This window comes from Mustela nivalis (genome assembly GCF_964662115.1).
Source record: "Mustela nivalis genome assembly, chromosome: 8".
NCBI lineage: Eukaryota > Metazoa > Chordata > Mammalia > Carnivora > Mustelidae > Mustela > Mustela nivalis.
In genome coordinates, this window is record NC_139027.1 from 139,064,940 (window position 1) to 139,137,028 (window position 72,089).

At 48.1% G+C, this 72,089-nt stretch overlaps 1 long non-coding RNA gene across 1 annotated transcript; it reads right to left on the reverse strand.

Moving 5' to 3' along the window:
• Positions 1-53,599: 53,599 nt before the first annotated feature.
• On the reverse strand, positions 53,600-56,400 carry LOC309871907. The gene is made up of 2 exons (XR_014315563.1): positions 56,265-56,400; positions 53,600-54,189 (listed from the first exon to the last, which is right to left on the reverse strand). It is a non-coding gene; the product is annotated as an uncharacterized lncRNA (long non-coding RNA).
• Between the last annotated feature and the right edge of the window lie 15,689 nt (positions 56,401-72,089).

Sequence of the window (72,089 nt, forward strand, 5' to 3'; positions counted from 1 at the left end):
ACAACGGACGCCACCCTTCAGTAAACACTTCCTATAGTCCCAACGTTGCTCTGAGTGCTTTACACAGATTAGGACGTTGAGCCTTCACCACCACATGAGAAGGTCATTATTTCCCCCATCGTAGAGCAGATGACTTCACAGAGAGGTGAAGTCACTTTCACGAAGTCACACAGCTGCTAGAAAACAGAGCTGGGATTCGAACCCATGGCAACCTGGCCCCAGGGCTTGATATCAAAGTTCCTACTGGATTCTAGGTGCACAAGAACCTCAAGAGGAGGGCAGGGTAGACAGGAATAATCTCACCTTACACATCTTGCCATTTCCGTAAAGTAGATCTAAGTGACTTGTCCATAGTCGACCCAGTTCAGAAGGGGCAGAGTGGAACAGAGCCCGAACCCCAGCACCCAGCCCCCTCACCGTGCTGCACTTCTCCTAGCCCTCTGCACACCCCAGGCATCTGCTGATACCTGGTGGTCCATTCTTAATTTTTCCAAGGTATTTTGCTTTTGATGGCATCTCTCTCTAGACATGGAGACAAAACGAGATACCACCTTTTGGCAAATCCAAGACTAGCCCAGCTTTTACCCGTCCTCCCCCTAAAGCTAAGGGCACAAGAGGCGATTACAAGCAGCGAGAGAACTGGAAATAATGGTATCAGACGATGTGGAACAGGCATATCTCCCCTGTGACCCAGGCCAGATAGTCATGCTGCAGGAAAACAAAGGCAGGCAATTTCTCCTCGGATTTTAGCACTTGTTTCTGAAACAGCAGAGCCCAAGCAGGGGGACCAGCAGCGGATAGATGGGTGTCTGGCATTGATTGGTACCCAGCCTGAATAATACATCAAGGGCCTGTGACTTCATCACAAAAGCCTTGAGAGTCAGCCTCCTGCAAACCAGACTCCCCAGGGACGCACCTCAGCAGGTGTCTGCAATTGGAAATGAAGTGGGAGGAATGTTCCTGAGCTCCAGGCTGAGAGGTGGAGGCAAAGAGCATTTCTAAGACTCCTGGCACTCCAGGCCCTCTAACGGGCCCTGTGCCCCGTGGGCAGGCCCCCACCACTCCTTGTGAGCTCTGCCACTGCTAACGATGAAGGTAATGTGTCAGTAAGGCTGCTTCCTGGGCTCTGCACCTTGTAAGGGAGACACAGGCTGCTGAGGAAGGAGGGATGTGGCTGCGGGCCCCTTGATGCCAGTGTCGGCAGTGTCGGCTGAGAACAGGGAGACCCATGAGCAACTCATTCTCCCTCCTTTCCTCCTTCCTAGAATGCTGGCTGAAGTGTCGGCTATGTGTCAGATGATGTGTTGGGAGGCAGAGGGAGAGCGCTGGAAAGCCCACCTCAGCCGCTGCCCCACACTCAGGAGAAGTATTCTCTGAAGCCTTTTCATGAAATATCTGCCTGCGCTTTGGGCCACGGGAGCCAGTGGAGACTCAAGCTCATTTCGCAGAAGAGAGAAGGGAGATTCCAAGACGGGCATGCTGTCACTAACCCTGTGACTTGGCCAAGTGGCAGCTTGGACCAATCTTTCCTACTGTACGTCCAGCATGCTGCCCTCATGCCTCCTGGACGTCTACGCGGCTCTGTGTGAAAGGGTCGGATGTACCACTGGGAGGTGAACGCCCTCCCCCTACCAGGTCTGGCTGCTGTCCGTGGTACCAGAAAGAGGCACGGAGCTGGCTAAAACTGAGTGGCTACAGCCATTCTTGGGGAAGCTACATCACTTAACCACCCAGCTCACGGTTTTCACAGTCCCCAAAGTGTTCGACTGAGACCTTCTAACATTTCTTACTTGTCTCTTCTTCCCCTTCCCGATGAGCCTCTCCACTGGCCAGTGGAAGCTTTGTATTAGAGTCTTACCTTTATTGTTTCTTGTTTCTTCCCAAGTTATTCTTAACCTACGAAGAGGAGAAAAACTCACCACCAGCTGAACCCAGGGTAAGATAGACAGTTCCAAGAAATCGCGAGTTATTCACAAAATATTTTTGTTTTTTATTCAATGTATTTGGCTCTTTTCTCCATTTTCCTGCATTAAAAGAGACCACAGTTGTAATATACATTTCTTGCGTCATGTTTCCAAATGTCAAGCACCCACCTACCTCCCACATGATTTTTGCCATACTTTTATAACACCTACTATTCTATATTCAGTATATTTCTTAAAATCAACTCACTGTTTAGAAATTCTTAATAGACCTTATCTTTCACAGCAGTCTTACATTTACAGAAAAATTAAACAAAAAGTACAGAGAGTATTTTCCCTCTCCTCCTTGCACACCTTTTCCCTATTATTCCCATCTTGCATTAGGATGATACGTTTGTTACAACTGAATAACCAACACGGATCCATTATTTTTACCTAAAGCCCATAGCTTACATTAGGGATCACTCTTCTTCTTCTTCTTCTTCTTCTTTTTTTAAGAAGATTTTATTTATTTATTTATTTATTTGAGGAGAGAGTGAGAAAGAGAGAGAGAAAGCAGAATTGGGGAGAGAGAAGCAGACTCCCGGCTGGGCAGGGAGGCCAACGTGGGGCTCGATCCCAGGACCCTGAGATCATGCCCTGAGCTGAAGGCAGACGCTTAACCGTCTGAGCCAGCCAGGCGCCCCTAGAGCTCACTCTTCATGTTGTCAAAGGGTTTTGACAAGTACATAATGACATGCCGCCTCCATTACAGTATCCTACAGAGTACTTTTACTCCCCTAAAAATTGCCCTGCCCTCCTCCTATTCATTCCTATCACCTCTCTAATGAAGTTCTGACAATCACTAATCTCTTAACGATCTTTATAGTTTTGCCTTTTCCAGAATGTCATAAAGTTGGATACTTACAAGATGTAGCCGTTCAGACTGGATTCCTCAACTCACTTCATTTTCTTACTTAAATAAATGTATTTAAAAGGGAAACTTTTATCATCGTCAGATAGAGATTTAGATTCATTTAACAGGAATAAAAGGTGGATATTCATTTAGAATGAATAAAAGGAAGCCATGGAGATTCAATAAAAATGGCAGACTGAGGATCTCTGAAAATTCTCTATTCTATAAAAATCGAGACAAAGACGGCAGAAATGTGAGAGTCAAATTTTTCACAACTATGGAAATTAACCAGAGGCTTAAAGAAATCCAAGAGAGCATTTATTCAAGAAAAAAGTCTGGATCTCAGTAAGAACAGTGAGTTTCATGGCATATTAACTTGCTCTATTTCATCCCCCCCCTTTCCAACTCTGAGTTAGGTTTGAAAAACAACAGCCTGTAATCACGATGAAAAATAGCAGTCTGGAGCTTCTGGAAGGGACAAGATGAGGTTGGAGCTCCTCTGCAGGCTCCTTCCCAGAGACCCATCATCACGGGACTTGTCAGGTGGTCCCTGGATGATCCTACTTGCAAGGCTGTCTTTATTTGACCCTACTTGAACCTTGCCCAGTGTGAAAAGCCTGGGCATCCGTCAGAAACTATTAGAAGTAATTGATTGGCTTCCTGGCCCCCTGAGGGTGGTGAATAATAGTTGGGGCCAACAATAACTGAAAGGCTTAAAATAAAAAGCTGGAGAATATGCGCAGAGGGTCTTTGAAAATTTCCAACATATTCCTGAGAGTTTGGAAGTCTATATAGTTCTGTGTTGATGGTCAGGAAAGACCTGAGAAAGCCTTGTGATCTCACCTCTGTTTGACCTTGAAGGTCAGCACAAGGAGGAAGGCAAATCTAAGGCAGATTTGTCAACTTCCTGGCCACGTGTTGAAGATGTGTCCCAACATACACACAGAGTACCCTCGTCCCAATCATTCAAGGACATCTCTGTCCAGTCGTTAGCTTACCAGACAGCTAGCTGAGCAGAGACTTCAGTGGCCACACATGAAAAACAATGCAATATACCACATTAATATAATTAAGGATAAAAGCCACATGACCACCTCAACAGGCACAGAAAAATTTCTTTCATGATAAAAACATTTGACAAATTAGAAATAAGGAACTTCCTCAACCTGATAAGGGAAACCTATGAAAAATTCACAGGTATCATCATACCTAGTGTGAAACACTAGCTTTCTTCCTAAATCAGGAACAAACAAAAATTTCTATCTCACCACTCTTAAACAACATTATCCTGGAGGTTCTATCCAGGCAATTAGGCAAGAAAGGGAAATAAAAGGCATCTATATGGAAAGGAAGAGGTAAAGCCATCTCTATTTGGAAATGACATGATCTTGTGTATGGAAAATCCTAAGGAACCCACCAGTAAACTATTAGAGCCGACAAACAAGTTCATGAAGATTGCAGGATATAAGATCCATATATAAAAATCAATTCCTTTTCTACACATCAGCAATAAACAATCCAAAACAGAAATTAAGAAAGTAACTTCATTCATAATAGCATTAGAAAGATTGAAATGCTTGGGAATAAGTTAAACACAAGAAGAGAAGATGTATATACTGAAAACCACTAAACACTGCTGGAAGGAACCAAAGAAGACTTGAATAAAGGGAAAGACATACCAAGGTCATGGATCAGAAGACTGACTATTGTCAAAAACCCAGATATTCCCCAAGTTGATCTATAAATTCAACACAGACCCTACCCTTGAATGCTTTATGAGCTGTAGGAGCTAAATTACAAGCAACAAGAGAAAAAAATAGACAAATTGTACTTTATCAATATTAAAAACTTTTGTGCATCAACAGACAGTATCAAGAAAAGTGAAAACAACCTACAGGAGAAAATACTTGGAAATCACATATTTGATAATGGTCTTATATCCAGAATATCTAAGGAACCCCTTGAGACTCAGCAATAAAGACACCCAATTAACACATGAGTACATGATCTAAATCGGCACGTGTTGAAAGAAGATACACAAACCATCAAAACATGAAAAGATGGTCAACATCATTAGTCACGGTAGTTAAAAAAAATTACTTTCTCTCCTCAATAACCATCTATGGCTGATAAAGCAATTTCATAGAGCACTAAAACTCCTTCTGTCTTATTTCTCTGCCTCCCCTAGTGTGTAGCCCTTGTCCACATGGAACCAAACATGCCAGCTTGTCCCTGTCCTGGCAGAGAGAAAGGGAGTGGAGGGCAGCTCCCACCCCTTAAAGGACATAGCCAGGAAGTTGTCTGTATGGCTTCTGGCTAACATGAGGTCACCCGGCCCCTCCCAGCTACAGGGTCTTCTGGGAAATGTAGTCTTAGTCTGAACACCCAGGCGTCAGTTAGCCTACAGGTGATGAGAGAAGACCAGATATTTCTGGGCGGAGGGACAGGTAGTTGTCCCCACTCAACCTGCTCTGAGTGGTTGGACAATGAGGATTAATTAGGATGCAGTTGGTTTACAGACTGACTCAGAGGAAACCCTGTCTAGGCCAAGGAAATTGGAAAGAGTAGTTGTTTGTAGCCAGGCCATTAGCAGGAAGAATATAATGACTGAACCTAGTTTCCTGCTGAAAATGTGCTTTAAATAATTTAGCCAGGTTGGTCTTGAAGTTAGAATGACCACAATAGAAATAATAATTCATAACGTATTTGCTATGTGTCAGCCCTCAGAAATACTCTGGGAGTGAAGTCCTACCACCATCCCATGTCTCAGGGGTGGAAACAGACTCGGAAGTTAAGAGGCTGCTGGGCAGGTGGCAGGCAGTCAAGCCCAGGACCAGCTGGCTGCAAAGCCTGTATTCTTGGCTTCCTCGTGGGGATCCTGGTCAGGGGGTCACACTAGTGATTCCAGGAATGGAGGCCAACTCCACGGTGAAGGCCAGGCTCCTCCAGGTCAGCCCTGACTTAAATTCTACATGAACCCATCTTCATGCACTTTCCACACGAGGGGAGCTGTGACTATATCGGGGCTCGCTTTCAAAGCCTATTGATGCAAATCAGGTTTTCTGGTTGGGCATTCACTGAGTGCTTTTGGAGGTTTCCCATTGTTAGCAACAAAGGAGAGTTAAAACCCAAAGCTTGCCATCGAGACCGCCCAGTCTCCTGACATTTAGCTGTTCATGACATCACCACCCACTGGGCCCCTCCTGGGGCCGCGCCTTTGGATGCTGCATGAGTCATAGGACTCGCCAGACCCAAGCCATCACCAAATGACTTGTTTGTCTGCTGAGGACAGGACCCTGGGGCAAAGTCCCTGGTGTTCCTGAAAGAATCCGAATCAATAAGGGATGGGTTCAAGCCTGGTGCGGGACCCAGAGCATGTGGTGTCCCGTGGACAACAGACGGAGACACGCACTCCGTGGCGCATGGACAGACATCCGCTGACTGCCAGCAGGACTCAGGGTTTCTTGGGCTTCTGAGGAGCAGTTAGTTGGTTTTTATTGAACAATCAGGTCCTCTGCTAGAAACCAAGCCCAAGATAAAGGCAACAATAGCCGCACGGTTGTATATGATCATCACAGCCCAGCTCTGCTCCCCATAGGGGAGAGAATGGACAGGGAGGAGAGGGGAGGGAAGAGGGATCCAAGGAGGGAGAACGAAGAGCTAAATGCCCTTGGGAGCCCTGGGAAAGCAGGAGAAACTCCTAGTTCTAATATCCACAAAACACACCCAGAAGCCATTTTGTCACAAACGTTGGAAGGTCTCTGCTAGAAAGACACACATTTACTAACTGACACACCTGCCCTGTGCCAACCCACGCTGGACTGGAGGCTGCAGATGAGAGTAACAGGAGCAGTCACGGTAACAGCCACTGTTCACTGAGCACTTACCACAGCCGAGTGACATTCTGAGCACTGTTTATTGAGCACTTACTATAAGCTCATCTGAGCCCTTGGTATCTATCACGGCAACCCTGTGAGGCAAGAATATTTATTATCCCTATTCTACAGAGAGGTAAATGAGGATCTGGGCAGAACCAGTGGAAGAAGGAAGCCCAAAGCCCAGGGAGATGACCAGGCCTGGGCAAACTCCTATGGCTAGCATAAAAGCACCAGGACGGACACCGAGAGGAAGGAGTGGAACGTCACTGAGGGGAGGGGCAGGAAAGGAGGAAGACAAGGGAGTCCAGGAGCAGGAGCCGGCTGGGACCAGGCGTCAGGAGCCAAATGCGAGGAGGCTCCCACGCGGGCCGGGCAGAGATGCTGGGCTTTCTCCAGGGAAGGCAAGGAGATCTCTGGGACAGGGCAACTGGCCTCGGCTTAGCTCCGTGATAATCCTCCCCGGGCTGCTTGCCTTCTGATGAAACAAGCCTGAGTCTCTCCAGGCTGAGGGACTCCTAATCCCAGCCGGGCACCCATCCTCCTGCCGCCAGGGCCTCTGGCATGCTTTCCTCTTGTCTGCGTCGGAGCCCGGGCGTGATGGTGGGAAAGAGGTCATGGGGAGACGTGGGTTGCCGCCCGGGGTGTGAAGACGGCATGAAGTCACCTTCTCCAAGTCCAGGCCCTTCCTGGAGGAACTTTCCATTTCTCGTGTTGACATCATGGGATGAAACGTGTTGTTCGAGCCTCTGCAGCTCCTTCGGCTCCTCAGATCTGTGTGATAGTGTCTGGCCTCGATCACACCCACCACAGAAAATAATAAACATAACAATGATGGCGACCGTTTATGAAGCCCTCCGTGCCCGGCACTGCGGTTTGCGTGTCACCTCATGAGATCGTCAGTAGGCAGGGCGCCGGGGTGGCTCCGCTCACTGAACCCCGGGGTCTTGGTTTCAGCTCAGGTACTGATCTGGTGGTCGTGGGACTGAGCCCGGCACTGCGCTCTGCATTCAGTGCGGAGTCAGCTTCAGATCCTCTCTCCACTCTCTCTCTCTCTCTCTCAAATAAATAAATAAAATCTTTTAAAAACCTCGTCAGTAGAAATAGCCACAAATAATAGTAATGGCCTCACGACGCACCAGGCACACTCCCCAGGGACCAGCCTTAAAACAATCTGCTAAGCCAAGACTGCTGACATCTTGCTTATGTCACCTTCTGGGAAACTGAGGGATTTGTCCCAGAGCACACTGCTGGGCAGAGACCAGCATTCAAAGCAATGACCTCACTGACCAAAGTCTATGTATTTGAACTTGGCTTTGGACAGCAGGGGTCGTCCAAGGGACAACCTAACGGTGTCCATGAGGTACAGATCGTCTCTTTGGTCAGTGCATTACCCTCCTTTTTTGTGCCACCATCTCTCAGAAGAGGGATCCCAACTGGAAAATTGGGTTCATGGTTCCATGTACATGATGTTCACGTTCTAGAACAGAATGAACTTGTAGAATTACAGGCTAGAACTCATTTACTTAAGAGAGCTCCTCAGGGGGTGCCTGGGTGGCTCAGTGGGTTAAGCCGCTGCCTTTGACTCAGGTCATGATCTCAGGGTCCTGGGATCGAGTCCCGCATCGGGCTCTCTACTCAGCAGGGAGCCTGCTTCCTCCTCTCTCTCTCCCTCTGCCTGCCTCTCTGCCTACTTGTGATCTCTCTCTGTCAAATATATAAATAAAATCTTAAAAAAAAAAAAAAAAAGAGAGCTCCTCAGCTGGGACGATAAGCATTGTCTCGGGTGACTTCTCACCGCGGCTCCTCAGTTCAACCAGATCTGTTGAGACCTTACTCTGTGCCAGGCCGTATTCGACAAGGAGTTAGATGCCATTGGACCTCTTTTATGAGGAGGAAACCGAGAAAGTGACTTGCCCAATTTCACACAAATAGTCTGTGGTGAAGCAGGGACTTGGGCATTTCCAGAGCTCAGTGCTGAGTGCCCAGCAGACTCCTCCTCGCCAGCACCTCAAGGTCAAGAGGAAATCCCCTGGTGACATGCTTCCCAGACACAGGTCTTCTCTCGTTCCCTTCCGGGCACACTTCCCAGGCTGTGTAGGTAAGTCTGCTGTGGCCAAAGAGAAATGCTGCGTCTCTGGGCCTGTTTTCCACATGGCCTGAGCCGCCTCAAGGTCAGGACCTGGACCCACTGGCCCTTGGGGTCTTCTTCACAGCAGTGGGCCTGGCTGGCAGGAACCAGACACCAGCCCAAGTTCATGGGCTAATGAATTCATGTACTGATGTCACTGATGTCACCGTTCCTGGTGCTGGGGCCAAGGCTGCCCTACACGTCTTCACCCCCACACGTGCAGTGAGCTGTGCTGTTTCTCTGGTCTTCCTCCAGCACCATTCTGAATCCCGCATGGACAGCTGCTGGTTCTTCCAAAGGCAAGTGTTCCTTCTTGTTGGCACCTGATACTTAATTGAATTTGACAAGAGAAGGCGCGAGACAAGAATACGTGAAGCTGGGTGACAGTATGCCTCAAGGGTCCCCCAGAGAGAGGGCCCGGCGTGCTGCTGACTCAGTGGTCACAGCTGAGGCCAGCCGCTGATGACCCCTTCACGACTCCAAAGGTGTACGGTAACAGCGAGGAAAGCTCAGCCCTGGGGCGTCAACACCCCCGTGTGCTCTCGCTGCCACCGTGCCTGCTGTTCTCCAAGATGCCGAAAAGCATCAGCCCGCAGACACGGCCCACAGCTGAACCCGCCCTCCCCGGGTTTCTGCACGTCACGCCGACCCGGGACCCGGGCACGCCTGCTCACTCACTCCCGGGTCCCTCGCTGCTTACGTGCTACAGTGCCAGGCAAAACTGAATCGTGACAGACATCACAGGGCTCTCACAGTCCAAAATATTTACCCCCTGGCCCTTTTCAGAGAAAGCTTGCCGACCAGGCCACAGACCGCGAGGCACACGGTCATTCCAGGCGTCGTTGGGAAAGAGGGTTCCTCCAGGTCAACTACGACACCATCGACGTGAGATGAGTCCAAACCTCCGTGACACTAAAACATGAAGAGCAAGAAAGGTACTTGGGAAGGTCAGTGAGAAAGGCTGTGATTTGTGTCACTAAAGGACTTGATTAGATGTAATGCCCCCTTTTTTTTTTCTTCCCCCAACAACATGTTTGGATGGAGAAACCCTTTCAAGCTTAGACAGTGAACACAGAAGGACGCCTCACGTCGTGGTTCCTCCCCTCTCTGTTGCCACATGCAGGCTGTGGGACCTCGGGCAGGTGCACCCACCTCTCCGACTTCCGCTTTCCTGACCCGGAGAAAGAAAGGAGTGACCGTGCCTGCCTCACGCCTGTAAAGCCATTAGCATGTGGTTCGCAAACAGTAGCCACTCTGTAAAGCAGTAGAAATTATGATAACTAGTTTGAACATTCACTTATCTTGATCATGCTTGTTTCTGTGCAATGCCCAGAAATCCAAAAGTCCCCCGGGGATCCTGGAAACAGCACCCATGGACACAGTCCCTGCTCTGCTTCCGGGCCAGAGTGAACACTGCAGGATCCCACAGACCCCAGAGTCACCACCCCGAGGGACTGCCCTGTCCTTCTCTGTCCTCTTCCAGCTGACCTACGGTTCAGCAGGCCCCAGGCTCACAATAGTGTGCTGTCAAAATGGTAGTTCTGGGAGAAATCTGGGTGCTTTTCCCACCGGAGATTTTGTGTTTCTGACTTAGATCTTGTCTCCTTGGCTCCCTCCACCAGAAGCAGAGTGGGTGAAAGGTGGGCTTGGTGACACTGATGGTGGCTTCCTCCCCATTGGAACCCAGAATGACCCTGGCGCCGGAGGCCCTTGAACATGACAGCAAAGGACTGGCACCAGGGAAAGCCAACAGAAACTCTTTTGTGTCATCAGATATCACTCAACCAGCGTCTCCCAGAACACCTCTGGAAACTTCTCCTGAAACTACTGCATGCTTCTCAGCAGGACGGCCTGGGAGCTCAGGCTTCAGCACAGCCCTTCTGCTCCGAAGGGGAGCTGGGGCTGGTCCAGTGGACAAACAGAGCTCCAGACTCCCAGATCCAGCCCACACGGTGTAACGAATGAGACCGGCCCTCTACCACCAACAGCTGCAGAACCAGACCGTGCACATGAAGCGGCTGCTTCCCTGGACGGCAGACCGTACAGGGCTGTGATCTTCCAGTGGTTTCCCATAAGGGAGCGCGTGTTTATCCAGACGCACTGAGCGGGGGATCTTTACAAACTGTGGTACGGGGAGGAGGAGTGCAAACGGCCGTGTTCCCACTGGACAGAGGGAACAGAGACTGGCATTCGACATCCCAAGGTGGCGGCAACAGGCAGAGCAGAGAACCCGGAGCAAGCAGGAGAACTAGAAATCTACATGAGCAGTCCCTCCAGTCTTGGGCTGAATATCAAGCTGCATTCATACAGGACGAGTTTCTGGGAGGCCTGGTGGAGACTAGCAGGGAGCCAGGGGAGTGGGGTGAATAGAGTCCACCTTTGTGCAGAGCTATGAGATGCTGGAGTTCAGACCAATGCAGAGAGGCACTGCTTGCCCGTAGTCAGGGGACAGCCCACAAAATCCAGTCTTGCAAATAGAGTATGGGGCTACAGCACACTCACCCCAAGAAAGTCTAAAATCAAGCCACAATAGGCTGAAGGTCTATTTCCTCCAGGAAATTAATGTCTTGCTATAATAAAACCCAATGCTCTCTGAAAAAGAGAATGGCACATATCCAGACTCCCAGTGATGTACAGCATAGACACAAAATATTTAGGTGTACTGAGTATGATTAATGGCAGCTTAGACACTGCTGGACAAAATATTAGTGAGCCTGAAGTCGTAACAATAGGAACCACCCAAATGAACCATACAGAGATGAGCAAGTGGGGGAAAACAAGAGCCGAGCCTCACTTAGCTCAGGGACCATGTCAAGCATCCCAGGGTACGGACACTAGTCGTTCGTGAGAAAGAGGAGAAGAAAAAAAAAAGATTAGAAGAATTCATGGCTGGGATTTTCCCCAAATTCGATGAAAACTACTAACCCACAGAACCAGGAAACTCAATGAACACCAAGCCCAAGAAATATGTTAAAATGGTGTTGAGAGAAATTGGAAGGGGAGGTGAACCATGAGAGACTGTGGGCTCTGAAAAACAATCTGAGGGTTTTGAAGGGGTGGGGGGGGATGGGAGGTTGGGGAAGCCAGGTGGTGGGTATTAGAGAGGGCACGGATTGCATGCAGCACTGGGTGTGGTGCAAAAACAATACTGTTACACTGAAAAGAAATTAAAAAAAAAAAAAAGGTACATCATGATCAAGTAGCACAAAACAAGTGGTGAGAAAAGGTCTTGCGAGCAGCGCAGGGAATGGAGCACATCCCATAAAGAACACCGAACAGAAGGATGACCACCGGTGCCTCGTGAGGAGAAGGAAATGCCAGAAGACAACAGGGTCATGTGTGTCAAGCACTAAAGAAAGGGTTCCTGGGGGGCTCAGTGGGTTAAGCCTCTGCCTTCAGCTCAGGTCATGATCTCCGGGTCCTGGATCCAGCCCCGCAGCGGGCTCCGTGCTCAGCGGGGAGCCTGCTTCTCCCTCTCCCTCTGCCCCTCCCCCAGCTCATGCTCAGTCTCTCTCTTAAATAGATAAAATCTTAAAAAAAAAAAAAAAGTACTAAAGAAAACAAAAAACTAAACCTATCCTTCTATACCCATAAAAAATACCTTTCAAAAACAAAAATGAAATAGACTTTTCAGACATACAAATGCGGAAGGAACGCGTCACCAACGGAGGCAGCGGTCGGGCAGGAGATACAGATGGAAGGGTGTCTGTTCCAGCACCTTCGCACTATTATATGAATTTTATTATATGTTCATTTCTACAAAAAGCTTGTTGGGACTCTCAGTAGGACTTTCAAGAAAACTTTAAATTCACGCTGCCCAGTTTCAAGATTTACTCTAAAGCCGCAGTATTCGAGGCGGTACGGTATCAACAGAGAACTCGACGAGCAGGACGATAAGACAGAACAGATGCAAGAAATAGACCCTTACTTAGCGAGTGCATGGATTCTCCACAAAGAGGCCAAGGTAATTTAAGGGTCCACTTGGATGACCCTAGAATGAGGGACTCCTTAAATTTTGTGCCCTAGATGCTCCCCTCCCCCATGCCACTCCCCGGTTCCTGTCCTGCTGTTGGAGGATCACAAAGAAGTTATGGTTGATGAAATGATTACTCTTTTGAGGCAAGTGGCAGATTGGTGTCCCCAAACTCATGCACACTCAGTCTCTCAGCTTCGCCCCAGTGGTGTCCTCTGAGAAAGGGTCCCCTTCTTTCTTAAGCAGACAAAGAGTCTCTCCTGGTTTTTTCATTTCTAGAAGCAGGCTCAGCTTCCCCCTTGGAAATGTCTAGTAACACACGCTGGGCATGATGTCCCTGCTTCCTCGGTCAAGTGATGGCAGGTGTCTGTGACTGAGGCTCAGCCCATCACGGCCAGCTACAGGGGACCACTGAAACCGCAGCGTCTTACCTCGAGCACCTGCTCCTCTCTGCCCAGGTGAGCTTTGCCCAAGCACCAAAATGTCCTTGCCCCCTGGTGTGACTGTTTCAGAGAGTGGTCCACACAGGACCTTGGAGGAACCCCAGGAGGACTGCGCCCGGCTCCCTCCCACATTATTCCCCCATGGATTGGTTTTCCTCCCTTCCCTGCCCCCCTTTCCTCCCCGCCCCCCCACCTCGCCTCCTGGATCACCTCCCAAATCAACTACTTATACACAAAGCTTGTCTCCATTCTGCTCTAAGAGGAACCCAAACTAAGAAATTAGCAAATATGGGATTTCCTACAAAATCCCAATTTGTCAGAGCGAGGGACTGACTTTTCTCATTAATATGGGCATCTACTCTACATTTATAAACTGAGCCGAGAACAGCTCCTGGGTTTGTCAAATGAACTACATAGCAAAGGTCACGAGAAATCTAAACCCAGATGAAGTACGGGTCCCTTGCTATTGATTAATTTCACCTCTACGAAGTCATAGTGGCCCTTGTTGGATCCAGGTGGGAACATGTGACAAAATCCATACTTGTGTTCAGCATTCACTCATTCACGAAAGTGGCTTTGTTTTGTTTTGTTTAAGATTTTATTTATTTATTTGAGAGAGAGAGAGAGAGAGCTCGTAAGAGAGGGAGCACGAGTGCGGGGAGAGGCAAAGGGAGAAGCAGGAACCCCCCACACCCCGCTCCGAGCAGGGATCCAAACTTGGGGCTCGATCCCAGGACCCCGGGATCCTGACCTGAGCTGAAACTAGACGCTTAACCAGCTGAGCCCCCCAGGCACTTCTGTAAAACTGTTTTATAAAGGCACAACAAGCCGAAAACAACCACCAGCAACAGGAGGACGATGCTGATACTTTATAACCTTGAACTCCAAGGGTGGTCCCCGGACCAGCAACAGCTGCAGCACCAGGGACTTGGTAGATGTGGACTCTTGGCTCCACCCCGGACCCACTGACCCGTGTGATGCAGGCGCAGGTGACTCGTGTGTTCACTCTATTTGGGAAGCGGCGGTTTTAAGGACAGGAGGTGGCTTATGGGGTGTGATGGTTCATGCGCAGGGTCTGAGTCAGGCTGGGGGATTCCAGTCCTGGCTCCATCACTTACCAGGTCTGTGGCTTGGGATAGCCCCCGTCTCCGGGCCTCCGTTTTCTCAGTGGTTAGGCGCCTCCCCATCGGAGCTGCTGCGAGACTTACACAGTGTACACAACCACAGCGCGCACAATAGCTCCGCGGCGGGCACACGGACCGGCGTGCACGTCTCCTCCAGCACAGTCACTTCTGCCCCAAACTGAGATCAGCAAGCTGTTCTGGGTTTTCTCCCGCACCTGGAAAGTTGTGCGTTGACAAAATATTTTGAACGAGGAGTGAGCCGTGAGTCGGGGTCAGAAAATCAAAGGTCTCAGCTGTAATAGTGCCCCCAGATCAGGTCACTCCCTCTGACCGGCTGAGCCTCAGCTTCCCCACCCAGAAAATGAAAGAGAGCCCTTTGCTCCTGGGGCTCGCAGGTGGACATCCCCCGGGGAGCCTTCATCTTCTTGACACCTGGGCCCAACCTGAGAAGTAAGTAGTGGCTGGGGTGTGCCCTAGAAACTTCCCAGGTGATTGTCTTGACCCACCAGGAGTGAACAAGCAGGACGTCCTCAGACTTGTCCTCCTGGGACCACCTCCCACAAGGAGACCCGGGATACAGTGAAAACCCACAGGCATTTTTAACCTGCAGGATCACGGTGTAAAGTACATCACAGCACCCTGACTGATCTTTGATAGAAACTGAACTCCACGCACAGAACCGAGATCTACACACACCGTGGCAACGGTCGTCTCCCCCCGAGTCCTGCCAAGTCACGTTGCATTGGCACAGAACTCACTCCACGTGGACCTGAAATCCATTCTCTGCTTCTTCCGAGCAGCTTTTGCTCTGGTTCTTTTTTTTTTTTTTCTTTTCTTTTCTTTTTTTTTTTTTTTTTTTAATTTGAATTGACCTGTGATTTGTTCCTTGCGATGACATCCTTTAAGAAACTAGGAAGAGCCTAAATCTTAAGAAAATGTAACTATAAATGTAATTCATCAGCAGAGTCTGTGAAATTTCTGCAAATCATTTGTGGGAGGGAATAGTATAGATAATACCCAAATCCCAAGCAGTCTGACTTACAAATGTCATTTATCAGCAAGGCCTCACAAATGCACTGCCTCTAAATTTTCTGGCTGGTGGAGGAGTTCTGAGGACTCCCAGCAGACCATCCATTGCAGGGGCACCAGGGAGAAGACCAACATGCTCAAGGTGGGGGTGCTTTCCCAGCACCATGGCAAGCCACCCCAGCATCTTCTTGCCTCCAGAGGGTTTCCCAGCTTCCCTCATAACTGAGTCGCCAGATTGAGCAGGTGAAAATACAGGACACCCAGTTAAATTGAATTTCAGATAAACAACAAATAAAGTTTAGTGTAAGTATAGCCCATGTGTCATTTGGGACATACTTATACTAAAGAATTATTTGTTAGGTGGGCATCTGACTCATAACCTCCCAACTCAGATTAAATCCCTCTTTCCCAGTCTCAACGGGGAGAGATGGTGTCACGAGTGAATTCTTCCAATCACTGCTTCCCACAGACCTCTTGCCAGCCCCCTCTTCCTATATGAACTGGAAACCGCTGTTTTTTCCCCAATACCAGTCTTTGTATCTACTTTATTAACAGAATACCATCATTCCCAGACACAGCTAGGTTTGGTGACATGACTAACTTCTGGCCAAGGGGACAGAAGAGGAAGTGTTGTGGGTTATGCCTGGGAGTAATTTTTAAAAGGAAGTCTTCCCTTCCTCCACCCTACCCTTTAGAATGCTGTTGTGATGGCTGGAACTCTAGCAGCTATATCGTGCCACGTAGACAAGGGTCACATTCTAAGTAAGGTGGGGTAGAAAGCCTGGTCTCTGGTAGCTCCATGCAGCCAACCCACCACACCAGCCCTGGATTCCCACCTCCAGACATCTCTTACAAGAAGGAAAAATCAACTTCTATTTTGTCATATCCTATGCTATTTGTGGCTTTTCTGGTCTTACAACCAAACCAACCTTCAAAGACATGTCTGGCAGATTTCATCACTTTCCAGTTACAATTAAGTCAGTCCAGTCTAAAAATACAGTATTGGGGTGCCTGGGTGTCGTAGTCAGTTAAGCGTCTGCCTTTGGCTCAGGTCATGATCTTGGGGTCCTGGGATGGAGTCCCACATCAGACTCTCTGCTCAATGGGGAGTCTGCTTCTCCCTCTGCCCTTCCCCCTCTCATGCTCACTTGCTCGCTCTCTCTCAAATAAATAAATAAAATACTTCTAAAAATCCAACATTATGTTCTCCTCCTTTCCGCCAGGCCTGGTCATGTTGGAAGCTCCTGGAACTTGTGGGGAGAGAGTAGACAAGCTATAAGTAGCTCGATGGAGAAGGAGCCCAAGGCATTAACAAGTGCTCAGCAGAGGAAGATGAGTCAGTTAGAGAGAGGGTCACAGGAGGCTTCCAGGAGATGATGGCACTTGGAGAAACTGGGGCAAGATTCTGATGGATGGACACAATGTGGGGTAGGAGCGGTGTCCCCACTGAAGGCATAAGTACTTACTGAGGCATGAGCGCACGGACAGGTTTGGGAGTGGGCACTGGGGACATGGTGTCCCCTGAGCGTTGCCCCCAGGCCATGTACAGGACAGAGAGCTGGACCACTTGTACCCACACTCCGGCCACTGAACACGACCCCCTCCCCCCACGCCTGTGGCTGCCAGGAGCTCCGCGAGGCTCCCCTGCCCCCTCACCCTTCTCCAAGAAAAGAAGCCCCTGCATTATGCCGGCGGGGTTTTTCAACCCAACTTCTGATGACCATGTCTGCTCCTTCTCACCCTCACTGATCCACAAATCTGAATGAGATTTTCACCCAGCTACAAGGAGAGCACTCCCAATCTGGGGTTTATTGGGGGGTTTTAAAGTAAAGTGGCCCAGGAGACACGTGGTGGCCCGTTTGCCTTATGAGGCCCCGAGCCTCTCCGTTATGGCCGATTGGACAGCAATGGATGCCTGTCCCTGGCCGGACACGGACTGGGACTCAAGACCCCAGTATAGAGCTTTGCCTGAAGGGAGAGCCCCTAACCCACCTAGTACCTTCTCCTTCGAGGTTTGGCCTCTGTGCCTTGCACACATGAGAACCATGGTAAGGGACTCGAACCACGAGAGAGCTTCGAGGCCTCTTAATGTCTTGCTTGCTCCATCAAAGAGACTGGGGAAGGCAGAGACCAGGGGCCAGTTCCTCAACATTCCCTATGTGCCTACTGTGACTTCCACGGTGCGCCGGGCAACGGCTGCCCCCTCCGGGGTTCCAAATCCCTTGCAAGCACCCTCCGCGGGGGTAGGAGCACGGGGCTGCCTGTGTGCAGGACGTCAGCACCGGCACGATCATCGCTTCTCCTGAGAGCCGTTGAGTCTCTGGCACGCGGAGACCCTCGGAGTCAGTTTCATTAGAGGAAAAGCCAACTTAATTCCAGCCCAGCGAGGAGGCTCTGAATCAAACAGCCACCTCTTCCCTCCGGCACATCTTCAGGCTGACCCCCCGCGTGCCTTTCTGTCAGGGGAAAGATTGGACCGCCCGGCAGTTATCGATGGAGATGGCAGACAGACATTGATTGGGATATGGAACGAGTCTCTTTCATTTCCAAGTGCCCGCTGCGAGCCAGTGATGGACGGGGTTCGCTGTGATCTCGCATCTCCCGGAGCGGGGATCCGGGGATGGCAGCCAGCAGGGTCTGCCTGTCTGTATGGTTCAGGGACATAATCAGCCGCAACAAGTCACTGACCTTAGAAGGAGAAAAAATAATACTACGACCCGGCACCGGACACGTGGGTTTGCATTAGTGAAAAGGAAAGAGTTCAAATGACTTCCCAGGAGTGGCTGTCTGCCTTCCCCCGCACAGATGCTCTGCCCCTTTCTGAATCCTCCTTCCCATCCCAGGCCCCTGCCTCTGCCCTGCAGACACGTCTTCTCCTGGAAGGTGACAAGGCTGGCCTCCCTGTCCCCTGATGCTTTGCATGCCACTCCATCCCAGAGCACGTGCCAGGGAAGAGAAGGTCCCCAGAGGAACCGGGGTGCTCACACAGAAAAGGGAGGGCGGGGTGCTGGGCAGGCTGGCTTCAGCGCTCCCAAGCCCTGCTGACTCTGAACTCAGCTCAGTTTTTGAGGTCCTCCCTGGGGTCACCGCCACCTGTCACAACAGTGACCAAATTACGTCCCGTGCCTGCTTTACCATCGTGACCTCAGCACCAAATCCCGGATTCCTCCCCCAACAGTGTGTGTCTCGTGAGCTTCCCAGAAAGGTTCTGGAGAATTCCTGTGGTCTGTGGCTTCAGCGAAGCTCACGAGACTCAGTTTCCCTCTCTAGGGCATAGCTCGCTCTGCCTGGCTTTCTCAAAGCCACGTTCCAGCCCTCCTGAGTGCACAGGGATCCCTCGTGAGCACAGGTGCCCTAATTCTCCATGAAGGAAATCAAGTTTCCCCACCGGCCCTGACAGCGTGAAGGGGATTGTCTGCTGGGCTTGGGAGAGGGAGGGGGGGGGAGCCGCCAGACAGACAGGTCAGTGAGGGGCCTCTGGCCGCTGAGTTGTCCGATTGCTGTTCACCGTCTCTTTGCTTTTTCCTGTAAGGCCTCGCACTCCTTTTGGAACTAGGCAGGGGCATAAACGTCACATAAATAAATAAAGATATCACAAATGCAGATGTGTCATTGGGCCCCGAGGACTGAGTGGCCCACACCTGCTCTGCCCAGGAAGGTCCTAGTGACCGACTCTTTCCCAGGCACGTTTCAACTCAAAGAGTGAAACCTTCAGTGCACTGAAGGCTGCTGGCTGCGCCGGACCACGAGCCTCCACAGGCAGGGCCGTTCCCCTTCCGCTCAGCCCCGATCCCCACAGGAGCGGCGGAAGGAATGCAGGAGGGAGTGAATGCGTGGACCGGCCGCCTCCTGCTTCCTCATGTTCACATCGGGACGGGGGTCTCCCAGAGAGCAGCCAGAGCCGGGGGCGCTGAAGCGTGTCATCAGTCTTCCTGGAGGTGGCCAGGGGTGGAAATGGGACACCTGCCAGGCGCGTCTCGCTGGGAAAGTGCCCACGATAAACAGACCTTTGAGGAGTCAGCACTCGTCCCCCCAACCTCAACCCCCTCACCTCCAGACCAGCCCCCGCTGGACACCTTCCCCTCGTGGGGTCTCCTGCTTCTCCCCTCCCACTCCACTGTCCATCCCCCTAACTACAGCCGCCCAGAGCTTTTATTTATTTATTTATTTATCTATTTATTTATTTATTTATAATATGTTATTTATTTATTTGAAAGACGGAGATCACAAGCAGGCAGAGAGGCAGGCAGGGTGGGGGGGAAGCAGGCTCCCCGCCGAGCAGAGAGCCCGATGCGGGGCTCGATCCCAGGATGTTGGGATCATTCCCTGAGCCGAAGGCAGAGGCTTTAACCTACTGAGCCACCCAGGTGCCCCCCACCCAGTGCTTTTAAAGTGGGAACTAAACTTTCAGAGGCTTCTCATCCCACGCAGAACACGCAGAATCCTTCCTCTTCGGAGCCTAAGAGGGCCCTGTAACCTGGGCCTGTAATCTGCCCCTGACCCAGCGGGTCTCGTGGCTCACCCCCTTCCCATCACCCGCTCTGCTTCCCCCAGCAGCGTTCCTCTTCGGGGACCTCGCACCACGATGCCCTTTGTCCAGATTGCTCCCCCCCACAAATAGTCCCACGTCTCTCCCTCACTTCCTTCTGTCCTGGCTCTAATACGCCTCCTCTGAGCAGCCTTCCTTGATTGTTCAGGTCAAACAGCAGCTTGGCCGCCTGACTCTGTACACTTACCTTATCTTACCTCCTTTATGGCGCCTCTCCCCCACCTGACATCATGCTGCATAGACTTGTTTGTTTGTCATTGTGTCTCCTACTGAAAAGGGAGCTTTGTGAGGACAGAGGCCGTGTCTGCCTAACTTGCCGCTAACCCTCAGTGTCCAGCATGCGGTACCATGCGATCTGTACCTGTTAACCAAATTTATTCTCATTTTAGAGATGAAGTGACTGAGACCAGGAGGGGTGAAGAAACACCACCAGAAGACAAGGATAGACCCTGCCCCTGCCCCCCTACCTGCTGGGCTCAGAGTCAATCAAGTCCAGTGACTGCCACAGCAGGCCCGAAACCCAGGAAAGGTATGCATGGGACACAGGACCCGCGGGGCATTGCTCAGAGAATGACTTTCAAGAGGTTGATTATATGTGGCAAGAGATAATTAACTGTGTCCTTCGTATCAATGGTATTGGAGGAAGAGTAGCATCAACTTCTGCCCGTGCCCAGGCAGTTTTGCAAACCAAATTATTACTAAATATAAATATTTAATGAGCCCTGTCCTCCAGCTCCCCCTTCTCTGTCCACAGTCATTAAACATAGTCTCAAACCGGGCTGAGGGTTCTGTGGGAGAAGGGAGACTTCAAATCCATTCAAGATCCCAATTAATTTTCTTTTTCTACTCTTAATAGCAGATGAAGAAAGAAAGCAGAAAGACAGACAGAAGACTGCCACCCTTCTTTTTTTTTTTTTTTTTTTTTAAAGATTTTATTCATCCATCAGAGAGAGAGAGGGGGAGAGAGTGAGCACAGGCAGACAGAATGGCAGGCAGAGGCAGAGGGAGAAGCAGGCTCCCTGCTGAGCAAGGAGCCCGAGGTGGGACTCGATCCCAGGACGCTGGGATCATGACCTGAGCCGAAGGCAGCTGCTTAACCAACTGAGCCACCCAGGTGTCCCAGACTGCCACCCTTCTACAAAGTCCTATTGGTGTTGCAGTGGCTTAAACGGTGTCCCCTCAAAATTCATGCCCACCTCAAGCCTTAAAAGGTGACTTTATTTAGAAGAACGGTCCCTGCAAATGGTTCATATTGGACCAGAATGGGACCTAAATCAGCAGACTGAGGTCCTATAGAAGAGGAAAGAGGTAGCCATAGTCACACAGAGGAGGAGGCTGTGGGATGACACAGGCAGAGACTGGAGTGCTGTGACCACAAGCCAGGGTCACCAGGAGCCACCGGAAGCTGGACGGGACAAGGAGTGGATTCTCCCACGGAGCTTGCAGATGGAGAGCAGCGCGACCAACACCTTGACTTTGGACGTCTGGGCTCCAGAACTGTGAGACGATAAATTTCTGTTGTTTCAAGCCACGCCGTTTGTGGTCATCCGTTCTGCCACTCCTATAGGTACTTTGGAATGTCTCCAGGGTCGCCTGCATGTTTTCCATCAGAGAGCTGAGCGGGGCCGGGAGCCGGAAGCCAGTGGCGGTTTCTGAGTGGGGGCCGGCCGGCCCTGCAGCCCCCCACACCCGGGAGGCCCCAGCTTCTCCCGCCAGCCGTCAACAGGCCCCCTCAGCTCGCTCAGCCCCAGGCACCTGCCGACACTTGCTGGGCTCCCAGAGAGCCCCCTGTTTCCCCTCTACACTCCCCACCCTCTCAGCCAGAGACTATACCCAGGACGAACCTCAGGTGCCCCCATCCCCATCAAAGGTGGTCAACCCCAACCTCATCTGCTGGCTCACCTGCTCAGAGAGAAGGGACAGATGTCAGTGCCATGCCACTCACCACATGCTGTGCCCAGAACGCCCTAGGCATCTCGTCCAAAGCAGGTGCTGATGGCCGGGGGGCGGGGGGGGGGGATGGACCCCGAGACTCCATTTCTAATGAGCTCCTCGGTGCTGCTGCTGCTGGTCCAGGGACCACACTTGGTAGAACAGCTCTGTAGAGCTCTCTCAGCTCTTGAATCTCTACCCGGTCTGTCCTGAAGGGACCAGGTATTTCAAAGACTGTAGTGAATAAACACACCCCAAAAGTTATTACAGAGAGACAACCTCTGCACTGTCCGTGGCTTGGGTTTGTTCAAGTAGGGAGATGGGTTCCTTCTCTAGCAGAGGAGAGAGCCAGAGCACAATCAGCGCTGTAGACGAAATGCGAGTGAATGTTCTCTTCTCGACGACAAGAAGAGGATACCTAAGGTCACAAGCACATAATTGTATGCTGTCACTGCCACTGAGGGCTCTTAGAGGTCAATCCACAGGTAAGCACCTGTGAAAAATCTCCTGTCCCCCAAAAGAAAGGGACTAACGTGAGTTGTACTCTATGAGCTGTCATCCACTGCCTTGTTTAATCCCTGGGAGCCCTCTGTGAGATGGGGGCGAGTGTCTCCATCTCACAGCCAGGGAGACAGTGTCAGAGAGGGTGAGTGACTTGCCCAAGGTCACACAGCCCACACGTGCTGTGCAGAATCGAGAGCCTTGGCTCTTCCCACGAGGTAACACACACTGGGAGGTAAGCAACTTCCAGCAATCGTTGCCCGCCGGAACGATCCTGAGAGCACAGAGGAGGAAAGCCGGGGAGACCTGCCAAGAAATACCAAATGTTGTTACCAAATGAAGCTCTTTGGTAAGAGATCAAGAGGGAGGAGGTATCTTTGCCTCCCTGGAAGGAAGGAAGGAAGGAAGGAAGGAGCTTCCCTAAGCCAAAAGGATGGGAAAGGGTTAGAACGGGACGAGAGGACAGAGAGATAGAGCCCGCAGAAACGTGGAGAAGTTTCCCAACGCTTCCAGGAATGGCCCTCCCCTCCCTCCCGAGTCTGTCCTGGGAGGAAAGAGAAGCCCCGGCTCTCCTTGGCCACACCCTGCAAGGCTGAGGCTTCACCCAGGTCCCATGGAGCCCAGTGAGGGCCACGGTAGCCCACAGGCTTCGGAGGGGACGTCTAACTTTCAGAGCTAAGTCTGGCCAGTGTGACCTCATCCTCTCGTCCTTCATCAGGACCGCCTGGTGGGCAGCCAGCCCAGGCGCTGGCCAAAGCCTGGACTCTGGACTGAGACGGACCTGGCTCTGCCCCGGGCCATGACCTCCTGTCCCAGCGGCTTCGAGGCTCTTGCTCAGCCCCTGCAGGCCCAGTTTCTGTGACTAGGAAAGGAGGTGACCCGCCTAACCCCAGCTAAAATTTAATTAAGCAAATTCACCCCAACCCAGAGAAGTGAAAGCAGACGAAGGGTCTGCGGCTCCCTCGCCTCCCCCGTCACACTTTGCAGCCCTTGCTGCCCCCCCCCCCGCCCACACACTGCCAGCCTGGAGTGTCCAAGAACCTCTCTCTAGAGACCTGGGTGTGGAAGGAATAAATGCTCACATGCGTCCTCTTTCTTCCCCGAAGACAGATCGGTACCACCAGAGTGGGCGCACACGGGGAGCTTCCGAAGAGCCAAGACCATGCCCGTCTCTCCCTCCATTGCCAGTGTCTGGCACGGATACACTTGATGAATCATTTCGAGTGTACGGAGAAGTGAATGTGAGAGCCGAGCTCTGGAAATCCCAGAACCTCTCAAAAAGCCAGCAATTGGGGCACTTGGGTGGCTCAGTGGGCTAAGCCTCTGCCTTCGGTTCAGGTCATGATCTCAAGGTTCTGGGATGGAGCCCTGCATCGGGCTCTCTGCTCGGCAGGGAGCCTGCTTCCCTCTCTCTCTCTCGCTGCCTGCCTCTCTGCCTCCTTGTGATCTCTCTCTGTCAAATAAATAAAATCTTTTTTTAAAAAATGCCGGCAATTGTGCTTTTTAAAGGTGGTACCTTTAAATCCCCCAGCCGGGACTGTGACCTGCGCTGTGGAGGGAGCGCAGACAAGCTGGGGCCGGTCGGCCGCTTACAAGGACAAACCCTCATCAAGAATTCTGTCCCTTCAGTGCCTCGGCTCTTTATCTCCCGCTCCAGAATGGATTGATCTCGATGTCAGTCAGAACGGAGCTCACCTCCAACTAACTCACATAACAGATTAGAAGCTGATCAGACGCTCTGTTAACACGGCACTTTAATAACAATATCGCTTAGATCTCAAACTGCTTAATTAGATTTTACTCATTGCCATCACTCGCCTCATTTGAACGGCTCGTTTATAATTTATGGTCTTTAGGCATTTGGTTGTTCATTTGTAATGTGGAGAAAACAATCACTAGGCAAAAGGAAAGCTTAAGAAGAAAGGGATCTGACTTCTGCCTGGGCGGAAGGGCTGAAGAAGAGCCTGTACTGTGCCTGAGCACGTGAGAGCTACAGGTTCCTTTACACAGAGCCCCCTAAGCCCTGGGGCAGGCCCACTCCTCTGGCCGGCAGGAGGGATCCTAGGACGTAGGCCCCGCCCATCAGCTTGTCTGACTCCCAGTGGGGCCCAGGCATTGGTTCAGGATTGGGCGTGTTACCAACCCCAGCCAATGAGAGTGAGCCCTGGGATATTTGAGGCAAGGACTGGGAAAGACACCTCCCTACCCCCATTCCAAGCTGCTGGGCATCAGTCTGCAGCAGCAGGAGGCCAGCTTCTCTCCTGAGGTGGGCGTCCTGTGGCTGAGAATGGCGCCAACACGCAGGGAAGCAAGACGGGGACATGGGGAGGACAGATTCTTGGCAAAGTTTCTGAGCACCTGGCTTCAGCCATGCTGGGACCACCCCTTGGATATTTTAATTCTGTGAGTCACAATGCTCCCCAGTTTTCTTAAGCCTATTTGAGTTGAGTTGCTTGCACCTGCGACAGAAAAAAGCTCAACTAATTATAATGTCAGAGACAATCCTCACGAGAAGAGTCTAGTCACCAACTCTTCAGCAACCCCATTAGCCACTAATTTCTAAGCATTAAGAAATGTGAAAAGTGCTATCAAGATGCCATTTGAATTCATAGGGAAGAGAATAATTATCTCAGCCAGGCTTTCTCTGAGTCATGTAGAATTTCAACATCACCCCAAGCCCCCAAAACAAAACACATCCCTCTACCCTCCTTTATTCTTTCTCCTTAACACTTATGATCAAAGCCACCGAAATATTTTTTTTTAATCATCTGTCTTTCCCCAGCAGAATGTCAGCTCCATACATGACAGGCAACTTTCTATGTTTTGTTCACTGATATGTCCTTATTTCAGTGGAAACTGATACAGAGTAGTCCTTCAGTAAATATACGTTGCATTTGACTATGGAATGAATGAGTCTTGTAGGAATCAAACTCAGCTCTTAATAGGAGATGAAAGCAAGCAATATGGAAGTTTATTTCTCCAGTGCATAAAAGAAATCCTGAGTTAGATGGTCCAAGATTGCTGTGGCAACTACACATTGTTCTCTGGGACCCACATGCTTTCTATCCTTGGATTCTTCTGTCCTCAGTGCATAGTTACTTTAGGGTCATCATATGGTCCAAGATGGCTGCTGGTGCACCAGCCATAGTGTCTTCATTCCATGTAGGGAAAAATGTGAGACTCTGCCTGCATTCCCAGAGAGCAAACAAACAACTTTTTTTTTTTTTTATCTCTGTCTCATTTGGCCACCTCTGACTGCAATATGGGTTGGAAATATAGTCTTTTAGATAGGCACATTGCCACCCAAAATAAAATCAGTGATCTGTTACTAAAGGTGGGTCTTGGTAGGCAACTAGCAATCTGTGTGGGGGTGGGGAGGGGAGGACAACTAGAAGCCATATAAACAGGTCAATGATAACATAGCCATACACTAGAAAGCTATTCAGCCATTAACAACTTATTCTTTAAACTCTTACTAATGTGACAGAATGTCTATGATACCATATCACATGCAAAAAGAGGGGGAAAAAAACTACCCAAAGACTTCCATATCTGTAGCCACACTTCACACACACACACACACACACACACACACACAACAAAGATGTCAAAGAAATATACCACAATTTTGATAGTGTTTTCCTCTCATTAGATCAATTACAGGTGGCTTCTATTTTCCTTTAATGTTTTACTTTTTTTTTTTCTTCAGATGCTTTCACTGCACAGGTTTCTTCATGGTGAAAAAAGACAAGTCATTAAAATTTAAAGTAAAAAGTAAAAACCTCACTTCTGGTTTAGCCATTTTGCCAGGAGGCAAAGCCCGGGGTCACAGACCAGAGGAAGAGAGGGAGCAGAAATGCATCAGGGCTAAAGAAAGGGGGAAAGGCTGAGAGACCAGAAGGGAGGGGCAGTGGCTCTGAGGAAGGAACATTCAGGAAGGCAGGGAGGGAAGGGAGAGGGGAGGAGAGGGAGGGGAGGGGAGGGCAGAGAAGAAAAAGATCCCTGAGACGCTGCAGTCTTTGCCGGGATGAACTTCACAAACAGCCCTGAAGCTGTGTTTCCTCCACAAATTCCCAAGAGCCCTTCCCTCCCAGCCCCTCCCTGGCCATGACCCCCATCCCCTCAAGCTCTAAGCAGGCCCTTGGGTGTTTTCTTTGATCACAGAAACAGGCACCAAACCCCCAGCTGGCCCTGACTCACTCCCTCTCCCCTGCTCAGCCCCTGCCCAAAGCCTCTCTTTGCTCTTTTTCAGCAGTCCCCGGCTCCTATGAGCCCTCCAGCTGTTTGGACTCAACACCCTCCCTCCCCCGGACTCCACCCAGGCCTGTGCTTGCTTTGGGTAGGGGCTGGAGATGGGGCTTCCTCTTTAGCTAGCCATGCCCCAAGAGGAGATGGAAATCAAAACCAATAGATAAATAGTGTGGTTCCCCAGCCCTTCCAGACATCCTGCTTGGAGCAGAGTCAGGCCCTGGAAAAGTTGGTGGGAAATCCTGGAGCTTACATGCTTAGTCAGCAACCACAAGCTGTATCTTAGATCTGAGTCCCCAAAACAAAAGTTGTAAGTTTATATTAAGATGCTCTCCTCTCAAAGGAAAAGGTGAAACAAGATGGGATTGGGAGGGAGACAAACCATAAGAGACTCTAAATCTCTCGAAACAAAATGAGGGTTGCGGGGGTTGGGGGGTAGGGGGGTAGGGAGAGGGTGGTGGGGTTATGGACATTGGGGAGGGTATGGGCTATGGTGAGTGCTGTGAAGTCTGTAAGCCCGATGATTCACAGACCGGTATCCCTGGGGCTAATAATACATTTTATGTTAATAAAACTTTTTTTAAGTATTAAAAAAAAAAAAAAGATGCTCTCCCCTCATCAGCCAGCATGACATCTAAAATATAGGTATCTCCAAACACAACCCTGAAACAGAGCTTGAAATTTTAAATCACATTCTCAAAGCTTGACGCCATCAAAACACAGGTTGGCTGCCCCTAGAGAGTTTACTGGTGATGGCAAATAGGGTCCCATGCACGCTCGCCCCCCCCCCCCAGAACTTCCAGCCCTGGATTCAGTCAGGAAGATTATTTTTCTACACACACATGTAAGGCTGTAATGTTTTTATCCGAATATTTTATGCAGATAGCACAAACTACCATGATAGGTATGTCCTTAAGTGGAAATCATTATATTTTAATATTAATATAATTGTTATTTTTCCAGTTAAAAAAAATAAGCATGAATAGGTTTTAGGTTTAAAATGAAGGAATCCCTCCTGACATGGAATCAAGTAAACATGGAGAACCATAGAGACAATGTGAGACGTCACGGATTTCGGGATGAATGGTAATGGCAGGGGAAAAAGTTTTTTGTGTGTTGGGGAAAGGATAATAAAATGGACAATAGTAACAGACACTTTTAGCAAATGCATAATGGATTTGAAAAGACATTTCCTCCCAACAGTCAAAAAGAATCAACAAAAGCCAACTAGAATCAGAGAGAAATAAATTTTCTAAATAAAAAAAAATTTTAATGAACTTTAACAGGATCTGAGCCTGTAAATCTGGTGAGCTATGAAATGACCCTGTCCTTGCACAGAAAAAGGAAACCATTTTTAGACAGAGAAATGATTTTTTAATTATTGTGTCAGTTTAAAAAAAATGTTAGAATATGGAGAAAAATACTAAAAAAGGTATGTTCCCAAAAGGATAAGATCTTCAATTAAACCAGCAAACAGTTGAATATACAATTCAAAATCTTTCCAAAAATATCAATGATTGGAAGTCTCCACTAATGCAATAAGGACAAGAAAAGGAAACAAAAGGCATAGGGATTGGAAAGGAAAAAATAAAACTGTCTTTGTTCACAAATGACATGATTGTCTATGCAGAAACGCTGAAAGAGCCATTAAAAAAAAAAAAAACTTAAACTAATAGCAATTATGGCAAGTTTGCTGGATGCAGGTTAATATGCAAAGCTCAATCCTTTTCTTATACACCAGAAATGAACAAGTGGAACTTGAAATTAAACACACAATACCATTTACATTAGCACCCACCAAAATGAAATACGTAGGTAGAAATTTCACTGAATATGTTCAAGATCTAAACGAAAACCACCAAACTCCAAAGAAGAAAATCAAAGAACTAAATAAATGGAGAGTGCTTCATGTGGATGGTTAGAAGACTTGATATGGTCAAGATGTGAGTTCTTCCAAACTTGATCTACTGATGCAATCCCAGTCAAAATCCCAGCAAGTCATTTTGTGGATATTGACAGACTGATTCTAAAGTGCATACGGGGAGGAGAAAGATCTAGAACAGCCAACACAATCTTGAAGAAGAACGGAGTTGGAAGACTGATACTACCTGATTCTAAGACTTACTAAAAAGCTACAATAGTGAAGACACTGTGATACAGATGAGGTAATAGAGAAACGGATCAAAGGAACAACACAGAGAGCCCAGAAACTCATCCCATAACTCTAGTCAACTGGCCTTTGACAAAATAGCACAAGCAATACTATAGAGCAAAGATAAGCTCCCAAGAAATAGGGTTGAAACAACTCGACATCCACATGCCAAAAAATACAAGTATCTAGTTATACCCATCACAAAAATCAACTCAAGATCATCTAAATGTAAACTGCAAACTTACAAAAACCCTAGGAACTAACACAGGAGAACACCTAGATGCTGTTGAATTTGGCGATGGCTTTGCAGATACAACACCAAAGGCACCATCCATGACAGAAATAACCAATCAGCAAGATTTCATTAAAATTAAAAACCTTTGCTCTGTGAAAGACGATGTCAAGGAAGTGAAGAAACAAGCCACAGGCATGGAGAAGATATTTGCAAATGACACACCTGATGCAGACCATTATCCAAAGCATGCAAAGAGGTCTTAAAACTCAATGATAAGAAAACAAACAACTCAATTAAAAAATGGTCCAAAGACCTGAGCAGACCCGTCACCGAAGAAGATATCCAGGTGACAGAGAAGCGCATGAGAAGATCCTCCACATCATAGGTCTTCAAGGAAATGAAAATTAAAACAACGAGATAGCACCACACACCTCTGAGAAGGGCCAAAATCCAGATTGACCACATCTGTTGCTGGCAAGGATGTGGGGCAGCGGGAGCTCACTTATGCTGCTGGGAATCAAAATGGCTCAGATACTTTGGAAGACAGTTTGATGGTTTCTTACAAACTAAACATAGCCTTACCATACAGTCCAGCACTCATAGTCCTTCTATTTATCCAAAAGAGTAGAAAATTTAAAAAAAAAAAAAAGAGTAGAAAATTTACATCTACACAAAAACCTACACATGGTTATTTATAGCAGCTTTATTCATCATTGGCAAAACTTGGAAGCAACAGGATGTCCTTCAGTAGATGACTGGATAAACAAGCTGTGGCCCATCCAGACAATGGAATATTCTTCAGGTCTCAAAAGAAATGAGCTCTCAAGCCATGGAAAGATGTGGAGGACTAGTAAATGCATATTACTAAGTGAAAGAGGCCAATCTGAAAAGGCTATATCCTGAAAGATTCTAACTACATGACTTTCTGGAAAAGGCAAAACAATGGAGATAGAAGATTAACATACGTCAGGGATTTGGGGGACATTTGCAGGGAGGGATGAAAGCAGAACACAGAAGATTTTCAAGGCATACCACGGGATGGACACGTGTCATACCCATAGACAAACCATAGCCAATGTACTGCATCAAGAGGGAACTATAATGTAAACTGTGGGTAATTTTGATGTGTCAGTGTAGGTTCACCCATTGTAACAAAAGCACCCTTCTAGTGGGGGATGTTGCTAATGGAGAAGGCTGGGGGAGGAGGGGGTAAGGGGTGCAGATGGGTAAGCTCTGTACCTTCGCTTCAGTTTTTCTGTGAACTTAATATTGTTCTAAAAATTATCTTAGTTTTAAAAACATCAAACTTCTGGCATAGATACTTTTGCATTTTCTACATCTGTCAAAAAAGAATCTCAGCTAGAAATAACAAAATTCGTTTCTATGACGACAGATGATGCTTCATCTTTGTTAGATCAAAAATTCAGATTTACTGGAATTTTAAAACCTGAGACGAATGATTCCCTTCATGTTCTGTTCCACTCTGTGATCCACATAAAATATTTGCCTTCCGTTTTGTGGAGAAGACTCCGAAAAGTGTCACGGATTCAAGAGTTAAAGTCATTTTGGTATTTCCGTACAAATTCTATGAATCATCATCAGTTTATAGAACTTGGAAAGAAGGAGAAGACAATAAAGTTAATGATCTTGTGTTCTTTGCCTTAGTTGTCGAGTCATGAGTTTTACAAAGATTTGCTGTAGTGTTCATTCCAATTCAAGATTTCTTTGAAACAAAAGATATACTCGCCAAATATTCAAAAACAAAACAAAACAAAATGGTGGTTTGATTTAAAGTTTTCTCATTGTTATCACACAATATGAGAAGGAGCTAAACTTGAAGCTCAAAAACAAAAGAAGCTAGACAGGTACCAGAATTTATGCTGAGATTTAAAACCTTTCATAATCCAAATCAATAACAATGGCTCTCACATTTCTCCCGCATGAATCAATACGCAGAAGATTTTAATCGCAATTGTCAGCATTGCATAGATTGGCTGCAAAAAAAACTATGAGAAAAACTGGAAGAGCTCTTTGTTGATAATGATAAATTTAAAGTTGCTTTTCCACTGAAGGGTTGCTTTTATTGCATTCAGCGTTGCTAACGCTGATGTAGCACAAGAGTTGGTAAATTTACTTATCTCCAACAATTCTGAAACTCATGCTTTTACCTCAAAGTCAAATCGCTTTTTAAAAAGATGGTCCCGTTTTGTCAATGGAGATGCAAATATTAAAGGAAAGTGACTTCTTATGCACAATTTAGTTATTAGAAAGCTTTTTGGCATGTTTGGAATAATTTAGATATAGGAGTCTGCCTTCTTTAACTGCTAACTTTATAAAATCTAAATACAGATCGACTCTTTTTGATAAAAACTTAGTGGTTCAATTGAAGTACCACTGTGAGCATAAAACACACACCCTGGATTATCAAGAATTAAAACAAAACAAAAAGAAGGCAAAACATCTCACCGATATTTTTTCTACTTTTACATGCTGAAATGATACATTTTGGATATACATGAAACATATTTTTAAAATTAATTTAATCTGTTTCTATTTTTTAGCACATTTTTCTTTCTTTCTTTCTTTCTTTTTTTTTTTTTTTGCTAGAAAACTTAAAAGTACACATGTGGCTCACATTATGTCCCTACTGAACAGTGCAGAATTAGACTTTCTTTTCAGAGAAACTGAAGTGACAGTTTCAGCAGGGTGACAGGTGACAGAGTGACGGTAAGAACAGCCTCCTTTGGCTCCCTGCTTCAGATCATGGGGCCAAGTCCATTTGAATAAAGGTTGCAAAATGGTGTACAAAGCCAGTCGGTGGATTTGATTTAGTCCACGTTGGGTGTTAAAAAGAAAAAAAAAGTATCTCTTGCCAACACAGAAAAATTGGAGAATGACACATAAACATTCGATTGTTGGCCTTCTTTGGAAAACTAGATGCTGCCAATCAGGGCCCATATTTCCACTGGGCCAGAACCCAGTGTGGTGGTCCTCTGGCCTGTGTGGTTGCCCTGTGTGGTTCTGTTTGTGAGCCTTTTATCAAAGGGAGGTATCCAGAGTTTGCCAGCCTCATAAAATTAACAGAAGATTTTGCTCTTTTTCAACAGGCTGATGAAGTTTAAATGGAATTATCTCTTCTTTGAAGGTTAGCTTGAACCCCTATAAAATTAAATTCACTTAAAATATATGTTATGACAGATCTTTAATATACTTTTAAATTTCTCCTATGGTTGTTCTGTGTAGGGGTTTTTTAAGTCTTTTTGTGTCAATTTTGCATATTTATACTATTTAAGAAAGTCATTTAATATTTCACTTGATTTGAAAATATTCACTTATAATTTTAAAAATCTTGTTTATATCTGGGATCATATATCCTTTCTCTTTTTGATGTTGCAAATATTTGTCTTACGCTTTTTATAACACAAGTTTGTGAGGTGGTGTCTATTTTATTAGTCTATTAGAAATAACCAAGTATTTATCAACTTTACTATTTTTCTTTTTTTTTTTTAAGATTTTGTTTATTTATTTGACAGAGAGAGAGAAAAAGACATCAAGAGAGGGAACACAAGCCTGAGGAGTGGGAGAGGGAGAAGCAGACTCCCCACTGAACAGAAAGCCGGATGTGGGACTCAATCCCAGGACCCTGGGATCATGACCTGAGCCAAAGGCAGATGCTTAATGACTGAGCCACCCAGCCAACCCTATTTTTCTTAATGAATTTCTACTTTATTCTCTAACAACCTTCCTTTTCCTGGTTTATTTATATTGTTTCCTTCCTATATTATTTGGTCAAATTATCAACTCATTCATATCCACCTATTTTTTTAAATAATAAAAGTATTTTTAGGCTATTGATGTTCCTCTGAATATAGCTTTGGATTCATCAAAGTTGTTGCTACAATATATGAATATTTAAAAGAGCTAATATTTAAGGATTTATTTCCTCCTTGATGTAAAAATTATTTGAAGAAGTATGGTTTAAAATTTCCTGGGAAAAATTATCTATCAACTACAGAAAAATTCACTGAATTGTTGTAAATTCGTACAATGGAATACTATGTAGAATTAAATCATGAAACCAATATACACAACATATGTGTGAATGTTGTCCATATCATGTGGAACAAAGGAAGTCAGACACCACAGATGACAGGCTACATCATTCCATTTGTGTAAGATTTGAGAACAGACAAACTAATCTCTGGCAATGGGTTAGCACAGTCGCTGCCTCCAAGGAGGTAACACTGACCAGGAAGTAGTGCAGGGGCATCTTTAGGAGTTCTGGCTGGTTTCACATGTGTAGAAACTCATCAAGGTGTACATTTAATGTTTGTGCCTTTATGGTGTATAACATATACTTCCATTTTTTACGGGGGGGGGGGGAGCAGAATCTAGTTTTCTTATAAATACCTTTTATGGTTATTGGCAGAGGAAATGGCCTATAAGTTATCTCCTTTCTGCAATTTGTTAACATTTTCTTCCTGGACAGAGTGATGGTTTCCACAGATTCCTCTTAAAACATTCTTCTCTACTTCCTCCCTCCCACCCCAAGCCTAGCTTTGCCCCAGGATCCCCTGTCTCCAGGCAGCCCATAGGGAAGCTGACTCCATGCAGCTCTGGGGTGGGCCATGAGTGATCTTGGCCAATCATCATGATTCTATCCATCTTGCCCAAGGTTTCAGGGTTAAGCCAATTTGTGCATTCTCTTGGCAAATTTTTTTAGATTTAAGGGCAGTTATGTGACATCAATTAGTCCAAATCTGACCAAAGAGAAGGACTTTTATTCCATGGATGGATGGAATTCATCTTTCCCAGTGGATGGGAACCAAGGGGCTTCTGCTGCAGTTGCTAATCCTCTCCACAGCCTTAATTTGGAGGCATTGTCAAGGACAGCAGAGTGGAGGCAGAAGACCCCAGTCACCCTGGTGCCCACCCTTCCCAGACCTCCTGCATGTGCACTTGCACTTTTGCTCCTGGTTTAACCCTGTGTGAGTTCAGGTTTCTGCTCATCGCAGCTAAGAGACCACCAGTAAGCCAAGGCCATTACTTAACGTTGAGAACACTCAATGGGCAGGAGAGAAGAATGGGGTCATTCCTCTGGATGAAGTTGTATTCATAACTAATTAATCAATCTTGTTATTTGTGTTGCTGAAATCCTTTATTGCTTTTTGGTCCATGTGATCTACAGAATTCTGAAAGGGGAATACTGGAGCCTGTTATTACCATGATCCTGGCTCCGTTGAGATCTCGAATTAGTGTCTGCACTCAGTGAAATGTTTGGTGGGTTAAGAGTTATGCCTGTATGTCACCCGGGTGGATTTTAGATTTTATCAATGAAAAATATTTCTCTTTCTTCTGTTTACTGCCTTTGGGCTTCTACGCAACCCAATCTTAGCATTTCCATCCTGACTTGCCTTTCCCTTTATGATGCCTAGTTGATCCTCACTCATTTCTTTATCTTTAACCTCTCTGGGTCATTCTATTGTACATTTCTTGGTAACAGTTTGGCTTTCTTTTTAAATCAGATTTAAGTTTCTCTACAAATCCACCTGTTTCATAACATATATTTGCCACCAAATTTTGTTTAATGCTCACTATGTGTTTTTCTTTCTTTTATTTTTACTTGAATAAAGTTTTCCTTGTTCCCACTATCTTCCTCTTAGACTTTGGAAATCTGATTACTTTTTGCCTTTGAAGGTTTTATCAAACATATTTAAACCTATATTTTTCTATCAGAATCAGAAATTTTAAAATATTTATTTTTTTTTAACCTCCTCTACCCCCAAGGCAAGCCCTCAGGCCATGTCTTTGAGCAAACTATTTACAAAAGCACCTTTCCCTCCAAACTGGCACTTCCAACCTTCCCCCCTGACCTATGTCCTCCATAAAACTTAGGGCCACCTGACCTGCTATAGATTGGGTTATTTTGTCTATTACCCTCCATGAGGGCAGGAATATTTATCTTTTTCCAGTCTGTTATATCTCAAGGGCCTGACATAGTGCCTGGCACATAGTGGGTGCTTTAAAAAATATCTGTTAAATGAATGAATACATTCCTTTATAGCTCTCTCTTCCCAGGTCATAAGTGATTTGGAATTTTGGTCCCAAGACTTGACACTTTTTTCCTTGTCTACGTGATTTACTTACAGAACAACCTATGAGGGAAATACAAACATTATGCCCCATGTTGTAGGTGAGAAAACGTAAATTCAAAAGGTTAAATAGTTTCAGGGTGACACAGCTTAATAACAGCCAAGCTGAGACTTGAAATCAGATTTGACCAATACTGAAGTTTGCATTCTTAACCACACTGCTGGGTGTGCACACGCACACAAGCACGCACACGTGCGCAAAATGCTTTCTCTGTGTCACCTTTCAGCTCAGGTGAAAAAGCCTAGGATGAGAACCCACAAGTCAGCCCGATTAATGACACTTGCTCCTTAGGGACCAGCTGCAAGGCCTTCTTTTCCTGAGATGCTTCTCCACATCCCATCAGTCAAGATAAATCTCAAATTTTTATCTTTTTGTTGTTGTTGTTGTTGTTACTGTTGCCTTTGTTGACTTCTGTCTTACTTTATAGCTATGGGAGCAACCTCTTGTGTCTCCAACCAAACTGTCCCCTGCCCCCAAGAAGCCCCTTCTGATGTCCCTGCCTTGCCCACCGCACCTAGGGCAGGAGCACACCACACTGGTGAACTGAATTGTTGAAGTGGGTACAAGTGACCTTAATCCATCCAGACCAAGATCTACTTCCACCAGGCAGCCTTCCTGGACTGCTTCTAGATGCACTTCCAACTCTCCTCTCTGGCCCTTAACTGCTCTAAAAATTAATTCTAAGATTTCTGGAGCTTGCTCGTTCTTGGACTGAAGAGAAACCAGCCAGGTAAAAGAGTCTGACTGCAAAATCCCTAGGGGAGAAGGCAACATATACCTGGGTAGCATCAGCTCTCAAGTACTGCCCCCTCGTGGTCTGAGCCCAGAATTCCAGCCCAGCGACCAGCTCCAGTTGCCCATGTATGATGCAGCTGGATTGCCAACCAACATCTGCATTTTGCAGCATCTGCTGCAGTGACTTCAGGTCCGTGGCTCATCTTTGAGCGTCCTGCTTATTTTCAGCAGATACAACAATGAATGGGGCAGGTGTATTCCCGGTGTCCATAAGCACATGTTAATGGGGGAGACAGGCACCCCACAAAAATCCCATGATCACAGGTTGTAAAGCCTGCTCTCTGGCACAGAAAGCTAGCGGTAGCATTACTGGCCCCAAGTCCTGGTGTCCTGTGCTCTGTGCCCTCCCCTCAGGTGTGTGAGCACTGATCACACCGATTTCCCTGGGAGGATCAACTGGTGTTGAGTTGTGCAGAGCCCAGCTGCGGAAAACAAACTCTTGGCATCCTCGCTCTGCCTCTTGTGACTTATCTGACCTTGGACAAGTTATTCTGAAAAGCGTGAGAGTGCTCATTTGCATAATGAAAATAAGAAAAGGACCCACCTCAGAGGGTTCTCGAGATAAATTAAAATTGTGTTTTACCGGCCAGTCGTAGGCCCAGGGTAAGCACGCAATAAACATCACTCCTATGTTACTGTCCACGGTGTCCACAGTGTTCAGTGTAGCAGCTGGGTCTGAATCCTTCCTAACTGACTGAGCAGCATTTATGTGCAGGTAGACTCATTCTGCCTCGTTCTACCAGGGACGGACGGTGCGGCATAGGAGATGCTCCCAGACCCCTGTCCACATCCATCCTGTTTCTTCTTTGTGAACAGATCCCAGGTGGGATTTGGGCATCAACAGCCAACAATGAGCCTTGAAACATCCAAGCCAGTTCAGAAATCTGGCTTCCCACTCTTTTAGTCTCCCTTGCATATAGGAGTATTCTTGTGATTTGGTTCCAAGTGAAATGGTCTGATGGTGGGTTTTCTGGGAAATTTTTCTTTTCCTTTCTTTTTTGTTAAAGGAGTCATGTGATTAATGCAAACCTCTCAACTTCTTGCCTTGCAAGAATGCTACACCTAGAGCTACCTCACATGCAACACCTAGAGCCATGGCCACCATCTTGAGACCATGAGGCAAAAGCATGAGAAAAATAAGTCAGTATGCCGAGAATGGTGAAACAGAAAGATAGAAAAGGCTGGATCCCTGCGGACATAGTTGAGAGCTCAGCCCAGAATCAACAATTCACCTACCCATGGTCTTGCTTATAAGGAACCCTGGTGGGTGGTTCTGCTGTAACCTACAGCCTAATGCTTGCTTCAGGATTCGCTCTGCATGAGCCTCAAGGAGAAGCTCTCATCTCAGGGACTTTTCTGAGAATGGTTTGTCCCTCCCACGGCCAGTTCCAAGCCAGACTGGAAAGCTGGACTCCTCTGTTTGCCCAGACAGTGGATTGATCACCAAGAAGAGATTTCTTTTCAAGAGGGAACCCACCAGCATAGGTAATTCTCTGCCTTCCCATGCGCAGCATTAGACCAGCCTGGAGGAAAATATCGGAGCAATTCAATAAGATGCTTTTAAACTGTCCTTACCAAGTCTCGTGATCGAAAACACACAGCAGACTCCGTGGCCCCAGAAAAGAATTCTGGGAAACTGTGGGTTCCTGAATTCCAGTCTACCCTTCAGATGGGCTCCGCATCTTCTCCTCAAGGTTTGTGTTTACTATTATTAAAAACTCCTGGTGTTGGCCAACCACATGAGCTGTCAAACTCCTGGAGCTTGGGGAGCGACATGTTGAAGTAGTTTTCCTGCGGTCACGCTTCAGGTTAGAGAGGGTTGGCACGCCCCAAAGAGCAGCCAAATCCCCACCCCCACTAGCCTGCACACATGCAGAGGGCACCCCCAGGCTGCACACAAACCTTCCCTGGTCCTCCTTCCTCCCCTGACTGGCCTTTGGCTGGAGGTACAGAGTCCCTGAGCCCATGCCCCATCCCACACAGGCCCCTCCCCATCTCCATCTCAGTAACCAGCACCAGCGTCCGCCACCCAGGAATCACTTCGGTGCCCCGCTTCCCGCATCCTCCAACATCCAATTCGAGTTCTGCCTGCTCTACCCCAAAAGCATCCATCAAAACTTCCCACTTCTCTGCTGTTCTACCACACACACACACACACACACACACACACACACCCGCCGCCCTCGCCCCGCCCACCAGCCATGCTCAGCTAGAGGAAGGCGCAACCCCCCTGCTCTGCTCACCTCCCCCCCCACTCCCCAGGGACAGCCACACTGACCTCTGTATAACCCACGTCCGATCCTGGGACTCCCTCGCCAAAGCCCCCCAATGGCTTCCACTGCACCGAAAATGCAGGTGCCTGTCTGGGTTTGTTCTCTCCCAAGACCCAGGAGCCCAGGGAATCTGGCTCCTTCGTCCCCATCATCTTTGCTCGCTCTGCTCCAGGTTCCTGGCCTCCTTTCTCTTCCTGAGCCATGCTGGGTTCCCTCCCAACTCCTGGCCTTCATACCTCTATTCCTCCTGCCTGGACCATCTTTTCAGGAATGGCTGGCTGATCCCCCTCCTCCGGGTCTCAGCCCAGAGCTGTCTCCAGAGCCGCCCTCCCTACCCTCCTGCTCTGGCTCACTCCCAACCTCATCGCCTCCCGCCATCAGATTCGGTCACTTTCTTCTTGGCCACCTTTGCCAGTGACAGTTGCCCTTGTGTCTGATTTTGTACCTTCGTGCCCACTCCCTGCCCCCAACCAGACTATAGGGTCTTTAGGGGCAGAGACCCTTCTTCCCTCCCTCTTTCTTGGTGCCTAGAGCATCGCTGGGAACATAGAAAGTGTCCAATAAATCCTTGGCACTTCTGTGACTCTTCAAATTGGAAGAAATTTTTTAGAAAACAATCTAGTGTAGGATAGCAAGATTTAGTTTTAAAGAAAGTACACTATGCCAGCTAAATTTGAATTTCAAATAAATGATGAATAATTTGTTTAGTAGAAGTATGTCTGTCCTATATAATACTGGGACATATTTACACTAAAAACCTGCTCGTTGTTTATCTGAGATGCAAACACCAAGTGGGCATCCTGTATTTTTTCTGGCAACCGTGATCTAATAGAACCATCCTTTTCTGCTAAGGCATTAGTTTCCAAACCTGGCTGGGAAGCTTCCTAGAAGTATCGACCCCCAGGCTGCACCCTAGACAGATTGATCAACCCCTGGGCTGCGGCCCAGCTACTCCATGATTCTGAACATTGGCCAAGTTGGAGGAGCCTGGGGCCAAATACCTCGACACGCATGCAGCAAGCAGTCCCCCCAGCTTCGAGGGGTGGGAGGCTCACTGTTGGCCGTGGGGAACTCTGGCTATGGGGGGAAACTCCCATTGTCCTCTCTTCTCTGGATGGAGGGGAGGCAGCCCCAGCTCCGAGCACCTGGCCTGTCCCAGCGCTGTTCCTAGGGTTTGGTCCTCGGTCCCGGGGGTGGGTGGAATGGCAGCCCCCAAAGGATACGTCCAAGCCAAAACCCCGGAACCTTATTTGGAAACAGGGTCTTTAGAGTTGTAATCAAGTTAAGGGGCTTGAGATGAGATCATCCTGGATTTAGGGTGAGCCCTACAAATGGAGACTGAGATACAAGGACAGAGGAAGGAAGTCCGAGTGAGGACAGAGACAGAGGGGGACCAGCAGCCACTAGCAGCCAAGAGAGGGGCACAGAAGGGGTTCTCCCTCAGAGGCTCCAGGAGGAACCAACTCCGCCAATATCTGATCTCAGACTTCTGGTCCCCAGAAATAAATGAGAACACATTTCTGTTGCTTAAGCCACCGGCTCGTGGGGCTTTGTTACACCAACCCAAGGAAAGGAACACAGTCCTCAACTGGCTGGGGTTGCTGACTAACAGCACCAGCTGCGTCCATCTACTAAACCCTCCCCAGAGTGCCTGGCACTTTCCTAAGGATGCAGTAAGAGCTTAATAATGACCCCAAGGTGAGCTGAGTCCAGTTCCTGGCCCTCCTCCAACACTCCAAGCTCTTGGGATCAGATCAAGGAGAGGCAACATAGTCTTTTGGTGGCATCGCCAATGACCGGCTTTGCTAGAAATGGTTACTTGTACAAGGTCTTGAAACGGGGGTCCCAAAGCGAAATGCACACACATGATTACTCCACAGCAGGGGCTCTCGACCTTGACCATGCATCACCCAGACGGCTTGCTAAAATGTGTTTGTCTTGTCAGACTCACCCCCCAGAGCTTCTGAATGAGAAGGTTGGGGATACAGCCTGAGAGTTTCCAGCGACCTCCCAGGTGGGGCTAAAGCTGCTGGTCTGAGGACCACACTGAGAAGCGGGCGTCGGGATTCCTACAGGAGCTGATGGATGGGAAGAATGTGGGACTCCGTCTCCTCGGCAAGGCATTATTCACTCAGGAAACGTCTTTCAGTCCCCTGCTCTGTACCAGGAAAGAGCTCAGCCTGGGAACGCAGAAATGACCACGGTGCCCCAGTCCATCTCCCCAGCCTCCACAGCCTCAGCCTGAGTGGCTTCCTGCATCCACTCCCTCCCAGAGTGCTCTCAAGGTGTAACCAAGGGGATTTCCAAAAACCCCAGTCCTACGGTGTTATCTGTCCTATTGCTCTCAGCCTAAAGACAAGGCAGCAGGTGTCTTTGGAAAGCATTCCACATGCAGCCAGGGCTGAAGACCACGGCCCCATATGGTGGGACCCTGCCTCGTGCATTTATGTCATATGGATTCAGCTTTCCCACCACTCAACAGATTTTAACTAGACACCAGCTACATGCTAAGTACTGAGTGGCGAACAGGAGCTTATGATCCTGTGCAGAAGAGACATACTAAATGAGGAAGCAAATATATAACATAATCCAAGACCAGGCTGAACACCAGGAAGAAAGCAGGAGAGGAATAAAGCAGGGAGAAGTGAGACATTGAGGGGTGAGAACATGGACACGGGTTGGGGAGTCCTTTCCCTTCTTGAATGAGGTGAGAGAGGGGGACCCGGGGGCATCTGAGCAGAGCAAAGAGAACAGCATGTGCAAAGGCCCTGAGGTGCGAGCCAGCTCAGCACTTCACCAGGGACAAGAGCAGATGAATGGGAAAGGAGGCAGCCTCGGGTCACCGGTCTTGCAGGAGAGGTCAGGAGTGAGAACACCTGCCGTGGGAAGGCTCGGAAGGTTTCGTGCAGGAATGTGATGTGATCTGATTTTCCTTCTCACAATCTCTCTGATTGTGGCATAGGACAGACCCGGAGAGATTGGAAGAGCAGCAGGGATCCCAGCTGGGGACCTGGACCACAGTAGCCCCGTGGAGCGGGGGAGAAGTCCCAGACACGGCACACGCTCAGCGGTGGTGCAGACAGGCTCATGGGGACGTGCACCACTCATTGTTCTTCCCTCAGTTTGCAACAACCCCTCCCAGAGGCACAGGGCAGCCCCAAGCTTAGCTGCTGCCACCCCTCCAGGAAGCCTTCCTGACCCAGGCTGGGCTGGAGTCCCCTGAGCCGCTCTGCACCCCATTTTGTAGTGCTGATGCCTCTCCCCCTCCCTCCCCAGCCCAACTCCCAAACGGAGGAAAAACCAGGCCTTCAGAAGTGCGGAGAAGCATGTGGGAGGTGCCCTTGTCAGGAGAGCGGCCCAGAAGGTCAACACCAGACTGAGGGGCCCCAAGGTTCACGATGAGGTCCCCACCTTGCCCTGACCTTCACCCCCTCCCATGAGACATGACCTCTGCCAGCAGCAGCAAGAATCCCAGAGTCAAAGGCACTCTTGACTTTGCAATGTCTCAGACGTGAGACACTGGGGTTTGCCATCGCTCAGGAGGTGCAGAGGGGCCGGCGCGAAGGGGCTGCCCAGGAGAGGGGTGAGGAGAATGACGGAGACCCCAGAGCCAGGACCCTCACTCAGAGATGCCTGCTGTGGCTCTGCCAGGTGCAGAGGGAACACCCCTCCCCCTCTGCATCCGGACACCAGACCCCCTCCACCCCGGCTGCAGGGGCCTCGGGGAACTGCCCCCAGCAGCTGAGGACCTCTTTCCACTCCCTACTCCCCCCCAAAGGGTGACACAGAGACCCTCCATAGGACACGCTCTTGTGATCTATATCAAATCCCAGCTAGCTAGTCCTGGAGGTGACTAGGAGTCACTTCCGAGTTCCCTTTCATCAAGGAAAGGAGAGACGGGTGGAGGGGTGGGGGCAAGGACAGGCCAGTTTTCTGCCTCCAGTCCGGCAGACAAGTACGACCGAGTAAGCCCCTGTAGCTCTCCTCTGGGTGGGGTGACAGCCCTCCCTCAAGGCTACAAGAGGTGGGGGGACCTACAAGGGGGTGGGGGGGATACAAGGCAGCCGGGGGTTTCTCTCAGGAAGGACGTTGAAAAAAGCCCCACAGAGAAGGTTCCATCTGAGCAAGCAGGCAAGGTCATCTGGGACAAAATGCCGCTCCTTCCCAAAACTTGTCTTCAGGTGGGCACTGCCTGGCCACCTCACACTGGGGACTGGGCTTCCTCAGCAGCCTCCAAACAGCCCCCAGGCCTTTGATGGGCCCCCCCCACCTTCATGCCTGGCAAAGACCTCCACACCCCCAGTTTTGACCACAGGCTGTCCTGATAGCCACCCAACCCTGTCATCGTCCTAGCTCTGATCCTCCCACAGTCCCCAACCCCCAGAACAAGGAGCGTCCCTCAGAGGACAGAGGTCCTGAGCAGGCATAAAAGGGCCCTTTCTCCCACCCTGAAGGGCCCTATTGTCCTCTGCTGCTCACGGGACTTCTCTGTGTGGGGGAGAAGGGGGGCTGGGACTCATAAAAGAAGCTGTGAACTGACGGGTCCCTCCCGTTTGGCTACAAATCAAAGCATGTCCAGACAGTTCCGCCAGATTACAGTGTCCTCCACGTGGCTATGGCTTTATAGGACTCTGTGGGGAAACAGCAGGAGGAGGTGGAGGCCAGAGGTCAGCATGGAGCAGGAGGCAGGATCTGTACCCCTAGATGACCAAGTCTTAGCGCCAAAGTCTCTTCCCTGACACCCGGAAACCATTCAGTCCTAGGGAAACCGACCTGTTGGCTACTCCCACCCCTGTCTGGTCACTCATCCTTTCCAGAGTGCTTTGGCCCCAGTTTCCTGGCCAGAAGATGGGAATGCAGAGGGATTGTGGGAAGGCATTTACATGCATGCTGTCCGGATTCTGGATGGGACCCCCAAGGCGTCACAGCCATGCTGAGACCCAGGACGAGCCGCCCAGCTTCTCTGAGTTTTGGTCTCTTCACCTGCAAATGTGCATAAAAATTCCTACCCCAGAGCATAGGAATCCACGGATTTAATTTATGTGAAGTGCTTAAAACAGCGACTGGCCTGTGGCAAGTGACACAGTGGCTGTTAGATAATTATTTAATTAAATATTCACCTAAGTGGCCCAAGCCCTCACTTTGCCTATCATGAGAATGAAGGACATTGAAGGTCATTTCAGGGGCGTTCAGAAGAACCTCTGCTTATACGCTGCCGACGAGAGACACACCTGGAGTCAAGTCACACCATCCCTAGATCAAAATAGAGAGGTATGGACACAAGGTGTGCAAAGAGACACACACATGATGTACTTTGTGTGCGTGGGTGTGTGTGTGTACATATCGCAAACCCAAAGACACAACTCGAAAAAAGGACTCTCGGAAAGAGTAAGCAAAAGATTTCAAGACATAAGTTGTGACAAAAGGTTTACTTTGTATTTATATATATAAAAGCCAGCAACTAAATGATGATATAAGACTCAGGAGCCTTCATGCATTAAATAACATAGTGCTAAAATTCAGGAAGAAAACAGACGCAAGATGTCATGCAGCTTAGATACTTCTCCCTGCAGAAACCTTTCCAGGATGCCTCCTGGCTTCTATAGGACACTCTACCTGCCTTGTCACAAAATGTAGGGTCGGTTTTTGTTAATTACCTGTTGAACCGCCCCTCCCCCGCTCCCACTGGTATTTCAGCCCCGTTGGCAGCTGCTGGGCTGAGGGGCTCAGACAACGTCTGTCTTGCTCATTTTGTTCAATGCTCAGCATGATGCTCACCAGTCCACCGATAAATATTGGTTAAATGAGTGACCATAGATACATATTCAACTCTGTATCCCTAAGACAGAGAAGCCACAATTCTTTTCAAATGTCGATGGCTGTTTATAAAGATCTTTCATACACATGTGGCCAAAGGAAAACTTTAATAAATATCAAAAGGGAGAAACTATACAGAAGATGCTCTGACCTTACAGCGAAAGGATAAACCAAAATCTAAAAAATAAAAAATTCCAACCAGCTAGAAAGTAAAAATCACTTCGTGAAATCGCTTCAGTCAAAGAAGGAATCAAAACTGAAATTAGAAGGTTTTTTATTTCTCACAAAATATGATAGAAACAACCATCCACATAAAAATCTAGGGGATGTGGCCAAGTCTACACTCTGAGAAAAGACATGAGAGATGGAAATGTTTTCATACTTGAACAAGAAATAACTAAACCAAATGAAGAAAGCGGTCAAAGCAAAGAGCTAAAAAAAGAAAGAAATGAATGGAAGGAAAGCAAGAGGGAATTAATAAAGATAAAATAAAAATTAAGAAATTAGAAAACAGAGAAAAACACGGAATTTATAAGCATGTCTCGGAACATGCTCTTTGAAAGGCACGTGAGATAAACGTATGTATTGAAAGTTCAACATATGAACGTATAGATATGGTCTCTTCACAACGTCTTTTTTTTTAATTATAAAATATCTAAAAGTAAACAAAGAAATAACTGCAAAATCTGTAGGAAAAATCCCACCACATCCTATTAAAGAACGTTTTAGAAGACCCCAATACACAGAGAAACAAACAGTGTTTCTGGATGGGGAGACTCAGTATTAGTGTCACAGTCACTGTCCTTGCCTCACCGTCCGGGGGACTCCATGCCTCCGTCTGTCCCTCTGCTACCGCTGCCGCCACGGGTGAGGGACTCTGGCCTCAAGTCTTTGCGGAAACAGGCGGGTGTTTCACTGGGGCCCGCTCCTCCATTTCTTCCCAGCCTCTCCTCCCCTCCCAGGAAGCCAGAGTTTCCTGAATTAATAAGTGAATTTAATGTAATTCCAATCACAAGGGGGTTTCAGGGTCAGAGAAGGTTTGAGAAGTGGGTATTCCATTTTCTTAGGAAAACAAAAGCATGAGAAAAAACAAAACTTTGGAAAATAAAATGAAAGAGCTGGATAAACAAATGGGGGGGGCAGTTTCTCAACGGCTGTGGCAAAGAGCCACCATGGCGGAAAGGAGTGGAGATCGGTCCTGGCACCTTGCCGGCAGTCCTTCCCACAGCCTCCCAGCTGACCTGGCCGGCTGGCCACCCCCCAAAAAACGCTCTGACCACCCCCAGTCCTTCTACCAGATGCCGCCAGCATCCTTTCCCTGCCACATTCCACCTGAAATTATGTCAAAGATTTAAAATTTGCGGCAAATGTCTGAGTCCTAGTTCGAGGTGTGATGCTGTCGCTCTTGCTACAGGAACAAAAAGAAGAAAACCATGAAAGTTGGGGGCGGACCCAAAGCAAGAGAAGGGAGTGTGACGCCTGCGAAATCAACCAACTCACAGGGCACGTCAATCAATGCGGGTGTGAGCCCGGGGCTCGGGCATGCCACCCCCCACCCCCCAGCCAGGGAAGCAGGAGAACACCAGCTAGACCAGTGGGACCGGGGTCTGTCGGGCTGGACTGAGCCATGTGTGCCCGGGGAAGAAGCGAAGACATTGAAGATGCCCAGACGGCTCCACGTTTTGCAAATGGAGACCAAACCATTGAGCAACATCGTGCCCACCAAGGGAGAAAAGGTGGAAGAACGAGATTTTTGTAGTCAAGAAGGGAAACCCCCAATGACTGGAAATGACTGCGAACACGAAATGCCAGGGAGGATTTTTAATCCGTACTTGATAGACACATCAAAAGGTCTGAAATAGGAATTGCCAGATGCTTGGACTGAAAAGAATGTTCTAGAGTCCCGTCCCCAGAGAAAACAACTCTTTCTTTCCTGTCAGTCCCAGCCAAAGTCCAGGTTCTAAGTCCTCTAAGCCAGAAGTTGGTCACAGGCACACCCCTGAGCCAATCACGGTAAGCAAGGGGATGGACCCGGCCAATGGGTTCAGACCCGGGTCTCCTGCCATCCCTGGTGATGGATGGTGTCAAGTCCATGTGGCCCCCCGGGGCTCCAAGGAGAATCCGGGTGTGTTTGGGGGCAGGCAAACACGACAGGTGTGAGTTATAGGGGGAAATACCTATCCTAGTTTACTAACCCCAGAAGAGAAACGCAAGGTCCACACAGAACCTGGGATAGGTCATCTTTCACTGCGATTCATTTAGAAGAAAAATGCAGAGAGGTTGGGTAAGGCTGCCCTAATGACCCGCCCAGGCACACAGTGGTCCTTCCGTGAAGGCAGCCCCTTGCGTCCACAGCCCTCATGCCATGGCCAGCGACAAGAGCCCACCTGGGCCCCAAGTGGAAGGGCCCTTTTGCCACCTTCATCTGCTGTGGCCAGGACCACAGAAGCTGCCCCGCCCGCCAGGACAGCAGGACAGTTCGCAGACGCACCCGAGGGTGTTAAGGAAGCCCCCAGCAGCCCCAGCTCCTGCCCAGACAACGAAGGCGTTTCGTTCCGACCATGTAGAGGAGGTTTCTGAGCATGAGACCGAGCCTGTTCCTCTGAAGCACAGCACCCAGCTGGCTAGCGGTGGGGTACATCGCGAGAAGGACAGAACGAGCTCTCACCCCAGAAGGTGGCAGAGGACGTCTCAACCTGCAGCCAACTCTGTGAGCGGCTCCATCCGAATCCGCCTAATTGATGAATTTTTATCAACCGGCGTTCGGATGAATAGGATTTTATTGGAACAGAGTGAATGTTCGAGGGAGAGGAGTGTGCACACAGTGTCATTTGGAACCCAGCCGGCCAGGCAGGCAGCAAACAAGAGGCAGGTGTCGATGGGCGCGCCAGGCGGCACACACGGACCGCGCCCAGAGCACGTGCTGGGCGTTTGCTGGGGTCCGGTCGGTCTCCCCGACAGCCCACGGCTCCCTCGTGTCTCCTTCCCCTTGGAATTACTCTAGTGCACGGCACAGAGGCTGGAGGCCCGTAGGGGCTTGACAGACGCCTACGGACTGGAGGAAAAGAAAGAACGAAGAAATAGAGGAAGGAAAAAGGGAGGCGAGAAGCAGGGGATGGAGGGAGGAGGGGGAGGCAGGCAAGTGAGGAGGGGAGGGCGCCTGGGTGGCTCCGCGGGTTAGAGCCGCTGCCTTTGGCTCAGGTCACGATCTCGGGGTCCTGGGATGGAGCCCCGGCTCTCTGCTCGGCGGCGAGTCAGCTTTCCCCTCTGCCTGCCTCTCTGCCTGCTTGTGATCTGTCAAATAAATAAAACCTTTAAAAAAAATACATTTAAAAAAAGAAAGAAAGGGAGGAGGAAGAGGGGCAGGAGGGGGGCACACGCAGATGTCCGCTCTTTCAGCCAGAAATGTGGTCTGTGAGCACAGCCCTCCCCGATCACAGGGCCCTTCTGCGTCTGAATGGGGACCCACTTTTCCTTCGTTTTCTGAGGATACTCCTCCATGGGACCGGCTTTTTCCTAAGAATGAGCGTCTTCGCCGCAGGAGGACGGAGCCTCCCGGCCACGGCTACCGAGCCCAAGTCCGGCCTCCACCCTTAGCCCTTGCACACCGGCCTCCTGGGGCACCATAGGAGGGCATTTGCCCTGATGTTGTCCTCACAGTCACGGGCATTGCCTCACCGTCCGGGGGACTGCATCCCTCCGTCTGTCCCTCTGCTACCGCTGCAGCCACGGGCGAGGGACTCTGGCCTCAAGTCTTTGCCGAAACGGGCGGGTGTTTCACTGGGGCCCGCTCCTCCATTTCTTCCCAGCCTCTCCTCCCCTCTCAGGGGTCTTCACCTTCTCTTCCTGCCAGAGGGAACCTTCTGGAGAGCATCGGAGCTCTGGGGCCCGGTGACTTCACAGGGAAAGAAAACATCATCTTGGCGTCTTCGTTCTTCCTGGAGGCGGGCGGTAGCTCGTGCCCTTGGAATCCAAGGCCAGCGGCTGGGCTGCCCGGGGTCCAGGTCCAGGGCCGCCCTCCCCTCCCCTCCCTACCTCATCCTACCTGGAAGAAGGACACATTGCATCGGCCGAGAAAGTTCCAGCTCTTCCATGGGGTCACAGCTGGGTCCACCCAGAGGGCGCTGCTGACCAGAGCCCCTTCCTTCTAGGGGCTCATTAGAGTGGGGGGTTGGGGTGCTCCCAGAGAAATCACTGCATTTCCAGCTGTTATCCTTTCAAAACAGCCTCGGAAAAGGCCAGCTGTCCTAGAGCAATTGGCTCAGGGAGTCTTCACTTCAGGACACTCATCCACTGCCCCTTCCTTTACAAAGTCCAGGGGCTGCCGTGGCCACATGGCTGCGGAACGGGGTGGGTTTCGGCCGAAGGCTGGTTTAGCGCCTTCCTGCCGGCACCCAGCGGCCTTTCCCACTGATCTTTCTCTCTGGATCTCCACCTTTTCCTTCATCGCGGCAGAAACCGGGTCATCATCCCTGGGACAATTTGACAATAGTAAGTAGTGTTTATACGACATCTTGCATTTTAAAAAGCACTTTGACTGCGTGTCCCTAGCTTGGGCCGGTAAGTCAGATCGCTTTTCTCCTTGCCTTACCGCTGACTTCTCGAAGATCCAGAAAACACTGAGCTGACGGGGACACCCAGTCCTTGCAGAGCAAACCCAGCCTTGACTCCACAAGTTCATTGTAAACATAACAGCAAGAAATCTAAAATTAGCCTCTCAAACCAACGCTGCACTTTAGGGTCATAGCCCCCCAGATTACTTTTCTTACTAAAATTGGATCCTATTGCAAATACTTATTTCTAATTTGCTTCTTTCCATTGTGACCTCGGATCGCATGACGTTTCCTTCTGGCTACTAGGCATGTGTCGGACCAATACTGTGTTGCTGATCGTTTCCAGCTTTCCACTCCAGGATGTCTGGGGCCGGTCCTCAGCCCTCCCCGAGGTGCCTGCGGCCCTCCCGACAGGGGGCCTTGTCACAGTCATGGACTTGGAGAGCCTTTGCCACTACATTGAAAATCACAGTTATCTTGGCCCTCTGCCTGACCCCGTTCACTGTTGTCATATCAACAAAGTACAGGAATGAAGAGAATGACCCAGTGATGGTTCCAAAGGACCCTCCCCAACCCCCCCCCCACCCCCAGGGTCCTTCTTCAGTCCACACCAGGCGCTCCTGTGCACAAGCCTTCGCTGGCTGCTGGGATCTGCCCCGTGTAGGCTTCACACCACACACCACCCCGCTTTCCACCCCGAGCCAGGGTGTCACCTGCTAAGACATAAGACCATGCTGACCTCTTTTTTCCCTGCCAAAAACCCTTGAATGAGCTCAGCTTCTACACCATGATCTCTGCAACCTTCTGTGATGTGGCGCTGCGTCCCTCTCCAAACCTGGCCTCAGGCCAGACCCTGTTACCCCCGACCCCCCGTGTCTCAGCTTGTGCCACCCCCAGAGCCTGGAATTCCTCCCTTCCCCTCTTGGCTCAAATCTGGCTCATCTTTTCAAATACAACAACAAGGGTATCCTCCTCCAAGAAGCCCTCCCTAACTTCTCCCAGCCTGCACCAGCCCATATTCCTGTCCTTGGGTTCCCAAGAGTCCCTGTGTACTGGCTGTCACCTCTCTCAATACTCTAGGGTAGGAATTCTGTGTTTATGCCTCAGTTTCCTCTAGGACACTATGACCCCCCCCCCCCCACGGGCAAGCTCTCTGTTTTAACCGTCTCTGCATCTCCTAGCTCAGCATCCTGTTTGGGAAAAGGTGGGTACTTGGTAAGAATTTTATGTTCATTCATTCATTCATTCATTCACTCATTCATTCATTCGTTGCTTCTGGCTGCAGCCGTATCTCCTCCCTTCCACCACTGGTGGCTGAGGAATGAGGTAACGTAGTGTGGGGACACCAAATTACTGCGTGTCTGTTTTGCTAAATGAGGTCGTGGTGCCCCAGGTCTTCAGCAGTGGGGTCCCTAACCTCAAGGACTCTACCAGGACATAGGACGTACATATCTCGGTCTTGGATCAAGACGCCTTGAGTTTTAACCTGCACAGAAAGCCCCAGGGTTCATGTTCAAGTGCTTCCCATCGGGCCAGCCTGGGGTCGGCCCAGGCTTCCGCATTCCTCACCGGACCCCAGGGGACGCCCACCCACCGGCCAGACACCCCTGGGCAGAGCCAGGGGCTGGACACTTAAACAACAACGTGCGGCAGGCCGTAGCCAAGGGTGGGGATCATGACGCATCCCCAGTCACCCCCACCCCAAACCTTGTTTTCCTTCATGTTAATTCTCACTTTTGTGTCCTAAGTGTATTTACATGTAAACTTAAATAAATACATTAAAGGAAAAACAAGCATCACTTTCCACCGATAAAAACTACCCATAAACATAAATATAGTGGAATCCTCAGCCGGGGATGCCCTCTGGCTACGTATCCCCGCCTGGAGGTTCTGGGCCTGCGTCCCGCTGTCTTTGCTGAAAGGCAGAGGAGCACGTGGAGGGAAGAGGGAAGAGCAGATGGGCACCGCACCTGTGTGCACAGGCGGCAACAGGTGTACGCGTCAGGACGCCCGGCCCGACAGGTCCAAAGGCCACACTGTCGGGCCCGGGCACGCCCCAAGCTCCGGACGGCCCGGCCAGTTTCAGAGCAAAGCCTGAGTGTGCACTACAGCTTGAGCAAGGGTGGGAGGGAGGCAAGACTAGACGCTGTCTGGGTCCAGAATCTCCGTGCCTGGTCCTCCCCTCGTCATTCATTCCTCGCACCAGCCACTCGCGCTTACGACATCACCCAGCGCGACAAGCACCAGCCTCCCGCGTCAGGTGCAAGGATTGCCCCCCCCCCCAACGCCATTGCAATTGCTTCAGAGAAAGCCTGCCCAAAGGCTGCAGGATGGAAGTAACAGACGTGCAAATAAATGATGTTTCCCCAGCAGCAGACTCTGTGTGGGGAGCCGGCAGCTTTGCATAAATTATGGTGACACTTTCCCAGCATGGTTGTGACACCGGGAGATTGGGCCATCGTCCGGAGGCTGCAAGGCGGAGAGCTGGGACAAGGGTGAATGGACAGCACGGAATCACACAGGAAGGGGCCCGACCCGTCATTCAGAACCAGCAACAAGAATTGATCTGGGGCATCTGCCCTTAAGGGGCGTGGCCAACCCAAGGGGCACTGGCTGCTGGTCTGGAAAAGGCTGTGATCACAGACTCATCCTGGGCAAAGTGCAAGCGAAGCAGTTCGCTCCCTGGAAACCCTGTAGCAAAGGGAAGGACATCTGGTGTTGCGTGCGCTGTGCCCTTTTCCTCTGGTGAAAGATGCCTGGTGTCTTGGGCTGAGATGGGCACTCACCTGCCCTGTCCGTGGTGGGGAATTTTCTGTGTCCCTGTGACTGGGCCATGCGAGCCCAGGCATTTAGTTCGGCGTCACTCTGGGCACGTCTGGGAGGATGTTTCTGGGTTAGACTCACATCAGAATCTACAAAGTACATAGATTTCCCTCCCCATCCTGAGAGCATCTTGTCCAAGCGTCTCGTCCAATCTGTTCAGAGCTCAAATAGAATCAAATGGCAGAGGAAGGTCACGTTGGCTCTCTGTCTGACTGAATGGGGACTTAGATCCTCCCCTGCCCTCAGGGTTCCCATTTCTCAGGCCTTCAGACTCAGGCTGGAATCTACACGGGGACCCTTCAGCTCTGCTGGGTCTCCAGGTCCAGCTTGCAAATCACCGATCATGGGACTTCTCAGCCTCCATATTAGGATGAGCCGATTCCTTATAATAATTTATATATATGTGTGTGTGTGTATATATATGTGTGTGTGTGTATATATTGAAATATTTATTTATTTATAAATGTCTGAGAGTGTCTATCATGTTTCGGGCACCAAATTGGGAAGCCTAGGGCTATAATGGCGTCCCGGGGCAGGTCTTCTCCCAAGCAGACTAACACTAATACAGCTGAAGATGAGTCCGTTGAAAACCAAACAAACAAACAAAACCAAAAAAAGGCACCCAAGTTTTGAATTCCGGCTGCATTCAAAAGCAGAAGCCCTTAATGGAAAGAACCAAAATCTCAGAGCCATGTGAATCTTCAAAAGGAAATTCCCAATCCCTTCTTTTGCTGGCCCCTCGCCCTTTAATGGTTTATTTTCAGAGCACAGCAGTAGGGATGTTGGAGAAGAGCAGTAACTGTGCCTTGACCTCCCGCCTAGGTCACGGGCCAGCCTGGGCACCCCCACCCCCGCCCCCTCACCAGAGCAGGGCAATCCATAGGGGCTTCAACCCAAATGTGCATAGAACAACGGAAGGACATGCAGTCAGCCTTCCCCGTCGCAGACGCTTTGGGCCGGTTCTCAGCCCCTCTCCGGACAGGTGCCCCGCCGCCGCCTGCAGTGCGGTGCGGGCTCGCAGAGGAGAGACGCTGTTGTGCCCACGTCTGTGCTGTGGGCGCAGTCACAAACCCCTCAGACTGGAAAAAGCAGACAGCTGCGCCCGGCAGGCTCACATGTGCCGACTCCATCTGCTACATCATTACGGCGGGGCCTTGGCAGTCTGCAGAAAAACACATTTGTTTTCTCCATAAAGAGGAAGAGTCAACTTTGCTGGCGTTCTCATAAGTTTTTGCAATTACTTTAATGTGCAAAGTGCCGTGTACAAAGGCAGGAACAGGGTAAGGGGCCAGGACGCAGCGGTTCATTAAGTTATGTTCTACGTTCAGTTAGCCGCTGGCGAGCTCTGGCGGCTTAAGCAACGGTTCACAGTCTTGAGAAGCCTTACCCCGAAGCTGACGACAATGTCTCGACGCTCAGCACTTGGCCTCCCGTGCCCACACAGGTCTGGGGGTAGCATCCCACATGGTGGGCTCTGGGATGGCTGCTGGGGGAAAGCAGGCTCGGTTGGGGACGGCGAGTCACACACGGTGCAGGAGAAAGGAGAGTGAGTCCATGAAAGCCGGACAGCCGGACAGCAGGGCTGTCCCAGCTTCTGAACCCAGACAGATACCTCTCTTCCCCTCTTCTCAATGCGTGATAGAGAATCTGTGCCCGATGGCAGAGTTCTTATATACTGATCGTACCCTAGCCCGGCCCCATGGCTCCCCCAAAGTGGAACCGACTGGAGCCATTGAGAGCGAATTTCCACTCTGTCACTTAGTGTATGACTCAGCTTCATGCTTCTCATCCGTTAAATGGGCGCATCTGTTATAGGTCCTCCCGAGCGCTGTGGAAGGAGGCAAGGAAGGTCTTCTACACAAGGGACTTAGCGCGACTTGTTTCAATTCTGCCCATAAGTACATCACCACTTCTCTGTAAGTACAACATCCGATACCTCCCGAGTTCGGTCACCCTTTCTAATGCAGCCTGAGCTGTCATTCCCAACAGGTTCCCAACCGGTCCCATCATCCGTGGGACCTAGAGCGAACCACAGCCGGTGCACCAGACCCTGCTGGCCACCTGATTTCGTGCACCTGCTTGAGCTAAGTAACAGCATTTACGTTAGTTAATGGACAGCTATAAATCAAAAGAAGAATATTATTGTGCAATGTATGGAAATTAAATGAAATTCAAATTTCAATGTTGGCAATAGCTTTATTGAGACCAGCCACAACTGTTTACTAATGTACAGTCTCCGCCGTGAGCAGAAGAGCAGGGCTGAGTGAAGAACCACAGAGACGTGTGACCTGTAAATCCGGAAATATCTACTACATGTTCCTTACGGCAAGTCTGCTGACTCTCGTCTGAGGGAATAAAACCATTATCTTTGGAGTCTTGCTCAGTTGCACAGTTGACGTTGGAAGACCCCAAGACCTGACCTATTGGGATCAATGTGGGAAGCAACTAGAAACATAGACACTTTCAGGTGTGCCGTTGCGTCTCATCCAATGACAACACACCAAGAGGGTCTTGGTGTTGGATTCGCAGGAAGGACCCTGGCATCGAAGCAGTGTTTGAAACCCAGCTTGGTCCCCTGCAGGCCGTGTGACTTCCGAACGGTGACCGAACCTTTCTGAGCTCTCTGCTGGAAACTGAGGTATCTGTCCCTTTGGCTCGGGGTCACAGGGACAAGTAGAGTAAATGGATTCCGCTCTGCAAAGGACCAGACGTTCTGCTGCTGAAGGAAATGTGTTGGCGCCTCCTCCCAGAGTTTGTCTCTGCGGTCTGTCAAAGAAGAACACATACCAAACAAGAACATTCTTTCTAAGCCACGAAAACCACCACCGGCTTCCAGTTTCAACTCCCCCACGTAAAGGGCCTGGGAGCTGGGAGTCATCATTCCCACCCTTACAATAATAACAGCCATTAAACAAAGAGAAGCTAAACACACTGAAAACGCGATGACTTTTCTTGGACCCGCCAGAGAGCTGGGCTGCCGAGGAAAACTGCTGCTCCAGACTCTGGGAAGATGGATGAACCCAGAGCCACCGCTGAACGGGGCTCACCTGAAGCGCAGAGTGTTAGGGCCATAAACAGTAGGAATAGTTAAGTGCTAATTCTCTAGAATTGCTAAGGGCTTAATGTAACCCGATGGGCATGAGGAACCCTGGGGGGAGAGGGTGCTGCAAGCTTGGGGAGGGACCCCCAATATTATGAGTTGTTTGTTGTTGTTGTTTTTTACCAGGAACTCCACTGGGTTCTTGCCTGGTGAAAATCCCAGGAAAAGCCCCTCCTGGCTCTGGGAGGAAGGAGAAATTAATCCCCATTAATTACACTCTAGAGCCTTCTCCATAAGGAAAGCCTGCTCTCCAGGGAAAAGACTTTGCTAGAGCCTTATCCCAGCAGGGAGGGCACTCTTCACACTTCAACCCCCTCCAACCTTCCTGTCTCACCCAAGGATGGGCATGGGTGTGGGACACACTTGTGACAGTCACAAGCCAGACACAGAGGCCCACAAGAAGACAGGTGCACCTGAATATTATAGAACATGTCCATCCCCCCACTCCTTAACACCACACCAGTGGGGCTCCAGTAACTGTAACATCGGGGATTACAACTGAAAGCTCTAGGATACAGAATCTCTAGGGGAGGACAAGTTAAGGAAGTTCAAGGTCGAGGGAGAATTAAAAAGCAAAGAGTCCAGAGGAATGTGAAGTTTCTCTCGCCTAGAGCTACAGCAAACATGAAACATGGGGAGCTCTGAGCCAGATTTTTTTTTTCAAAGATTTTATTTATTTATTTGAGGGAGAAAGCATACGCAGAGGGAGGGGCACAGGGAGAAGGAGAAACAGGCTCCCCACTGTGCAGGGAGCCCAACTCAGGGGATCCATCTCAGGACCTGGGATCATGACCTGAGCTGACGTCAGGTGCTTAACCAGCTGAGCCGCCCAGGCGCTCCTGAGCTAGATTAAAATAAATCCTCACACTGAAAGCCTATTTGCCTTAATATCCATTACTTGATACAACATGTCTAGCTTGAGACATGAAATTACAAGTCACACCAAAAGAAAAAGAAAACCAGCCTGAAGAGATAAAGCAGGCATCAGAACCAGACTCAAATATGACACAGATGTTGACATCATCAGACAAGGAATTCTAAATAGCTATGATTTGTATATTAAGAACACTGATGGAAAAAAAATAGACATGTATGCAGTACGAATGGATACTATAGAGAACCAAAAATTCTAAGAAATAATCGAAGGGAAACTCTCAAGATCAAAACCACTCTAACTGAAATGAAGAATGCCTCGAGTGGGCTCAGCAGATTGGACACGGCTGAGGAAGGATTTAGTGATGAAACTTGAAGATACTTCGGTAGAAACTTCCCAAACTGAAACTCAAAGAGAAAAAAGGATAAACACGGAACAGAACACCCAATAAGTGTGGGACATTTTCAAAAGATGTAAGATGTATGTTATCAGAATGCCAGAAACAGAAGAAAAGAACAAAGAATGATATTTGAAGAAGTAGTGGTTGAGAACATTCCAAGTTAATGACTAATCCCAAAGCATAGACCCAGGAAGACCCAAGAAACCCAGAGGATGTCGAGAAGCTACACACCTGAGAAGATCATATACAAACTGTAGGAAAACAAAGACAAAAAGAAAATTTTGAGTGAAGCCAAGGTAGGTGGAAAAACCTTACCTCTGAAGGAATGAAAATAAGAATCGTATCAGAAACCGTGCAAGCAAAAAAGAGTAGAATAAAATATTTAACATGTTGAATTTTAAAAGGGGGGGCAACTTAGAATTCTATATTCCAATAAGTTCTCCTTCAGAACCACAAGAAAGGGTCACCTGGGTGGCTCAGTCCTTAAGTGTCCGTCTGCCTTCTGCTCAGGTCATGATCTCAGGGTCCTGGGATCAAGCCCTGCATTGGGCTCTCTGCTCAGCAGGGAGCCTGCTTCTTTCTCTCCCCTCCCCCAGCTTGTGTTCTTTCTCTCACTGTGTCTCTCTCTGTCAAATAAGTAAATAAAACCTTTTAAAGAAAACCCACAAGAGAAATAATTTCTCATATAAACAAATACTAAGGGAATTTCATGCTTTCTGAGAAATGTTAAGAGATTTTCTTCAGGCAAAAAGAAAATGCTAGAGGTTGGAAACTTGGATCTACATTTTAAAAAGGGAAAAAGAAAAAGAAAGGAAGCCAGAGAAGACATACATGAAAATAAAATCCTTTATTTTCTTATTTGTATTTAATCTAAAAGATAACCATGTGAAATAATAATAGTCTCTTAGTCAGCTTGGGCTGCCCTTACAAAAGACCACAGACTGGGGATGGCGTGGGGGGGGGGGGGTGCTTAACCAACAGACATTTGTTTTCTCACAGTTCTGTAGGCTGGAAAGTCCAAGATCAAGGCTCCAACTGATTTGTCTTCAGGCAAGTGTCCTCTTCCTTGCTCTCAGATGGCCATTTTGTCCTCATATGCCCTTTCCTTAGTTCATTCGCATGGAGAGAGAGCAAGAGCGAGCTCTCTGATGTTCCTCTTATCACGACACTAATCCTGTGTGCTCCAGGCCCCACCCTTATGACCTCATTCAACTTTAACTGCCTCCTTCTAAGCCTTGTCTCCAAATACTGTCATATTGGGTGTTTGGGCTTCAACATATGAGCTGCAGAGGAAGGGGAGACATGATTCTGTACAGAGAAAACAGTAATATTGCATTGGGTGATTATAGCATATGGATAAGTGAAGGACATGACAGCAGTGTCATAGGGAACAGGAGAGAGGAACTGAGAATCCTGCATAATGAAATGTCTGCATTACACATGAAGCTTTACAAAAATATTTGAAGGTGGACTTATATTAGTTAAACTGGTATCCTGCAAACTCTAGGGCAAGCACCAAAAAAAAAAAAAAAAAAGTTTTTTAAAAGAAGTAAAATTGACACTGAGAGGACATAAAATGGAATTCTATGATAGTGGATTAAAACCAGAGAAGGCAGAAAAAGAAGCCTCTGGTAATAGAATAGAAACCAGGTCTATTAATAAAATTATATCAGTGGTTGATATTAATAAAATTTTATCAATAGTCAATTTAAATATGAATGTCTGATACAATAATTAAAACACAGAGGTTGTCAGAGTACTTCAAAACAAGACCGAGTGTATGTCGTATGTAAGAAATGCATTTTAAGCATAAAGACTCTGATGGATTAAAAGTGAAGGGGTTACTAGATAGGGTCTGGGAAGCTGGTGGAGCAGGAAGCACCAGGAATCTGTCTCTCCGGCTAGACAACAATTGCTCTGGCAGACTCTGTCTAATATAATTATTTTGGAACTCTAGGATCTACTGGGCATTTGCAAATTCCAAAGGAAGGCTTGGACAGTAAATTTTGGTTAACTTCAGTCAGTTTCAGCTCTTTGCACAGCAAAGAGCAGCTATCTATCGCCACCCGACAAATAGTGCTGGAAAACCATATAGGCACATGCAGAAGAATGAATTTGGACCCTTTACTAACCCCATATACAAAAATCAACTAAAAATGGCTCAAAGACCTTAAGGTAAGTCTTTAGGAACAATAAAACTCTTAGGAAAAAAGAAAAAAAAAAAAACAAGACAAAAGCATCATGATTTTGTATTTGGCAATGATTTCTTGGATAGGACACCCAAAACAAAAATAGCAAAAAAAAATAGACTTCACAAAAATCGTGGCTTCCCAGGATCTGTCACCTGCAATGCCTTCCCATTCTGGACTTGCAAGTGTGTGTTGTCTATTCACATGGAGAAGCACAGATCTACACAAAGACATGCAGGGTGGACTAAATGCACAGGTGATTGGGGACACACTCAGACACAACACACACAAACACAGAGAGTTTGCAGGCACACATTCTGCATGCCTATACAAATGTGCTGCTCTTGTAATGATAGCTGAGATTTATACAACACTTACTCTACATCTTGGTTTCTTGCCTCTCCCCACAAAAAACAAAAACAAAAAACAGAGCCCAAGAGAAGGACCTGTGTACAAATAGTGCATTTGGGAGTCTATCCCAGGGAGCAGGAGTGTGGGAATAGGAAACAAGGGAAAGAGGAAATACCACCACAGGGACACATTGTCAAGGTCTCCCAGAGGGTAAGCATGTTCAGTCCTGTCCCTATCAAGGCACATATAAAATGCCTCTCAGACTTCTGTTCCTCACCATGACAGATGAATCAGTATTGAAATCTTCCCACCATATCTAATCTTCCCACCATAAACAATATAAAATTGGACAAGATACATGAAACAACAGTTTCCAGGCAATGGACAACAGGCAGTACAAGACTATAGTCCCTAATAAAGGAAAACCATGAAGTGAACACAACCAATGCCAAAGTGTAACTTGTGACAGTTCTTAGGCTGGTGCAAGAGGAGCCCATGTAGAATTTGGTAGCCCCTTGAGCTGAGAAGGCAGAAAGCAGAGTTCAAGGCAACTGAAGCAATGGTAACCTATGGATTTAGAAGATCAGAAATATGGAAGCTTGTGCAAAGGACCCCAGAGGTCCATACAGGGAATCCCTCCTTAATTAAAAACAGGTTCTGAACCATCTGAGGTCTACTAGGTAGTGGCTGTTGCGTGATTGAGAATAGAGGCATATTAGAGATTGAACCATACTGGAGATGTTGTGATTCTGACACTTATCAGAGTAAAGAGAGTTTATTAACAGCTCGTTAACATGCCTGATGCCCAGCTGAGATACTACATTCTTCTTAGGAGTAAGAAGAACACCATAGAGTAGACCTTATTTTAGAATTTCCCTAACAAAGCCTATAATCAAGTTTTCATATGATCTACAGGGGGCTGCAAGGCTTGGAGGTTAAGTCTCACTAAGTTAAAGGTTTAGGAAGACCCTATGTTTTGTACAGACTCAAAAGAAGAAAGCATAAAACCAAGCCTACAAAAAATTATCACCAGCAATTTAAGTGAATTGAATTGAATTCAAGAAAAACAGCCAGCAAACAAACAAACAAAGATAAAGATGAATACTCTTCAGGGGAAGATAACACAATCCAGAGTCTCTACAATATAGTTTCCATATCTCTGAGATTCCATTTCTTTTTTTTAAATAGGCCTGCAAAAAAAGAGGAAATGTTGTTCATAGTCAAAAAAATCACTCAGTTTCTACTGAAATAAGGTGTTCCAGATGTAGGACTTAGCAAAGATGTTAAAGCAGCTTTTACAAATCTGTTAAAATAATTCAAGGAAAATATGGTCTTAATGATTGCTCAAGTAGGGAATTTGAACAGCAAAGTGAAAGTTATAAAAAAAGAAACAAGGCCATATATAAAAAACCCACAGCTAGTATCACCCTTAATGGGGAAAAATTAAGAGATTTTCCTCTATGGTCAGGACAAGGCAGGGATGTTTACTCTCACCATCGTTATTTAACATAGAGCTAGAAGTCCTAGCCTCAGCAATCAGACAACAGAAAAAAATAAAGGGCATCCAAATAGGCAAGGAAGATGTCAAACTTTTTGCTATTCACTGATGACATGATGAGTATATGTAGAAAACCCAAAAGATGAAGAAGAAAAAAAAAAAATGCTAGAACTGATACATGAATTAAGTAAAATCACAGGATACAAAATCAACATACAGAAATCTGTTGCATGTCCATACACCAATAATGAAGCAGCAGAGAAAGCAAGGAATTGATCCCATTCACAACTACACCAAAAATCATAAGTTACCCAGCAATAAACCTAACCAAAGAGGTAAAAGATCTGTACTCTAAAAACTTTAGTACACTTATGAAAGAATTTGAAGATGACACAAAGAAATGGAAAAACATTCCATGATCATGGACTGGAGAACAAGTATGTTTTAACTGTCTATACTACCAAAGCAATCCACACATTCAGTGTAATTCCTATCAAAATACCACCAGCACTCTTCACAGAGCTAGAACAAACAATCCTAAAATTTGTAGACACAAATACAATAGATTCCAAATAACGAAAGCGATCTTGACAAAGAAAGGCAAAGCTGGAGGCATCATAATTTCAGACTTCAAGCTATACTACAAAGCCACAGTCATCAAGACAGTATGGTAATGGCACAAAAACAGACACATAGACCAATGGAACAGAATAGAAAACCCAGAAATGGACCTACAACTATATGGCCAACTAATGTTTGACAAAGCAGGAAAGAATATCCAATGGAAAGATGACAGTCTCTTCAACAAATGTTGTTGGGAACACCGGACAGCAACATGCAGAAGAATGAAACTTGACCACCTGCTTACATCATATACAAAAACAAACTCAAAATGGATGAAAGACCTAAATTTGAGGCAGAAAACCAAGAGGAGAACACAGGCAACAACCCTTTTGACATCAACTGCAGCAATTTCTTACTACACACATCTCCAGAAGCAAGGATAACAACTGCAAAAATAAACTATTGAGACTTCATCAAGATAAAAATCTTCTGCACAATGGACACAATCAACAAACTAAAAGGCAATCTTCAGAATGGGAGAAGATATTTGTAAATGATATATCTGATAAAGGATTAGGATCCAAAATTTATAAAGAACCTATCAAACTGAACACCCCAAAACCAAATAATCCAGTTAAGAAATACACAGAAAACATGAATAGACATTTTCCTAAAGAAGACATAGAGATGGCTAACTACATAAAAAGATGCTTGACATCATTCATCATCAGAGAAATACAAATCAACACTACAAAGAGATACCACCTCACACCTGTCAGAATGGCTAAAATTATTAACATAGGAAATGACAGATGCTGGCGAGAATGCAGAGAAAAGGGAACCTCTAACACTGTTGGTGGGAATGCAAACCAGTGTAGCCACTCTGGAAAACAGTATAGAGGTTTCTCAAAAAGTTAAAAATAGAACTACTCTATGACCCGGCAATTACATTACTAGGTATTTACCAAAAGGACACAAAAATACTGATTTGAAGGGAAAATACACCCTGATGTTTAAAGCAGCATTATCAACAATAGCCAAATTATGGAAAGACCCCAAATGTCCATCAATGGATGAAGGGATAAAGAAGATGTGGTAAATACATACAATGGAATATTTCTCAGCCATGAAAAAAAAATAATGAAATCTTGCCATTGGCAACAATGTGGATGGAGCTAGAGTATATTATGCTAAGCAAAATAAGTCAGTCAGAGAAAGAAAAATACCATGTGATTTCACTCATATGGAATTTAAAAAACAAAACACTCATATGGAATTTAAAAAACAAAACAAAACAGATGAGCAAAAGGGAAAGAAAAAAAAGGAGAGGGAGGCAAAACATAGAGACTCTTAACTATAGAGAACAAAGTGAGGATTGCTGGAGGGGAGTGGGTAGGGGGATGGGTTAAATGGGGGATGACCATTAAGGAGGGCACTTGTGATGAGTACACGGTGTTATATGTAAGAGGTGAATTACTAAATGCTAAATTACTAAATTCTACCCTATATATTACACTATATGTTAACCAATTAGAATTTAATTAAAAACCTGAAACACAAAAAAAGGAGAATGAAATAAAAATTGTAAAACTGAAAATTGCAATGACTGAACTTTAACATTTTCTAGGGTACTTAACATTGCACTGAACATGGCAAAAGAGTTGGTGAACTTGAAGATGGGTGAATAGAAATTATCTAACCTGAAGAACGGAGACAAACAGAGTTGAAGAAAATGAGTAGACCTCAGGGTTCTGTGGCACAACGTCACATAGTCTAATGTGTACTGAGGGTCTCTAAAAGAGGAGAAAGTGATACTGGAACAGAAAATATATTTGAATAAATAATGACTAAAATCCCCCCTATCTAATGGAAAACATAGACTTACATATCCAAGCAGCTCCAAAAAGCCCAAATAAGATGAATCTCAAGCCAAAAGGAGGGGAAGGGGATGAATACAAAGAAAAATCCACTTTGGCCATCATAGTTGAAGCACTGAAAACCAAAAACAAAGAAAAAATTTGAAAGCAACCAAAGAAATGCTTTATATATAGGGAGCTGTGGGGAAGAATTACACTGACATGTCATTTAAAAACAATGGCAGTTAGAAGACGATGGAATGACATCTTCAAAGTGCTGAAAAAGAACACCTCCCAGAATTGTCTGTCCAGGGATCTACCCAGGGAACTATTTATTCAGCTGCTCCCATTCTCCATTGCTTGAGGGTTCCCTTCAGGCATTAACTCCCCTGCACTTTCAGGCAGAGTGTGTGTGATGGGCGTGCAGGTTCCCACCTGTGGGTCCCACGTCAAAGAATCTCCAGGGCAGGGGCATTACTTAAAGCTACAGGCCACATTTGAAGTCTGGAGGCTCCTCTGGTGAAGTGAGTGAAAGCCCATGGAACCCACAACAGACAGAGCTGGAATTACAGGGGAAGCCAGAGGTTATAAGTCAGGGCACAAAGATATTTGCTCTTCTATGTGCCAGGCACTGTTCGAAGCACTTGACATTGAGTATCTCATTTCAACCTGCCAACCCCTCAGTGGACGTGGTACTAGTATTAGCCGTACTTCACAGAGGTGGACGCAAAGGCAGAGAGGGGTTCGGTCCTATGCCAAGATCCCTGTAAGGGTAAGGTAAGAGCCGGTAAGGGTGAGAGTTGAGCTTGAACCCGGGTTTGTCGATCTTTTAGCCCCTACCCCACATTACTTCTTAAAAGAGAATTACTATGGCGCAAATACGGAGGAGACACTCAGACCTCCACACACATATCCCAAGACATAGTTCACAAACTCAGGCATTTAACTCCATGTGTGTTGTCACACTGCCCCACACGTGCATGTATGCACATGCTCACACACACAGAGTCAAGGATGTTGGCCCGCTCGAGCCATATTGGTGTGCAGCAGAAAGATATTCATGAGGGAAATGTTCCAGCTTTTTCCTGGCTCTGAAGACAAGGTAATTGGGCTCACCAGAGGTGGAAAATGAATAGCCCTACTCTGCCCGCAGGCGGAAGACCTCCCACTCCTCTTCCTCCCCACTTGTTGTGGTTAGCTAATCCCTGCCAAGGATGTCATTCATTTCCCCCAAAAGACACCCCCTCGCACAGACCTCTCCTTTGTCTCACCCACCCCTGGCAATCTGCCCACCTCCACCCTGAGCCCTCACATGTGCCTTCCTGAAATCCCTACCTCTGTTCTGTCCCCAGCAGTCAGAATGGAATTCATTATTCTAAGCCCCAGAGCCTCAGCCGCACACTGACAGCTGAGCAGGCGGGAAAGGAGGTGTCTCCCTGCTGGCTCTGTTGTTTCACAGAACTTGATCACAGCCTTGGGTGTGTGGCATCTACCGAAGGAGGGGCCTCTTCCGGCCTGTTCCTGGGAGCCGGACCCGGAAGTCCCCCCTGAGAATTCTAAAGTCTGCCGTGGCCGATTCTTCATAAGCCACAGCATGAGGACGTAGAGAGGACTTCTGAGCATCATATCACTTGTTTTGTCAGACATTTGTTCAACAAATATTACGTGAGCAACTGCTGTATACCAAGCACTGGGGTTCCAACAGGAACCATTCCCGTTGTTTTAACTGCAATGCCCAGCCCAAGGTCTGGCACGTGGCAGGTGCTCCATTCACGTTCGCTGGATGGATGGATGGGAGGGTGGGCAGATGAGGGATGGGCAGATGGATGGTGGGTGAGTGGGCGTGTGGAAGGAGGGATGCGTGACGGGCAGGTGAACAGGCACATGGAACAGGCCCCACAGAGGGGTGTAGGCTGGTCAGTAAGACACGGTTGTCACCTCCCACCGGCTGTAGAAAGGGCTGCTTCCCCCCACCCCGGGTTTATGCTCCATCCATCACCTGGCAGCTTCCTCAGATTGGCTCAGCCGGTGGCACTCACTGGTTCCCCAGTTTCCTCCAGGACCACACCCTTCCCTTCCCTACAACCACGCAGAGCTCCGGGGGACAGGGACTGAGACCAGTCTCCCGTCGCTCTGTGGGTCATCCGTAAATCCTCCCTGGGTCTGTAAGCTAGTTGCCCAAGGCTTGTGTACAAAATAGAAGTCCACAGCCACAAACTCTGAGGCCCCCACACTGTCAGATTCCTTTTGTTTTCCTTACAGTAAACTAAACCGCCCTCTGAGCTCCCCATCTTCAGGAAATGGAATTACCACCTTCCTAACAAACGGCCTGGGGTCTGTGGGAATAAGAACCAGGAAAGGTGGCCCCCGGGGAATGCTTTCATTCACCAGCTGTGAGGCCCCAGGCAAGTAACTTAACCTCTCTGAGCTTGGGTGTCCTGGTGGATAAAGAGGGAATGATTGCACACACATACACATGCCACAGTCGTGTCCAAGATATAGTGGGTTACAGTACTTTGTAATCCGAGGGAGAGTCCAGATATGGCCTTTTGGTTCTATTACTTACCAAAAACAGGTATTTTCACATTTTTGTTCAGGTCTTTGCCTCCTCTGGATTCCTACCTCCTCAAAAACGTCGTTGAGGAGACCAGTGTTACGGCCAGTCATGGGAGGCGACAGGCTGCAGCAATCCCGTCTGAGGAACGGCATGTCCCGGGCTCTGAGCGAGGCCTCTCATCGTGCCCATTTTAGAGCTGAGCACACTGAGGCCCGGAACAGTGGGAGAGCGTGCGCCCAGGATCAGGCCGCTGCTAAGGAACAGGTGAAGGAGAGTTCAAGCTGGGATCTGTAAGGAGCTCGCTGGGAAGCAGTCAGAATGCATGGCACAGAGACTATAAAGTACCATATTTTGTGAAAATTTAAAAAAAAAGAAAAAACAGTTTAAAAATTTCAGCCTTAGAGAAGTCTCTAAACCTTTTGGACGACTTCTAACTTTTTCCCTCTGTGGTTTCGTACCAGAAAACCAACCCCTTCTGGGCTCGAATAGCATGAGTGAGTGAGTAAGGGAGGGGACCCTGCTGTCTGTCAGTTCCCTCCCCTCCCCCCGCTTCCCCTCACCCCTCCCTCGCCCCCACCCGTGTGTTGAGCAGATGCTGAATCATCCTTGCTGATGGCTTTGAACTCGGCCTCTCAGGGGGGCAGCCCGTGTGGGAAAATGAGAGCCTCACTCAGATAGGGTTGCAGTTTTGTTCCTCTGCTGAATTCTTTTCTTATTCTCATCCTCCCTGGTTCTTTGCCACAAACTGCAAGCCTCTTATCCCCCCCCCCCCCACCGTTCTTTGCCTTAGTTGAATTAACTTAATTAGGGCACTGGCTTTTGACAATGCTGGGAGATTTTTAGATACTGAACACTTCTCAGGAGACCGGCAGAAAGTCTGACGCTCTCTGCCTGCAATTATGGAGCTAATCACTGGAAACACACTCACTTCTGTATCTATTTATATCTTGGAACATAAACCTGCATTTCTACTTCCTTGAGCTCTGCCATGTGTGCCAGGCAGTGAGCTAGTTACCAGGGGCACAAGACAAGCCAGTGTATTGCAGAGCAGCTGGGAACAGAGACAGTAACAAATAGTAACACGTAGAAACACAGGATCACAGGATGGCAGAATGCCACCAAGAAACAGCAAAATAGTCCCTTGTCTCTGGTGTTCTTTAGAAGACGGCGAATTGGAACACACCTTAAAACCAGAAGTGATGCTTTTCAAAATAGTCTGTTTGAAATCAAATCCGTTCCCCACCACGGTCAGTACAGGGCTCAAATCCTCCTTTCCTTCACAGGCTGATTCCGGTGTTCCCGGACGCCCAGCCCTGAGCTGGTCCCAGGACACTCAGAAGAGGCGTATTTCAGCGACATCACTTCCAAAATTCACACCGAAGCCACCGTATCTGAACTCCCTGGGATCAGACATCTTTTCCTGTTTCTCCTCCAGTCACAGATGTGCTACTTTTCACCTCAATTGATCAAATAGACAAACCTTTCAGCGTCAGGGGGAAAAGTGCCAAGATGAGAAAAGAAGAAAAAAGTAATCACAAGATCAGAGTCTTCATTTTTTTCCCAAGTTAGGAGGAACAAACAGCATCCTTCCTGGCAGTGACCGACTAGTATTCTAAAAACTTCACCAAACGATCACTTTTTCCTTTATTGAAAAAAAAAAGAACAAAAAACAAAAACAAAGAACAAACAAACAAACAAACAAAAACAGACAAGGGCATTTAGTTGTCATTAGTAACAACCGAATTTCTCTAAATATTCCAGTGGTTCTCAAAATACTACATTGACAAACTGAAGTAATAAAAAAAAAGTGCTGTGAGAGTTTTGAAAAAGGTCCAGTTAGGGAAACGCTAGGTTCCTTCTGCTGGAGTCCTCCTCGGGGGACATGTTCATTCGGAAGACAAAGTGAACTAGTCCAGATGTGCTGACTTTGAGGAGCAGTGTCGTCTCCACCCATCCAGTGCCATCAAAACAGCAGTTCCTGGGGCGCCTGGGTGGCTCAGTGGGTTAAACCTCTGCCTTCAGCTCAGGTCATGATCTCAGGGTCCTGGGATCAAGCCCTGCATCGGGCTCTCTGTTCAGCGGGGAGCCTGCTCCCCCCCCCCATCTCTGCCTGCCTCTCTGCCTACTTGTGATCTCTGTCAAATAAATAAATAAATAAAATCTTTAAAAAAAAAAAAGAAAAGAAAAGAAAGAAAGAAGAAGAAAAAGCAATTCTTGGAAAGGGACACTTCCCAGAAGGGGGGTCAGAGGTGCTTCGAGAGGGAAAGATGGCCTCACGCAGCGTGGAAAGGCACTGACAAAGTTATTCCTCTGTAATCCCCCTGACTCAACCAAGGAGCTTCTGCTCTGGGGGCTACCCTACTTTTAACCAATCCCTAAGACTGTCAGCCCTGTTTTTCATAAAAAGAGCCAGGGGCTACACCTTGCACTAGACCTTCACCCCTTGGTGAACAAACAAACAAAAACACACAAGGGTTGTTGTACAACCCTTGTACAACTACTTTCTACACACGGCAAATGGTACCCTTTTCCCATTTATAGCATGGGTTTGAAGTTTCCTTTTTAAATGAATGTATGCTTTTAAAAGGGTGTAAATGTAAAAGAAAAGATTAAGTAACTGATAGCAAAGACGTGAGGAGGGGGATGCAAATGACAGGTTGGGGAAAAAGACCATCAACGAAAATGAAATCTAAGTGGGTTCTCCTGCTTTCCCTCTGCTGCAGCTCAGAAGAAAACTCAAATTAATTCTTTTTTCAGGGGGATGAGGAAGAAAGAGCTCCCAAAAGGAAATTCACCAAACCACTAAAAGCGATTCCCCCTGCGGAAGGGGTTTGAGGACCAGCAGGGAGGGGGAGCGAAACATTCACTCTTTACTTTACAAACCCATCTGGATTGTTTAAATGTGTGTGTTGCACAGAAATTAACCCTTTGTCTGACATACAAGTTATAAATATTTTCCCTCCCTTAGTAGTGTGTTTGCTGTCTTTGTGATATCTTTGGCAGGGGAAAGTTTTTTTTATTTCACAGAGTCAAAAAAAAAAAAAAAAATCTTTTCTTTATGGCTTTTGGGTTTGCAATCCTGATTAGGAAGTTCTCCTCAGCAGTTGGATTGTATGTGCAGTATCATAAATTTCTTGCAAGATTACTGCTATTGTTTTATGACTTTTGAGGCTTTAAACCTTCCAGAATTTAGTTCCGTACGTGGGGGATGATCGCTCCCATTTTTGTTGGATTTGTCAATGGGTCCATCCTTCCTCCTCGAAACTGAATGGGCAGTTCGTTGGCTGTAGAGACAGCTCCTGAGTTACACCAGCACTTAGCCCTGTACCCATCAAGGTCCGTACTCCCCCACCAGGACTGACCAGTTGACAGGGTCGTTAGAGCACGTGCTCGCCTCCGGAGGGGTAAATCCCATTGCTCTCCTTACTTTTCACATTTCCCTCATGATCTTGGCATCATTTATTCCTCCACATGAACTCTAAGATCATATTCTCATGCACTACTTCTTTCCTTATTAAAATGAGGAAAGGAGACTCATAGTGTCTCCCTCTTATACACCCAGAATGAAGGTCGGTCAGCATTTGGACCAGAAAGTAGCTTGGAGCACAGCTGGCCCAAGGCCCTAGTCCCCCACCCCCACCCGCCCCCTCCCCCTCCGCAGGGGCGTTCCCTGAACTTCCTGCACAGGGAAGGCAGGACTAGGAGGATAGAGCCTGACTCCAGAAACTCCACATCTGGTGCCCAGTCCCCTCCTGTGAAGTCGCCTTCAACAAGCTAACACATTGTGGGGGAGCAGGATTGCGATCCAGAAAGTTCCAACCCCGTTCCTGGCTGGGAGCTGGGGACCCTTGCTGGAAGCCTGGGGGCCCAGCGCTGGCTTGAACACAGATCAGCTCCTAGATGAAGACTGTTCTCTCTTTCTGAGTCTACAGGGGTCAGGAGGGCCTCCGGCCAACAACCCGCGGGGACTGTGAGGAAAACATCCACGCCACACATAAAAATAGGGCCCAAGGACACTGCGCACTCACTGGGCCACACAGTGTCCCCCACCAGATGCCACATGCTACCCACATCCCCCATTTCAAGAGAAGCCTCTAGAAAGCTTCATTCGCCTCTGTATCCAGGAGGTTCAGGGACACATGGGCTGAACACAGCTCCACACCCAGCCCACGGCTCTGAGCAGAACCCAAGCCCCCAAGGCAGGCAGCACCCCAGAGGAAAACAATCAATCAGTGTCCCTGGGCTTGCTAACAATTTGCACATTTATGAACAAAGACAATCAAAGCTAGCTTATATATAAACAAACCCGGCTGAGCCCAAACAGCCCTCAGAGAGCAAAGGAGACGCAATTGCCTTCACACCAGGAGCCAGCAGCATTCAACAGACAAAGCAGAATGATGAGACTCACTCTTCCGACATGTTCCCACATCAAACATAGCTTCTGTTCACCCCATGACTATGTGAATATGCCCAAACTTAACCCTAAACAATAAACCTAATCCTAAAACCTAATCATAATGGTAACCCTTAACCCCAACCCTAAATCTAACCCCTAACCCTAAAGCCTAAACCTAATCCCTAACCCTTAACCCTAACTATTACCCTAAACCCAAACACTGACCCTAATTTTACCCTAACCCCTGACCCTGACCCTGACCCTACTGAGGCACAGTGCGGTGAAGTCTTTGTTGTTTCTCCTTCACCTGTCCAAGCTCGGTGTCCTCGCGAGAGAGCGCAGAGAACGTGAAATGAATCCAGGGTTCTCTGGCTGCTGCTTTTTTCTGGACTTCTGTGAAAGTTTGGTGTCCAAGTGACTCAGCACACCAGGCCCCGGCAACGATGTTTCGTGCAGAGTTCTGGGATCAAAATACAATTTCAAAAATAATATATTTTCTGACATCCCCCAAGAAAAAAAATTACCGGTTTCTTCCCTCTAAAAGGATTTAGATGGAGTAACATCTGTGTTGAGAATGTTGTGAGTATGTTAAACTGACAGGCAGTCTCCAAGGCTCTCTGCTCATTAATGTTCTGTGCATAAAATTAAAACTTGAAATATATTTTTAAATCCATTTTGAATCATTTAAGCAATTCTCCCGCAAAGAAACTATTGTGCTGAAATAATATATTTGGAGCAAGGAATATGAAAGCTATTAAAATGTCTTAGACCCCCTGCCTTTCACAGGAAGAAGGGGGGAGAATGTTCTCTCTCTTTGATTTGAAACATGCTCTGTATAAAATATATCTACCAAAAAAAAAAAAAGTAGTTTGAAATTACACTAAGAGTTTGATTTAAACCCAAAGGAGCCAAAGAACTCAAAGTTTCGTCTTTTTACTTCTGCCTTAATGTGCATGGGCCAGCCAGCAGCGCTCGGGGAGGGGGGAAGCTGGGAGGGCCCAGCTGGGGGGCGCACATTCCCCCGGTCTGCAGCTCACACCCCGGGGAGCAAGAAACCCCAAGGGAGTAAGACAGAGGTGGAAAGACAGTCTTGACCTGTTCCTGCCTTGTCCTCAGTTCTGCAAACACCCCCGCATTCCTTCGGCACGTGATCAGGAGCCGGATGGCACGAATGTGTAGGAAGAAAAGCAGGCTGGGGGCACCCGGGGGCTCAGTCGGTGGAGCCTCTGCCTTTGGCTCAGGTCATGATCCCACGGTCGTGGGATGGAGCCCCATATGGGGCTCCCTGCCCAGCGGGGAGTCTCCTCCACCTCCCTCTGCCCCTCCTCTCTGCTTGTCCTCTCTCTTCTCTCTCTTTCTCTCTCAAAATAAATAAATAAAATATTTTTTCTAGAAAAGCAGCAGCCTGCTTTTCTGAACATTTTCTGAACATTCTCTGAACATTGCCTCATCCGTGCATTCAACAACTATTTACTGAGTGCCGACCAAGAGCCATCACTGTCCTAGACTTTGAGATTTCAGTGTTGAGCAAAGTTCACCTGTGAAAATCCACCATGAACACACACGAGGAGGGAAAGAACATTCTTAGAAGTGCTACCAAACTGTGGGGAGGGCCTCTGGCTTGGTCTGGGAAGCCTTCCTGGAGCAAGTGACAACAGAGTTACTTTCTGAGGGAAGAGGAAGAAAAGCAACATGCATTCCCAGCATAGAGAAGGCGAGTGCAAAGGCCCAGAGGCAGGAATTTGCCTGAAGTGATTCCTAGATGGAACCCGGCCAGTGTGGCAAGAGCTCAGACTATGGGAGGTTGGAGGTGAGTGAGGTTAAGGTGAACGGGTCAGCACGGGCAGGGCCAATGTCACCACAAGCAGCTTCTCCTTGACTCTGAGAGCAAACACTTTCATTGTCTTTAACACGTGCCAAGGAGGGAGCTTTCACATCGGGCAGTAAGTCCTTTTACCCTCATGACAGCCATCAAGGTGGGTGTTACTATGATCCCCATTTTACAGCTGAGGAAGGGATCTTCTCAGCTGAGCGTGGCTGGTAAATCAGGAAGGATTCGAACCCAGGGAGGCTGGCTCAGCAGCCCAGCACGGATCCCACAGCATCACTCCTGAGAACAGGGAAGGACTGTTGGGGGCGTTTAGGAAGGGTACACATTCCAGATCGTGACTGCCGAGCCTGCCCCGGCCGCCCACGGGGAGCAGTGAACGGGGCTAGATGGGGGCTTATCAGGTGGGATGGAGGCACACGAGCTCAGGGGCTACGACACAGCTGGGTGTCCTGAGTCAAGCTTCCGGAATTTATGACGGCAAGGATTTCTGACTCTTTTCTGGTTAAAAGTCAAGATCCTAGGAGACTGCCGAGTTGTGGGAGCCACTCGAGACCCTCTGAGCCTCCCGCAGACCCACAGGTATCCTTCTCTGGTCCTGGAAGGACCGGAGAAGCATCTGAGGAAGATCCCGAGCTGCTGCACAAACCACGTCACCAACGGCCAAGCCACTGCTGGTCTCAGGGGCAGACGCGCTCTGCTGTGGGTGCGCGCAAACGCGGCAGCATCTCCCCACGAATCCACTCAGATCAGGCACCGCGTTCCGTAACCTCTGCTGGCTCCGAAGAAGGGCTCCCACCTGGGGCTCCTGTGTGGCCTTCGGGCGGTTTTCGTCAGAGCTCAGAGTCCAGGAGCCACGGCATCCAGGCACCCGGCGCTGCTTTTGCACCATAGATGGAAGAGCCGGGACCGACCACAAGCACAGGGACCTCGAGGACAAGTGGAGACCCTATGATCTCAAAGGACTTGATGTCGCTTTTAAAGGATGAGGACCCTGTGATGGGAGGACACATTTTTGCTAGGAGAGCCAGCAGATGGCCGCAGTGGGTGGGG